The sequence below is a fragment of the Phyllostomus discolor genome, chromosome 6 (genome assembly GCF_004126475.2).
Source record: "Phyllostomus discolor isolate MPI-MPIP mPhyDis1 chromosome 6, mPhyDis1.pri.v3, whole genome shotgun sequence".
Lineage (NCBI taxonomy): Eukaryota > Metazoa > Chordata > Mammalia > Chiroptera > Phyllostomidae > Phyllostomus > Phyllostomus discolor.
Window position 1 is genome coordinate 50,970,741 of NC_040908.2, and position 65,747 is coordinate 51,036,487.

Here is a 65,747-nt window from a genome sequence, read left to right on the forward strand (position 1 = left end):
TTACAGAAAAGAGCTCCTTAATCCCTTTGTCTGTTCCTGCAAAGATGCAGTAAATTCAATGATCAGATGGTCTCATGAAACCTCAGAAAAGGTGTAATTGTACAACCTAGAGAGAGGTCCCTTTTGTTCCTCCTAGGGATATTAATGATTTTACATATATATATAAAATAAAATACAGAGAATATGTTACTACTATTTATTTATGTTAATGAATGTCTGTAAGAAACATTGAAGTGATTCTTCCCTTAACTGGGGAAAGTGAGAATATCACATCTGCCTTGTGGACTACCATATCAGTCCTCAGAGCTCAGCCTTTCAGGGGTTCGTTTCCCTCTCCTACTGCTCCCTCCATCCAATCCTGTCTTCTTATTGGGAATGTGACTCCCTATTGGCTCTCTCATCTCTTTAAACTGCCTGCTTTGTGACATCATTCTCCCACCAAACCTACCACCATCTGGTAGAATCTTGGGATGTCCATACAGTGGTCTGTAAATAAATTTGGATCATCGCAACTGACCAGTGACCAGTAACCAGTAACCAGTAACCACTGACTAGTGACCAGTGACCTTCGTACTGGACACTTGTGCTCGTTGGCTCCTGCCGATCACGCATCTGGTGTTGTCTCCTCATCTTTTGCATCTACAGTTAATACTTCTCTTCTTCTCTGACCATGTCAGGTAAGAAAAGAAACTTTTTAAAATTTTGTATTAGATATTTTTGGCCCTAAATTTAGGAGTAGTAAATTTAGACTCTAAACAGCATGGATAAGGGGGAAAAATATTGATCTAAAAATCTGGAGACTTAATTTTAGTTTTGATTTCAACATTTACTAGCTATGTGACTTTACACAGGTAACTGAATGTCTCACAAAATCTGGTTTTTCCTCATCTACTACCTTAATATGTTAGATTGGCTGTTCTTTCTAATCACTTCCTTTCTAATACTGAGTCTTAAAAAGACATCCATATAAAAAGTGAAATCAAGGCTTCCTGAGACGGTTTCAACAGAAGTAGATTGAAAACATAGGTGATATAAAAAACTTTATCTATGTAAAATATATGTATGTAGAATATGTATATACACACACACTGGATGTGTCATGTGTAATGTTTTCCCACCACTAACATTTCTGCTCCGGGATTTTAAATTGAGTGCCATTTAAGAAGTAATATATATCAGTTTTTGGAGTTTTCTATCCAGACTAGGTGAGAAGAGAAAATAGGTAGAGAGGATGAAGAGTCCTGGGCAACAGGAGGGACAATATTTAAATGAAGGAAAGTTGAGGAGTATGTTTATCAGCACAGGCCAACAGGAGGAACCTAGAGGGAGGGGGAACTACAAGAATGAAGGAGGAGAGCGTGGAGGAGCACTCAAGAACAAAGATGGTAGTTTGTGATGGAATGTTGAAGGATACCAAAGATTTTAAATTAAAGCAGAAATAGCATAGGGTAAAATCTGCTCAGAGTAGGGCAAAATAAAGGTGATTTTTAGCAAATGCTTACATTAATAGACCAGAAAGGAAAGTAAGGCCAGAACAGGGTACCACTAGGCAAAGGAGGTACACAAAAAGTCACATTCCGTTGTCTGTGTTTTTCTGTCACCTTTCTGAAAACAGATGGCATTTGACAGTTGAGTGTAACATTTAAAAACTACATTTTTGAAATGTTTCCTATGATCACTATGAAATTGGTTACCTAAGGTGCTGGAAGAGACAGCATTTTCAGTGTTGCACTTGATTTTTAAACCATGTAGATGTTTAGTCTATTAAAAATAAATATTTTAAATGATATATCCTAATTCAAATCAGAAAGGCTAATTCTTTTATATGATATGTTCTGTGATAAAGCTCATTTTCATCTTTTTTTTTAAAGATTTTATTTATTTATTTTTAGAGAGGGAAGGGAGGGAGAAGGAGAGAGAGAGAAACATCAATGTGCGGTTGCAGGGGGTCATGGCCTGCAACCCAGGCATGTACCGTGACTGGGAATCGAACCTGCAACACTTTGGTTCACAGCCCACGCTCAATCCACTGAGCTATGCCAGCCAGGGGTGTTTCATCTTTATACTTATTTTCTTCCTAACACAGAGAACATACTGATAAACTGCCACCATACCTTTTTAAATCTTAGCTACCTAAGAAGAAAAAGAAAAGTCAAGCCCCACATGTCTAATTCACATTTATCTAGAAACAATTTTGTGGGGTCTCTTGGGGATTCCTACATTAAGTTTTTCTAATGGGAATCTGGTGATGATGGTTTTTAAGGCTTTGGGTATGACACATTCCTGGATGTGGAAGGTCATTATAACCTAGGTTTTAAGATAAATATAAAAAGCTTCATGATATTTTATAGTGTTCTCTTGTGTTTGTTACATGGCTATATTAATTGGAATATGTATTTCCACTGGACTCACTATCTGTTACTTGCCGGGTAATATTCAGATGAACATGAATGAGCACATTAATGGAATCCCTTTATCCTTTGTTGTCTTCTTTATAGCTGTTTTCACTGAAATATTTGTCTATATTGGAGTTACCTGTACATCCACACTTATTGCATTTTGCTTCTTGTTATGCAATTTTTACTGATATGTCTTCTCCATCCCTATGTATAGCTGGGAATTCCTTCAAAATCACCTTTCATTCTGGGCTGTGAATGGTTACACCAAAATGATGTAACCATCATTTTGGTTACAGTACACACTAAAATAAAATAACAATGTTCACTTTTATAGTATTGCATGCATAAACAGAACTTCATTTATTATTAAATTTTATTATGTTTTGATCCTACTACACTCCTCAGTTTTGATATATATATATATATATATATATATATATATATATCTTTTTAGTGCTTTGATATGTTTTTCATTTTTTTCTTTGATATTTAAGAACATATACATCACATGTAATATACCACTTGTTCATGTATGAATTATTGCTGCTGTTATTATTACAAGTACTTTATAGAGGAGTAGCCTAAAGCTCACTTCTTTTGAAAAACACTTCTTGAGAAACACACTCTCACATAGTCATTTTGAGAACAAATCAGAAATAAGGCTTCAAAAGGGTAAGAATAACTTTATATTTACCAACTGCACTGAGCTACATGTGAATTCTAAGAATAACATACAAACTGGTCAGACAAAATGAGACACTGAGATTATAACGGCAAGAGCCGTACTGTTTACTCTTGGACAAAAAAAATCACCTATAGTACAGGTTTTATTGCTCCCAGTTAATGGTTGTGTAATACTCTGAGCACAGTCCTGTCAATGCAGTCAGGATGCTATGTGGCCTGGGAATAATCTGACATAATGGGAGAACTCTACAAGTCTGTCTAACCTCTCTGAGCCTCAGTTTCCTCACTCAGAAAATGAGAATGTTAGAACACAGATTCTCTGAAGACCACTAGCTCTAAAACTATTCAATTCTAGGAAATAGCATACAAATCAACACTAGTGCAGCCTCAAGAGAACGACAGGGCAAGGAGAGGTTGCTTCTAGTCTGGAGAACAATATGTGAACCACATAAATTGGGGCTTCTGCACGTTTTTGCTAAGTTGGGAGCAAGGGCAGTGAATACAGAGAATAGCAAACTGCTCCAGCACTCACAACACAATGAACTGATTTGTAATACTGCAGTGAGTATTGGTATTAGAAGCTTACTGATAGCAACAGTCTTAACATAATGGTATTCTTCAAAGACAGTGAGAGTTCATCAATCTCATTGATTTCTTCATGGCTCTCTTGTTCCCTACAGAGAATTTCCAAAATCCACCATTCCTTGGAAATTCAGATTCTCTGCACCTCTCTCTTCCTCTAGTGAGCAACACAGCTTCCCTAACAGGCAGTGTCTGCAATTTCTCCAGGGTCCTTGCTCCAGCTGTCAGTTCAGCATGGCTATCACCATCAGCCTCTGGCACCTCATTCCAACCACTCATGGGCAGTGCCTGCCTTAACCAACATTCTGGTGCAGCTATGTTGTCTAGAGTTGCTGTCCAGAGCCAGATATCCGTCTCAGCTGCTTCCAATCCTGGTACTTTTGAGTGGGCTATCACAGGAGGCTCTAAAAAAAAGTCATCATTACTCAGAGACTTCACTGTGACTGTTGTTGACCAGGACACAGCTGTTTCTTCCATGTCTATGGCATCCCAGTATGATACCACTTCAGATGCCAACAACATGACCTCTCTGTATACATCACTTTCTGCCCATCTTGTTCAGGTGGCACCCTTTCAGATTCCTAGTCAGGGACATAGCCTGTCACTCCCCTACCAGGAAAGAAGTCAGGGATATTACTGCAATCAAGGCCAATTGGGGCCTCTGCCATCTGGAGAACTCAGCCCCTATCTCCAATCCTATGGCTCTGTTGTTTCTTACACGGAGAGCAGGGCCTCTGTCCCTCAACCAGAGTTGGTCATGGTACTAAAGGAGATTCAGCCCACAAATATGATACCACCAGCCTCCATGTCAGGAATCTACTCTTCTGTGTCTGCTCAACCTACAACACAGACAAGTTTTCAAGGTGAGTACATACAGTAAGAAAAAAGAGGAATAACATGTTCAAAAACAGGGCCAGTCTGTCACTGGGAAGTGGTGAGTCCACAGATAGGTAGAATTTAAGTGTTGTGACTTTGAGAACTTACTACTCTCAGTCAGCACTCTCCAATTGCAGAGTCTTCATGAGAACACCTAATAGAGGAGGGAACGTAGAGCACTGAAAGGCCATGTTTGCTCCATGTATGAGAATCCCAAGAGTGGACCAAGAGATACCACCCTTTTCCCTGCCCTACCTGATTATTCCCCCGGTACTACCACACTGTGATGAACTCCCTTCCCTGATTGTTTGCCTTGGCCTATTTGTAAAGGGATTTCAGAACTCATTGCAACCATGCCAGTTTCACTGTCCCTCACTTCCTTGGTTTACACCAGGATTTAAGACCTTGTGTTCCAAGATCACACCCAACCAGGCAGGCTAAGTGTCTGTGCTTACCCATTTCATCAGGAAGAATTCCATTCCCTCTCATACTTTGTGGTATGAAGTGTTTTTCTTCTGTCAGGGCAGTAGAGAAAATTAAAAGGATTCTAGATGAGATGCTAGGGTTGTAAAACATTTAAAGATCACATTTACTTTTTATTTGACTCAAAACAACGCTATGGAAAACAAAGAAAACCATGGAACAATGACATCCGATGACCATCAGTAAGAAGTAGAACTGTTGCCCTCTAGCTCTTAGTGCAAGGTGCCATCCATGATCCTTCAGAGGAGCTAGTAGAAATGCCTTCCCCTTTGTTGTTAGGTACCCGACAGGGGACATGGGGAGCATATTCCTTCCCAAGGACTGACTTTTTTCCCTTGATTCCTTTGTAGTGGTCGAGAGTTCCCTGGGGATAGAGACCTCCCTGGGACTGCAACCTCCAAGCCAAACATTTTGTCTACCACAAAATCCAGATTTCCCTAAGTCTTGCACTAGCAAAAATACCCAGAAACCAGAGAGCAATCCACCATCTGTGTTTGGGGACATTTCAATAGTAGTTTCAGCCCAGAGTTCTAGTAATCTCCTGGCACTGCCTCCATCTCCAAGCCAAGAACAGGAAGAGAATAAGAATTTGGATGATATTAACAACAACCTTTCAAAGCCTCTTGATGCCTACTATTTTCCAATAGGAATCCAAGATTCTCCACTGCTCCCCTTAGAAGTGCCTGATATTCACCAGCTCCTGGCTAGCATTGATCCACTACTCTCAGAAAAGCAGCCTGATTGTGAAAATGATGATCTGGAAAAGAATAGCCTGAGTCTTAAATACAGTCCTAAAAACAAAGAGACACTTGAATATGGGACTGAATATAATGATAGCTTTGCAGACATTGCTACACTGGTACAGGATATTCACCTTCCACAGGTCTTAAATTCCTTGGATGACCTTGATCAATCCAAAGGTCCCAAGGAGGTCAAGATAAAAAATACCAGAGCCCTCAAGTTGAACGAGCTGCAGGAAAACTCAAGTGTCATTAAAGCTCTTGATCAAGCTAGGAAGAACAAACATAAAGCCTCTGAGACCATCAGTGGAGCTCCCAAGGACAAAATCAAACGTGAGAGCCCAGATTGCGTGTGCTTGGGAGAGGTGGGTATTTGCAACGCTGCAGCCAGTGATGGAGCCCCTGAGAGCACAGCCAAGCATCCTAACAGCAAGCCTCAGAAAGCTGCATCCAGTAGGAACAGAAAAACTAAGAGTCATGGGCAGGAAAAGAACAAAAGAAACAACGACAATTCCAAGAAAGCCGGAGAAAGCAGGCAGTCAGGGAAAAAACTCAAGACAGAAGAGAAGTCAACAATTCCCAAGATGAAGAGGAAGAAGAATCAGCCTGAGTTGACCCAAGAGACCTTCAAAAAGCCTCGGACTCACCTAGGTATGCAAATGCTGGAGTCTGTGCAAGTGTTTCATGCACTGGGGAAGAGGCTTGATAAGAAAACTGAACTGTCTTCCTCCCAGGTCTTGGGAAGCTCAAGCAAGCCCATATGCCCCCAGTCGCCCCCACTTACCAAAAGATGGCTGGATACCTTGAGTGAAGGCAATGATCTTGAGAAAACTCAACTCACATGCCAGAAACCAGATGGCAGCGCTGAAAAAGAATGTTCATCTCCATCTCAGCACAAGCTGCCACCTCCTGGCAAGGTCAAGTTGGTACCTTTGCCTTTTCTTAACTTGGACAAGCCTCAAACTCGACCAGTTCCTCGCAGGCCACTGAGTCTGGCATCACGTCGCCCTGCTGTGGCTAATCCTGGTCAGCCTGGTTTTAGCTCTGCTCAGCCTGCTGCAACCAATTCATCGGGACCAACTCCTGCATCTTTGACAGGTCCTGCCAGACCAGACCAGCCAATTTCAAGCAGCTCATCCCAACCAACTTTGACCAGCCCTGCTAGGCCTGGTTCTAACTCAGCTCCACCTGAAGCAGTCAATTCATCCAGACCAACTCCTGCACCTTTGACAGGACCTGCCAGACCAGCTTGGTCGCTTTCCACCAACCCATCTAGACCAGGTCTGACCAACACTACCTGCTCTAGTGTCCCTCAGTCTGCTGCTCCAAGGCCTGCCACCTACAAAACATCAGCTTGCACTTCTTCCCAGAGGGAGCCCATTAGAATTGCTGTGACCAAGCCCCTGACCCCACCAAGGCCTCAAAACCAATATCTACTCCAGGATTTCGCCCTCCAACCAAATCCGTGGAAGAAACCCACTGTCCTTGGGCCAGTCATGTCAAAGCCCATCACAGATGAGCAGAGGCCAGAGCGGGAGGCCATGAAGAGGATGGCTCAGCTAGAGCGTGAGAATGCTGCCAAATACACCTCTTTGGGGAAAGTGCAGTATTTCATTGAAAGGGAAAAAGAAATGGAAATTTCTCGATACTATGGCTATGCAATATGAGATGTTCACATGGTTGGTGCCACTTTGCATACCAATATTTTTCCATAGATACATAGACATAAATTTCTCTATTATATTTTAAAACCTAATAAAATTGAATAAGAAATGCAATAGACTTAATATATGAGTAATAAAAAGACTTCTGAGTTTTGAGATGCTGTTCACTGTGGTTTCTCTTTGGTGAGGGTACATGAGAATGAAATACTGGAAGGTGAGTGGGAGGTTGAGAGGTAAGGGGTGGGAACTGAGAAAAAGGAAGGAAATTGGTCCATAGCTCCAAAGGCAAAAAGAGGAGAAATGTTCGGGGAGGGGGGGGTTATAATTAGAAGAAGGAGGAGGGAAAAGGGTCTGAAGTTAGGGTTAAAAGAAAAAAAATTGAATAGGGTTGAAGATGGCAGAAGATGACCCTTGGTTGACCAAAAGAAATGTAAAATGTCTCCCGTGGAGGCTGGCCTTATGTCTCATGATCAACAGATAAGCATATACATTAGAAAACAGAACAGGATGTATTTCTCCCATCCAAGTATTAACCATGCCCCGACCCTGCTTAGCTTCCGAGATCAGACGAGATTGGGCTTGTTCAAGGAAACATTTCTAAAAGGCTTGGATTGTTTAATCATATACGATTGTAGCTGGGGAAGGTGAGTACAAAACGGGACAATCCACCAGATGAGTGGCAAGGACTTAGAGTCGTCCTGGGGGCAGTTGATAACAGGGCCCTGGCCAAGAGAACTGTTGCAGCAGGAGCTCACCCAGAACAGGCTGTGGGACATAAACCACCACTTACTCAACCCCTGTGCACCAGACCCAGAAACACACTAGTTCAGGCAACCTTCCCCACAACACGCAGGCCAGGGTCACTGTGCCACTTTACTTGAGATGTTTACCCAAGGGCTGAGGTCACATTGCGTGTGGTGGCGCTGAGCCTCAGTTTGAGCTTGTCTCCCAAGTCTTTAGTATTTTCAGGGCCTGGCCCTCAGAGCACAGCATCAGGACGTTACCAGTGGACGAGATCAAACTCCAGGAGAAGCCTAAGCATTAACGGTGGGGCCATCCAGGGCCTCCTCCATGACCCCGGTGGCACGTGCCTGCTGGTCTGAAATCCGCCAGCAACCGAAGCCCACCAGAAAAATCTGAGGGAAGCGTCTGTTGCCCTGGGGCCAGAGCAACAGGCACACATGCGCACTGGCGTGCCGCTCGAACAGCCCCTCTACTCAGGCGTCAGTTCAGAGGGGTTTCGTGGGCGGCCTCGCAGGGGCAGGGAGAGAGAGTGGGAATCATCATCATTTTAAATTGTTAGTGTGCGTTTTAATAATCACTTTTATTAAGACAAAATTTGCATTCTTTCAAATTCGCAGCTTTGAACTGTGAACTCAGTGACATTCCATGTAATCACAGTCCATGCAGCCATCGCCATCACCTGTCCCATAGCACTTTCACCAGCCCAAAGGGAAACCCCTCAACCAGTAGCAGTTATTCCTTGTTTCCTTCTCCCTCCGGCCCCCGGCAGCCACTGGTCTGCCTCTGCCTGGACCACTGTGACTTTTCCAGAGATTTCACATATGTGGAGTAAAACAGTATGTGACCTTTGTGTCTGGCTTCCCTCACTAAGCATGTTGTCAAAGTTCATCCGTGTTGTAGCGTGTGTCAGTCCTTCGTTCCATTCATGACTGTGCAATAGTCCACTGAATGGGTCTACCACTTTGTTCATCCTGTCATCGGTTGACAGACATCTGAGTGGTCCCCACTAGCCTTTTACATCTACTGAGAGTTCATTCTCTTCCAGCACCAGCCTACCTTAATCACCCCATTTAACAGATGAGGAGACAGACTTGGGGTGTGTCAAGTGTTTGCCCAAGGTTAAGAGCTAGCAATTGTGGGAGCTGGGGTTGAACTCAAGCAGGCGGACTTCAGAGGTAGCAGATTCACATGATGGAACTTGGAAAGGTACAAAAGGGTTTTCAATGGACATTCACCCTTTTCCTGAAGTTCCCCAGACACCAATTTCCCTCTGACCTTAGACACACTATTTTGCTGTGCTGTGGATGTTTCCAGAGAAAGTGCTTACACTCTAATATATATTTTTCACAATTTACAGGTGAGTGTGTCCCACTAGTTTGAAATAATGTCAGTTTTATGATATACTAAATGCCTGTATGCATTCCTATTACCTTTTTCAGAATTATCCTGTTTTTTGGCCTGTCTTTCATATTTGCTGCTTCCTTAGATTCCCTTTTTTTCCTTTTGATTTCAAAAAATTTGATTCTTTTCTCATTTGTTTCCCTTCAGTCATCGTCCATTTTGTTCATTTGCTCTTGTATTAGATTTAATTTAGTCTTCAGTTCTGAAATATTTTTAATTCTGACCTGAATTCTATCATCTCACCTCATTCTGATAGGTTATTCTTTCATCCCTTTTTTATTATGGTAAAATATACATACATACACACAATTTTCCATTTAGTCCTTTTTAAGTATACAATTCAGTCACAATAAGTACATCCATGATGTCATGCAACCATCACTACCATCCAAATTTGAGGTAATTATGTCAAAACATTGAGCAACATTTCAGAAAGATACATGGAGCAGGACATGTTTTGAAAATCCCCAAACCCTGTCATGGAAATAGATCAACCCACATCGAACACCCAGGGGTAGCTTTTACCACCATTTAATGTTTCTAGAATGGCTTCATCATCCCAAACAGAAATTCTGTCCCCTTTAAATAATAACCTCTCATTCCCTCCTGTACCGTGCTCTTGCTTCTTCTGCATTGTTTTATTGAATGTCTTTTAGCTCATTGTGAAATACCAGGTTACTTTTTTGGTTTGGGGGGCCCTCCTATTCTGACTTGTTTCTTTTGCAGACGAGATGAAATTTCCGCTCTTCACCCTGCTCTTTATTTTCCTTTTCCCATGCTACCTTTGTATGGGATTGATCTCAGTCCTTGTCTGTTATTTATTTTTTAGGTAAAATTAGTTTTGATGTACTTAGAAAAGGAGGTGAGGTTGAAGACCCCTCTCTTAACTTTCACAGAACTTTTCTGTATTTACTTTAATGTAGTATTCAGAAATGTGGGACTTGCTATTTGAGGTTTCCTGGCTCTGTTCCTCATCTTTATCAGGATATTTTCCTCTTGAGTCTGCAGTTCCTCCCTGCATTCTCTCCTCTGTGTGGGCCACCTCCTGGAAAGGTGCTCTGGCGCTCAGTGTCAAGGTACAGTGTCTGGACTGCTCCAGTCCTTCACACTGTTTCCCTGGTCCTTGTACTTACCCAGTTTGGGCTTGTGCAAACCCCTCCCAGTCTTAGCCGCTCTCCTCAAATAGGCCTTCAGTGCTTTCCAGTGACTACTGCTGGTGTTTTGAAGGCCTCCTGCCATCAGTCCATCAGATGCTTCCTTTGTCTGCCACTACTTCTGGTGCAGATGCTGAGACCAGGCAGTTGTGTGTCTAATCCTGGGTGAACCTTCTTACTTTGTGGTGTCTAGGATCATGGTAAATGCCATCCATGGGTATCCTGGCTGGGATGATCAATTTCCAGGAGAGGATTTAAGGGAATTCAAACACTCTGTTGCAGCACCTATTTTGCTTAAACTCTGCTCCATCCTTTGACATAAATTAGTTTTAATTTGGGGGCCTTGTAATTTTCAGTTCCTTAAACAGAGTCCCATTTGCCCTACTCTAATAGGACTCTAGGTCAGATGAGGCTTTCTGGCTCTTCGCTGCCCGACATAACACCTAATGTCTACATTCGTTCATACCATGTTTTGAATAGGAAGGCCAAACACAACAACCCAAAGGACTCATGGGTAGAGTTGCACTGTCCACCAAAGGCATAGAATAAACTTGTGGGTAGGTGGAGAGTCTGTAGGCATTCTGTTCAGGAATGTGTATCTTTTTAAAAACAAAAAACAGACAAAAGACAACAGCTGGTCCCTGTGCCTGCACATCTTTCTTCATCTCAGTTCATGGTAAAGCAACTTTTCTAGTTTCTCAGTCCAACCTCACATCCAGAACATCAGCAGCCCCATCTGTTTAGGTCTCCATTATATCTCAAACAGTCCACTTTTGACCACTTTCCTCCATATCCACCTAGCCCAGGTTTCCATCATGTCCTGCCTAGATTAGTGAGAGAAACTTCCATCACAGAATTTCCAAGTTTCTAGATTCACAGAGCCCTTGGTGTCTGAACTCTAGGCTTCAAAAAATAAAATTTTACCAGTCACACTTATTAAGTTGTTAGTTCTCAAGACTTTATTAAGCATTTATGGCTGTAGTGGGCTGGATAACAGCCACCCAAAGAGATCAGTGCTGATCCCTGAAACCGGTAAATCTTACTATTTCATTCAGGAGAAGGGTCATTGCCTGAGTGATTGAATCAAGGATCTTTATATGGGAGGTCATCCCGGATTATCAGAGTGACCTGAACCATAAATGCGATCCCTGTACCCCTGTCAATGGAGACAGAAGAAGGTTTGGTGCAGACCAGAGAGGAGGAGGTGGTGTGACAGTGGAGGCAAAGACTGAAGCGGTGCCACCACCAGCTAAGCAATGCCTGCAGCCAGCCGAAGCTTCAAGAGGCAAGGAATGAAATCTCCCCCCACAGCCTCCAGAGGGTGTGGTCCTGCTGATATCTTAATTTGGCCCAACGATACTCACTGCAGACTCCTTACCACCACAACAGTGGGTAATAAATTCCTGCTTTTTGAAATCCACCCAGTTGTGACCACTTGTTAGAACAGCTTCAGGAGAAATGTTCCAATAAAGCTATACATTGTACAATGATACAATGCTCCAACAGCAAGTAGATATTTGAAAAGTAATACATGTAAATTTAAAATCTATTTCTATTTTACTCTTAAATTAAGGGTAAAATTACCTGTGAATATGTGACCATTGGGCGCTGTACCACATGTCACACCTTAAAATCGCACTGGACCCTGACAACCTCATTTCCTATTCCAGATTAATTTTCAAGCAGTGCTTGCTTCTTATTACAGATATTGGCAAAAGCTCAGTTTCACAACAATATGAACTTATTGAAAAAATACAGCATGACCCAATGTTGAAATTATGGGCTACCCATTAGATTATCTCTCCAACAGATTATCATTGTACATCCTTAAAAAACTTAAATTACACTGGTATACCCTGTGAGTTTATGGTGGTGTCCAGGGGACTCCCCAGTGTACCCTGTGAACCATGGTCCGAATCAGCTTACCTGCTGCCACCCTTGCCTCTCTAAAATTTGTCAACACAGCCACCATGATGATCCTTTCAAAATGTACATCAGACCCTGTCCTCCTTCTGTTCAAACCCTCCCAGGGCTCCTCATTTTTCTCAGAATCAAAGCCAACATTGCGACAATAACCTGTGAGATCCTACCAACAACAAGGGTCAGAAATCATTTTCTATGAGAAGGCAGACAGCAAATATATTAGTCTTTATGGGCCAGGCTGCCTGTCTGAACCACTCAACTCTCAAATGTAGCAACTCACTCCATATACAGGGTAGGGCCCAAGTAGATGTGCAGTTGTGAGTACACGAAAGAGTTTATTCTTATGTTAGTATTTATTAATTATTGTATTACGTTCCACACAAACAACTGTACACCTTCTTTGGCCCCACCCTGTGTAGGTCAGTAGCATGTCAGACCTCACTCACAGTCACAAGAGTGGTTAGCATGAGCAGCACTAACTAGGGCAAGAGAAAAGGAGGCAGCCAGGCCAAGGCGGGCTGATGCCACACATTTCTCCCTTAGGCTTGGTACACAGCATAACCCACCACAGTGCCTTTCACACAGACCTCTTTTTAAGTGTCTCCACAATGCCCATCAGGACAGGTTGGTTTGTGATGCTTTAAGTAAATTCATCAGGAGAAAAGCATGCAATATGTCTTACAATGATAGAATCTTTAAAAATTTCACTAGGAAAAAGACATGTGGACAAAAGCAGAGCATTGATACAGGGAATGGATGCAGTCTATGTTCTACAAACATACCAATGAGTGATAAAGATGAGCTGATATGACATGAAACAAAGTGGAAAATACATTTAAGATTATTCTGTCTACTGAACAGAATCCCTGGCAGTTTCTGGAGTACCTAGCACACACATTCTGTTAATGCAAAATGAGGCCACAGCGTGTCAACTCGTTTCTCACAGAAACCGAAAAATCCACACAAATGTCCTTTTTCTGCACACTTTCACCTTGCCTATTCCCTGTTCTCCATGAATGGCCTTGACTTTCTCTAACTAGTCTCCTCTTCATTTCTGCCTGGCCTTGCACCCAAACATGGCAGACAGAGAATCCTAAAGCCCCAAAATTCTACAATGGCTGTTTGCAAGGGGGAGGAGACTACAGTAACTGCCACACTGGGCACACTTTATGTGAGAAGGAAAAGGGAGAGTACCATGAATGCCTCTGCTGTGTAAAAGGACAGGATGGCAGCATTGCTTCAGGGGCCAAGGAGCCACAGGAGGCAAAATCTGGTCGAGAGAACTGCAACCACAGGCTGGGAGTGGCAAGGTTTGCAAGGAGCTCACTCCTAGTTGTTTGGCATTTGCTTGTAAGGGGCAGACTCTATTTGGGCAAGTCTCAGACACTGAGGGGAAGAACCCGCTGCTCACAGGTGACAGGACATAACACCCAAGAGAGTGAGAATGCAAGATCAAGGCTCATCTCAGAACAATGCTGAGAATGGAGAAGAAAAAGCAAAGGAGAGCAGGAGAGAGATGCAAGTCCAAACTGGCCCTGACCAGCCCAGCCCAAGGAAGGTAAGATTCAAGGAGAGGGAACTAAAAGCAAGAAGCCTTGGACCACTTCATTCTCCACAGTATGCACTCAACAAACTTTCTTTTACTCTTTAACCAAGTTACAGAAGAGAGCTCCTTAATCCCTTTGTCTGTTCCTGCAAAGAAAGGTACAGTAAATTCAATGATCAGATGATCTCATGAAACCTCAGAAAAGCTGTGATTGTGCAACCTATAGGCCCCTTTCTTTCTTCCTGAGGACATTAATAATATATAACGGTAGACATATATGTTATACAATATAATATAGAGGCTATAAGTTACTACTCTTTAATTACATTAATGAATGTCTGTAAGAAACATTGAGATGATTCTTTCCCTAACATAAGAGTCTGGGGAAAGTGAGAGTATCACATCTGCCTTGTGGACTACCACATCAGCCCTCAGAGCTCTGCCATTCAGGGGTTGGTTTCCCTCTCCCACAACTCCCTCCATCCAATCCTGTCTTCTTGTTGGGAATCTGACTCCTTATGGGTTCTCTCATCTCTTTAAACTGCCTGCTTTGTGACATCATTCTCCCACCAAACAGACCACCACCTGGTAGAATCTTGGGGTTTCCATGGAGTGGTCTGTAAATAAATTTGGATTTTCACAACTGACCAGTGACCAGTAACCAATGACCAGTGACCAGTGTGATCAGTGAGTGACCTTTGTCCTGGACACATGTGCTCCATGGCTTCAGCTGATCAGGCATCTGGTTTTTTCTCCTCATCTCTTGCATTTCCAGCTGATACTTCCTCTTCTTCTTTGACCATGTCAGGTAAGAAAAGAAACTTTTATAAGTTTTCAATAAATATTTTCACCTTTCATTTTAGCAGTAGATTCAAAATAGCATAAAACAAAGGGGACAAGTTTTGATGTAGAAACCTGCAGACCTAATTTCAGTTTTGGTTTTGATATTTACTAGCTATGTGATTTTGGACAAGTCATTGAGTCTCTCACTAAACCTGTTTTTCCCTCATTTGTTACAACAGGATATTACATTGAGTGTTTTCTCTAATCCCTTTGTTTTACAAAATGGAGTCCTAAAGGACACCTCTATAGAAGATGAAATCTAGGATGTCTCATGTGTAATGGTCTCCCACAAATAAAGGTTCAACTTTAGTATTTTATTTAGTGCCCTTTGAAAAGTAATATTCACCTGTTTGGGGGGACTTTCTGTCCAAACTAGGTGAAAAGGGAAAATAGGGAGAGAGGACTGGGCTATAAGGGGTCAGTATTTATATTTAAAATAGTTTAGGATTGTTGTGATAGCACAGACCAACAATGAGAACCAGGAGGGAGGGGAAAAGACAAGAATGAAGGAGAAGAAATTGTAAGAATGAAGAAAGGCAGCAATAAAGAAGTTCTCAAAAGCTAAAAGGGCAGTTTGGAATGGAACATTGAAGGGAAACAAAGATTTTAATTTAAAGCTTGAAAAAGTGTAGGTTACCTGCTCAGAGTAGGACAAAAAAGTGATTTTAGAAATCACAGTAATAGACTAGGAAGGGAAGTGATGCCAGAGCAAGCTATCACTAGGCAAAGCAGCTCAACCACAAAGTCATATTCAGTTGTTTTTTTATTACCTCTCTGAACACAGATGACACTTGACAATTTTGAATATAACATTTAAAAACTGTATTTTAGAGATGATGTTTCCTCTAAATGAGAACTTAATAAAGTGTTTTTCTGGGGTGGGGTGGAAGAAACAGCATTTTCAGTATTTCACTTCATTCTGATTTTTAAACTATGTAGAAGTTTTGTCTATTAAAACAAATTTAAGTTCTTTTTTAAAGTGTATATTGTTTTGTTTCAGTATTTTTTAAATAAATGCATTTTGATTTTTTAAAGATTTTTATTTATTTATTTTTAGAGAGGGAAGGGAGGGAGATAGAGAGAGAGAGAAACATCAGTGTGCAGTTGCTGGGGGTCATGGCCTGCAACCCAGGCATGCACCCTGACTGGGAATCGAACCTGCGACACTTTGGTTCACAGCCCGAGCTCAATCCACTGAGCTACGCCAGCCAGGGCAATTTTAAGTTCTTAAATGATGTATCCTACCTTGACTCAGAAAGAGTAATTCCCTTGTCTGAGGTATCATTGGGAAATATGTTTTCCCATATTACTGGTTCTCTTTTCATTTTAATGCTGTTTTCTTTAGCCATGCAGAAGCTTTTTAATTTGATGAGGTCCCATTTTCTCCTTTCCTTTCCCTTCCCTTCCCTTCCCTTCCCTCCCCTTCCCCCCTTCCCTCCCCTTCCCTCCCCTTCCCTCCCCTTCCCTTCCTTTCCCTTCCTTTCCCTTCCTTTCCTTTCCTTATTCTTTCCTTTATGTCTCTTGCTGTAGGGGACAAATTGGTAAAAATGTTGCTGTGTGGAATGTCTGAGATTTTCCTGCCTATGTTTTCCTCTAGGACTTTTATGGTGTCACAGCTTATATTTAAGTCTTTATCTACCTTGAATTTATTTTTGGGTATGGTGTAACTTGAACAACAATGAAATAATTTAAAAAAGAAAATAAAGAGTAATTCCTTTGTGTGGTAAGTAGGTTTTGAGTGAAAGCTTGTTTTCATTTTTATAGTTGTTTTCTTCCAAACACAGACAGCACATTGATAAACAGCTATCATCTCTTTTAGATCTTACCATTCTAAGTAAACAAAGTCAAGCCCCATGTGCCCAATTTCACATTTACCTGAAAACAATGCTGTGGAGTCCCTTGGGGTTTCCCACATAAAATTTTTTTTTTATTAGATACCAATGGTGACAGTTTTTAAGCTTTGGGTATGACATGATCCAGTATGGTGAAGACGATTATTACCTAGGTTTTAAGATAAATATAAACCTTCATGATATTTTTTTTAAGTGTTCTCTTGTGTTTGTTTCATGGTTATATTAATTGGAATATGTATTTCTACTGGACTCACATCTGTTACTTGCTGGGTGATATTCAGATGCACATGAATGAGCACAAGAATAGAACTCCTTTCCAGTTACTTTGCTCTCTGTTTTCTACCAGTTTTCACTGAAATATTTGTCTTCATATATGGGGCTACTGATATATCCCCATTTATTGCATTTTGTTCCTTATTATGTAATTTTTACTAAATATCTTCTCTCTCCATAGCCCTGGATAGTAATTCATTCAAAATGATCTCTATTGTGGGCTGGTGATTTTTGTGGTGGCGGGGGGGGGGGAGGTTACTACTATTCACTAAAATAAAATAAGCAATATGCTCTGTTATGATATTGCATGTGTAAAACAGAACTTCACTTATTAGTAAATTCATTAGGCTTTATGCTTGCTACATGCCCCAATTTTTTTTTATTGTTGTTCAGTTACAGTTGTCCCATGTTTTCCATTCCGTTGTTCTCCTCTACCCCACCCAACCCCTTCTCCACCCCTCCTCCCACACTCAATCCCCACCCTGTTGTGCATGTCCATGGGTCCTTTGTACATGTTGCTTGACTTGACCCTCCCCATTCTTTCTCCTGTTATCCCCTTCTCCCCACCCCTCTGGTCACTGCCAAATTTGTTCTTCATTTTCACATCTCTGGTTCTCTTTGGCTCATTTGTTTGTTTTGTTAATTAGGTTCCACTTATAGGTAAGATCATATAGTGTTTGTCTTTCTCGGCCTGGCTTATTTCACTTACCATAATGCTCTCCAGATCCATCCATGCTGCCGAGAAGGCGTAGGATCTCCTTCTTTCTTTGTGCTGCATTGTATTCCATTGTGTAAATGGTTCAGTGTTTTATACCCACTCATTCACTGATGGGCATTTAGGCTGTGTTCAGCACCTGGCTATTGTAAATAACACTGCTATGGACATAGAGGTGCACTGATTGATTTGAATTGGTGTTTCAGGATTCTTAAGGTATAATACCAGCAGTGGAATCAGCGGGTCAAAAGGCAGTTCCATTTTTAGTTTTTTGAGGAAATTCCATACTGTTTTCCACAGTGGCTGCACCAGTGGAAAGAAGAAATTCCCTTCTTTCCACAATTTCACCAGCACTTGTTTTTTGTTGATTTGTTAATGATGGTCATTCTAATGGGTGTGAGGTGGTATCTCATTGTGGTATTAACTTGCATCTCCCTGATAGTTAATGATGTTGAGCATCTTTTCATATGTCTATGGGCCTTCTGTATGTCCTCCTTGGAGAAGTGTCTGTTTAAGTCCTTTGCTCCGGTGCGGAGTCATGTGAGTTCTTTATATATTTTGGATATCAAGCCCTTGTCCAAGGTATCATTGGCAAATATGCTTTCCCATGCAGTTGGTTCACTTTTCATTTTGTTGTTGTCTTTTTTAGCCATGCAGAAGCTTTTTAATCTGATGTAGATTCATTTGCTAATTCTTTCCCTTATATCCCTTGCCTTAGAGGACAAATCAGTGAAAATATTGCTGCCTGGAATATCTGAAATTTTCCTGCCTATGTTCTCATCAGGACTTTTATGGTGTCATGACTTATATTTAAGTCTTTTGTCTATCTTGAGTTTATTTTTTTGTATGGTGTAAGTTGGTGATCGAGTTTCATTTTTTTGCATGTACCTGTCCAGATTTCCCAGCGCCATTTATTGAAGAGGCTATTTTTACTTCATTTTATGCTCCTGCTCCCTTTGTCCAATATTAGTTGACTATAGAGACATGGGTTTATTCCTGGGCTCTCCATTCTGTTTTATTGATCTATGTGTCTGTTCTTATGCCAGTACCAGGCTGTTTTGATTACAGTGGCCTTGTAATATAGTTTGATATCAGGTATTGTGACCCCTCCTACTTTGTTCTTCTTTCTCAAAATTGATGAGGCTATTCCGGGCTGTTTATGGTTCTCCAGAAATTTTTGCAATTTGTTCTATATCTGTGAAGTATGTCATTGGTATTTTCATAGGGATTGTGTTTAATCCATAGATTGCTTTGGGCAGTATGGACATTTTAATGACGTTAATTCTTCCAGTCCATGAACAGAGTATATGCATCCATTTATTTGTGTCTTTCTTAATTTCTTTCTTCAGTGTTCTTTAGTTTTCTGAATACAGGTCCTTTACCTCCTTGGTTAAGTTTATTCCTAGCTATTTTATTTTTCTTCTTACTATAGTCAATGGGATTTATTTCCTAATAGGATTTTATTTCTGATATCTCATTGTTAGTGTACAAAAATGCCTTCAATTTCTGAATATTGACTTTGTATCCTGCTATTTCATTTATTAGGCTGATTAGTTTTTTGGTGGAGTCTATAGGATTTTCTATGTACACTATCATGTCATCTGCAAACAATGACAGTTTTACTTCCTCCTTCACAATTTGGATGCCTTTTATTTCTTTTTCTTGTCTGATCACTGTGCTTAGAACTTCTAATACTATTCTGAATAGAAGTGGTGAAAGCTTTTAGTTTTGCCCATTGAATATGATGTTGGCTGTATGTTTCTCATATATGACTTTTATTATTTGAAAGTGTGCTCCCTCTACTCCCACTTTGCTGAGTGCTTTTATCATAAATTGATGCTGTACTTTATCAAATACTTTTTCAGCATCTATTGATATGATCATGTGTTTTTTTTCTTTCATTTTGTTTATGTAATGCATTATATTTACTGATTTGCATATGTTGCACCATCCTTTCATCCCTGGAATGAGTCCCATTTGATCATGGTGTATGATCTTTTTAATGTGTTGCTGCATCTGGTTTGCCAATATTTTGTTGAGGATTTTAGCATCTATGTTCATCTGCAATATTGGCCTATAGTTTTCTTTCTTTGTTGTGTCTTTATCTTGTTTTGGAATTAGATAATGCTTACCTCATAAAAAAGTTTTGGAGTCTTCCCTGTTCCTGGATTTTTTGGAATAGTCTAGAAGGTTCATGGTTAGCTCTTCCATAAGTGTTTAATAAAATTCTCCTGGGAAGCCATCCAATCTAGGGTTTTTGTGTGCCAGGAGATTTTTAATTACTGCTTCAATTTCACTAGCTGTTGTTGGTGTATTCAGGCTTTCCACTTCTTCTTGACTCAGTTTTGGAGGATTAAATGTTTTTATCAACTTGTCTACTTCGTCCAGATTTTCAAATTTCTTGTGCATAGTTGTTCATAGTAATTTCTTAACAATTCTTTGTATTTATGTCGTATCAGTTGCAGTTTCTCCTCTTTCATTCTGACTTTACTTATTTGTGTCCTCTCTCCTTTTTTCTTGATGAGTTTGTTAAAGGCTTGTCGATTTTGTTTATCTTTTCAAAGAACTAGCTCCGGGATGTATTGATCCTTTCAGTTGTCTGTCAGTCTCTATGTCATTTAATTTTGCTCTGATCTTATTATTCTTTTCCTTCTACTCAATCTGGGCTTTGTTTGTCATTCTCTTTTTCTTGTAGATGTAGGGTTAGGTTGTTTATTTGAAATATTTTATTTTTAAAATATATTTTATTAATTATGCTATTACAGTTGTCCCATTCTCCCCCCTTCACTTTCCTCCGTCCTGCACACCCCCTCCCACCCACATTCCCCCTGCTTTAGTTCATGTCCATGGGTCGTACATATAAGTTCTTTGGCTTCTACATTTCCTGTACTGTTCTTACCCTTCCTCTGTCTATTTTCTACCTACCATCTATGCTACTTATTCTCTGTACCTTTTTCCCCTCTCTTCCCCTCCCACTCCCCTGTTGGTAACCCTCCATGTGATCTCCACTTCTGTGGTTCTGTTCCTGTTCTAGTTGTTTGCTTAGTTTGCTTTTGTTTTTGTTTTAGGTGTGGTTGTTAATAATTGTGAGTTTGCTGTCATTTTACTATACATGTTTTTTATCTTCTTTTTCTTAGATAAGTCCCTTTAACATTTCATAAAATAAGGGCTTGGTGATGATGAACTCCTTCAACTTGACCTTATCTGAGAAGTGCTTTATCTGCCCTTCCATTCTAAATGAAAGCTTGGCTGTATAGAGCAACCTTGGATGTAGGTCCTTGCCTTTCATGACTTGGAATACTTCTTTCCAGCCCCTTCTTGCCTGCAAGTTCTCTTTTGAGAAATCAGCTGACAGTCTGATGGGAACTCCTTTGTAGGTAAGTGCCTCCTTATCTCTCGCTGCTTCTAGGATTATCTCCTTCATTTTTACCTTAGCTAATGTAATTATGATGTGCCTTGGTGTGTTCCTCCTTGGGTCCAACCTCTTTGGGACTCTCTGAGCTTCCTGAGCTTCCTAGAAGTCTATTTCCTTTGCCAGGTTGGGGAAGTTCTCCTTTATTATTTGTTCAAATAACTTTTCTGCTTGTTGCTCTTCCTCTTCTCCTTCTGGTACCCCTATAATTCAGATGTGGGACTATTTAAAGATGTCCTGGAAGTTCCTAAGCTTCTCCTCATTTTTTTTTTTGAATTCTTGTTTCTTCATTCTTTTCTGTTTGGTTGTTTCTTTCTTCCTTCTGATCCACACTGTTGATTTGAGTCCCAGTTTCCTTCCCATCACTTTTAGTTCCCTGTACATTTTCCTTTGTTTCACTTAGCATAGCCTTCACTTCTTCGTCTAATTTGCGACCAAATTCAACCAATTCTGTGAGCATCCTGATTACCAGTGTTTTGAGCTGTGCATCTGATAGGCTGGCTATCTCTTTGTTGCTTAGTTGTGTTTTTTCTGGAGCTTTGATCTGTTCTTTCATTTGGGCCATATTTTTTTTTGTCTTGAGGTGCCTGTTAGTAGTGAGGAGAAGAACCTTAGGTATTCACCTGGGAGTGGTAACCCTCATTGCTTTGTTGTGATGCTATATGTGGGGAAGGGGTCTGAGAGGGAACAATGGTTCTTTCTCCGCTCTCTGCTGGCTTTCAGTCACTTCCTCTGCTTCCCCCAAGCAAATTGGGCCCTTCTGGTGCTGATTTCCTTGTGGGTGGGCTTGTGCACATTCTAGGACCCTGTGGATTTCTTCAACTAACTCTCCCACAAGGCTGGGAGTTTCTCCTGCTGCTGTCTCAACCCCCACAGGTGTTTTTAATCAGTGGTTTGAGGCTTTATTCCCCTACGCTGGAGCTCTGGGTTGCATGGCCTGTCTCACTCCCCAATCGTTCCTCCCGGTTTATCTGTGAGCAAATGTGGGACAGCCAAAAGCTGCTTCCTTGTCTTCAGTCCTCTCTGAGCGCCCTTCTCTGCCCCTCCTACCAGTCTGGATGGATGTTTCTTCTTCAACTCCCTGGTTGTCAGACTTCCATACAGTTCGATTTTCTGTCAGTTCTGGTTGTTTTGTTTGTTTGTTTTTAAATTGTTGTTGTCCTTCTTTTGGTTGTGTGAGGAAGCACAGTGTGTCTACTTATGCCTCCATCTTGGCCAGAAGTCTGAAATGTCTCTATTTTTTTTGGTAGACCTGTAATGCTATGAACTTCCCTCCCAGGACTTCCTTCACTGTGTCCCATGGGTTCTGAGCTGTTGTGTGTTCATTTTCATTTGTTTCCAGAAATTTTTTGATTTCTTCCTTGATCTTGTTGTTAGCCCATTTATTGTTTAATAAAACGTGATACAGTTCCCATGGATTTCATTTGTTTTGAGTTTTTTCCTTGAGGTTGGTTTACAGTGTCAAGCCATTGTGATCTGAGAAAATGCTTGATATGATTTCCATTTTCTTGAATTTGTTGAGCCTTGTTTTGTGTCCTATCGTGTGTTCTATCTTTGAATGTTCCATGTGTACTTGAAAAGAATGTGTATTTTGCTTCTTTGGGGAGAATGGTTCTATATATACATCAGTTAAATCCATTTGATCTAGAATGTCATTCAGTGCCACAATTCCTTATTGATTTTTTTTTGGAAGATCTATCCATTGTTGACAATGAGTGTTAAAATTCCTGACTATAGGTGTGTTGCTATTTATATCTTTCTTGAACTGTCCTCCAAGATTTTCCTTATATATGTGGGTGCTTCTATGTTGGGTGTGTATATGCTTACAATGTTTATATTTTCTTGATGCATTCTACCCTTCAGTAATATTCAGTGTCCTTCTCTGTCTCTTTTTATGGCCTTTGTTTTTAACTCTATTTTGTGTGATGTAAGTATTGCTCCCTGGGCCTTTTTACCCTGTCCATTTGCTTGGAATATTTTTTCCAAATGTTCACTTTTGGTCTCTGTAGGTCCTTTCTTCTGAGGAGGGTCTCTCATAGGCAGCATATATGCAAGTCATATTTTTTTATCCATTCAACTACCCTATTTCTTTTGATTGGAACATTTAATCTATTTACATTTAAGGTTATTATTAACAGGTATTTATTCATTGTCATTTTCCCTTTGTAGCAGTGTTCCTCTGTCTCTCACTCTTTTCCTTCATCTTCTTCAAGCAGTCCCTTTAGCATGTCTTGCAGTGCTGGTTTGGTGGAGATGTATTCTATTAGCCTTCTTTTGTTTGGGAAACTCCTTATTTTTGCCTCCATTTTAAATGATGGTCTTTCTGGGTAGAGTAGTCTTAGTTGCAGTCCTTTGCCTAACATTACTTGGAATACTTCCTACCATTCCCTTCTAATTTTCAGTGTCTCTGTTGAGAAATCAACTGCTAGCCTTCTCAAAGCTACCTTGAGTGCTATTACCTATTTCCCCTTTGCTGCCTTTAAGATTCTCCCTTTGTCTTTAAGATTGGGCATTTTAATTATCATGTGTCTTGGAGTAGGCCTCTTTGGGTTCATCTTGCTAGGGATCCTCTGTGTTTCCTGAATTTGCGTGACTTATTCCCTCACAAATGTAGGGAACTCTTCTGTCATTTTTTTCAAACAGGTTTTCTATCCCTTGCTGTTTTTTTTTCTCCTTCTGATATTCCTATGATGTGAATGTTGTTCTTAACATTCCCTTAACATTCCCTAAGAGTTCCCTTTAACTCTCTTTGTGCTTTTGAGTCATTTTTAGTTTTGTTGCTTTGCCTGGGTATTTCTTTCTATCTTTTCTTCCAGCTCACTGATTTGGTGCTCTGCTCCATCCAATCTGTTCTTAATTCCTTCTAGTGTGTATTTCCTTTCAGACATTATATTCTTCATTTCTTCCCAGTTTGTGTTCATAGTTTCTATTTTTCATGCTGCTTTAGTTCCCACTCAGTTCCTTGTTGTCACTGAGTTTCTTGAGCATCCCTATAACCACTTTCTGGGATTCCATGCCTGATAGACTGCTTGCCTCAATTTCACTTAGCCCTTTTTCTGGGAATTCCTCCATCCCCTTCGATTGGGGTTTCTTTCATGTCTCTCCATTTCAGGTGATTCTTTTTATTTGTTTCTGCAACTCAGGATGCTCTGTTTTGCCTGCCTGTCTTCAGGGAGTGCACTTCTGTAGTAGGAGTTCTGTGGAACTCAGTGGTAGTCTCTTTGACCTCCTGCTCTGCATGCTCTAGGGTTGCCCTTTAATCAGTTTGTGTGGGTTCTCTTGTTTTATTTGGGCTTTGCTTGTGGGTGGCTCATTTGGGGTGGCAGGGGCAGGGGGCGGTTCTTCCCTCTAATTGACTGACTGGTAGTCTCAACTCCAACTGCATCTTATATGCCCCTGTTTTGAAGTGTCCTCAGTACTCTTTGGTGTCCAAACACTGTATCAAGTAAGATTCCATTGACTGTTCACTTTGGTTTTTGGAATTCAGCTAAGTGTTCATGTGGTGTGCCAGAGCAACTGGACTCAGCTCCCACATACTTGGTTGCCTTCTTCTGAATGTTTGCACACCCCACTTTTTATTAATGTCTCTATATTTTTTAGTTGTGTGATATGTTTTTCATGACATTTTCTGTTTTTTCAGAACTATAAATCATATTTAAATTAATACTCATGTATGAATTATTGCTGTTATTACTATTATAGCTACTTTATAGTTAAATAGCCTAAACCTCAGAGAGTTTAAATGATGGATTTTAAAAAAAGTAACAGTTCTTGAGAATCTCATGGTCAGACAGTCATACTGATAGAGAATTAGAAAACAGGCTTTAAAAAAGTAAAATCAAGCATTTAAATTTACCAGCTGGGCTCAGCTATATGTGAATTCTAACAGAGAGCATGTGAACTAATCAGGCAAAATGAGACACTGAAGACTACAATGGTAACAGCTGTACTGTTTTCTCATGGACAAAAAAATCCTGTGATATTAGAAGTTGTATTGTTCCCAGTTTATGGCTGTGTAATGCTCTGAGCAGAATCCCAGCAATGCAGTCAGGATGCTATGTAGCCCAGGAATAATACTAACATAATGGGAGGACTTAAACCAGCCCCTCTGGAGTCTCTGTGCCTCAGTTTATACGCTCATGAAATTAGGATGTTAGAATATTGGTTCTCTAATGAGTCCTATTTCTAAAATGCTTCAATTCTAGGAAACAGCATAAAAATCAACACCACTGCAGGTTTAAGGGAAATATAGGGCAAGGAGAGGTTGCTTTTAGCCTGGAGAACAGCACATGAACCTAACCAGTTGGGTCTTCTGCACGTTGTTGCCCCCTTTGGGAGCAAGGGCAGTGAATACAGAAGAGCAGCAAACTGGTCCAGCACTTACAACCATCATAAGCTGTGTGACATTGATATCTCAGTGACTATGGTTATTACAGGCTTTCCTACAGCAACAATCTAAAGATACGGGTATTCTTCAAACATAGTGAGAGTTCATAGATCTCACTGATTTTTTTCATGGTTCTCTTGTTCCCCACAGAGGATTTCCACTTTTTCATGGAACTTCAAATTCCCTGCAGCTCTCCGTTTCAGTAGTGAGCAATGCAGCCTCCCTATTGGGAAGAATCTGCAATTTCTCTGGAGTCTGCTTCAGCTGCCAGTTCAGCATGGCTATTGCCTTAAGACTCTAATACCTCTTTCCAAACACTCATGGGTTATGCCTACCCTTATCAACATGCTGGCATAATTATATTGTCTGGACGTGCTGGCCAGAGCCAGATCTCCACCTCAGTTGCTTAAAATCCTGGTACTTTTGAGTGGGCTATCACAAGAGGCTCTAAAAAGGAGTCATCATCACTCAGAGACTTCACTGTGACTGTCATTGACCAGGACACAGCTGTTTCTTCCATGTCCATGGCATCCCAGTATGATACCACTTCAGATGCCAATAACATGAACCCTCTGTGTCCATCACTTTCTGCCAAGTTTTTTCAGATGGCACCATTTCAGATTCTAAATCAGGGACATAGCTTGTCCTCTAACAGGAAGGAAGTCAGGGATATTGCTGTAATCAAGGCCCTTTGGGGCCTCTGCCATATGGAGAACTCAGCCCCAACTTCTAATCCTATGGCTATTTTGTTTCTTACATACAGAGCAGCGCCTCTGTCCCTCAACCACACTTGGCCAATGTAGTAAGGAAGTTCAGCCCTCAAATGTGGTACCACCAGACTGCACCTTGGGAATCTATTCCTCTGTGTCTGCTCAACCCATCGCACAGACAAGTTTTTAAGGTGAGTACAAAGAGTAAGAAGGAAGAAGAATAAACTCACCATTCAAAAATAGGGTCAATCCGTTGCTGGGAAGTGACTCAGGTAGAATTTAAGTGCTGTGACATTAAGAACTGCTACCCGCAATCAATGCTCTCCAATTTCAGAGTCTTCACTAGAACACCTGATACAGGTGGGAATGTAGGACACTCTAACAGCCATGTATGCTCCATGTACATGACCTGCAAGAGTGGACCAAGAGATACCACCCTTTTCACTGCCCTACCTGATTATTCCCCCTGTACTACCACACTGTGATGAACTCCCTTCCTTCATTGATTGCCTTAGCCTATTTGTAAAGGGATTTCAGAACTCTTATGGTGATCATGCCAGTTTTACTTTCCCTCACTTCCTTGCTTTACATCAGGATTTAAGACCTTGTGTTCCAAGATCACATCACATCCATAGCAAGCAGCCTAAGAATCTGTCTGTGCTTATCCATTTCATCAGGAAGAACTCCAGTCCCTCTCCTATTTTGTAGAGTGAAGTGTTTTTTTCTCAGGACAGTGGAAAGAATTAAAAGAATTCTATATGAGAATGTTACTGTAAACCATTTTAAAAATCACTTTTACTTTCTATTTGATTCACACAACTCTGTGAAATACATAGAAAATCATGGAACAATGATATCAAAATGTCACTTTTACTTTTTATTTGACTAACAACAGCCCTGTGAAATACCAACAAAATCATGGCCTGATGATATCAAATGACCACCAATAAGAAGAAAAAAACCACTGCCCTCTAGCTCTTAGTGTAGGGTGCTGTTCATGATCCTTAAGAAGAGCTAGTAGAAATGCCTTCCCCATTGTTGGAAAGTACATAATTGGGGATACAGGGAGCATCTTGCTTATCAGAGACTGATTCCTTCCCCTTCATTCCTTTGTGTTAATAGAGAGTTCCCTGGGAATGGAGATTTCCCTGGGATTGCAACCTCCAAGCCAAACATTTTGTCTACCACAAACTCCAGACTTCCCCAAGTCCTGCAGTAGCAGAAATACACAGACACTTGAGAGTAATCCACTGCCTGCACTTGGAGACATTTCAAAGGTAGCTCCAGTCCAGAGATCTAGTAATCTCCTGGCACTGCCTCCAGTGCCAAACCAGGAACGGAAAGAGAGTAAGAATTGGGACAATGTTAAAGCCAACATTTCAAAGCCTCTGGATGCCTACCAGGTCCCAATATAAAACCAAGATTCTCTGTGGCTCCCTTTAGAAGCCCCTAATATTCACCAGCTCCAGGCCTGCTTTCATGCCCTTGGCCCAGAAAAGCAGCCTGGTTGTGAAAATGCTGGTCTCAGAGAGAATGGCCTGAGTCTTAAGAACCATGGGACACATGAAAATGGGACTTAATCTAATGATGGTTCTGCAGACATCACTACACAGATGGAAAATATTCACTTTCCACAGGTTGTAAATTCTTTAGATGACCTTCATCAATCTAAAGGTCCCAAGGTGATCAAAAGCAAAGAAACCAGAGGCATCAAGTTGAATGAGGTTCAGAAAAAGTCAAGTAAGGCTCATCATAGAGCCAGAAGAACAAACATAAATGCTCTAAGCCCATTAGTGGAGCTCCCAAGGCCAAAATCAAGGCAAAGAGCCCAGATTGCATATGCTTTGGAGACATGCATATTTGCAATGCTGCAGCCAGTGACAGGGTTCCTGTCAGCACAGCCAGGCATTCTGAGAGCGAGCCTCAGAAAGCTGCATCCAGCAGGAACAGGAAAACAAAGAGCCATGGGCAGGAAAAGAACAAAAGAAACAAAGTCAACAACTCCCAAGAAAGCCAAAGAGAGCAAGCAATCAGGGAACAACATCAAGGGTGAAGAGAAGCCAACACTTCCCAAGATGAAGCAAAAGAAAAATCAACCTGAGCTGACCCAAGAGACCTTCAAAAAGCCTCAAAGCTCCCTAGGTACGCACACGCTGGAGTCTGTGCAGGTTTTCCATGCACTGGGGAAGAAGACTGATAAGAAAATTAAACTGTCTTCCTCCCAAGCTCTGGGAAACTCAAGCAACCCCAAAGCCCCCTAGCTGCCCCCAGCAACCAAATGATGTCTGGATAACCACACATGAGGGCAAAGGTCCTGAGAAATCTCAAGTCAGATGCCAGAAAACACATGGTGATGCTGAAAAAGAGTGTTCATCTCCATCTCAGTATAAGCTGCCACCTCCTGGCAAGGTCAAGTTGGTATCTTTGCCTTTTCTTAACTTGGGCAAGCCTCAAGTTTGACGAATTCCTCACAGGCCACTGTGTCTGGCATCATGTCAGCCTGCTGTGGCCAACACTGGTTGGCCTGGTTCTAACTCAGTTCAGCCTAGTGCAGCCAATTCATTTAGACCAACTACTGCGTCTTTGACAGGTCCTGCCAGACTAGCGTGGCCTATTTCAACCAACTCTGACCAGCCCTGCTTGGCCAGATATGACCTCAGCTAAACATACTGCAGTAAAGTCATCCAGACAGACTCCTACATCTTTCACAGTTCCTGCCAAACCAGCTAGGACAATTTCGAGTGATCCATCCTGACAAGCTTTGACCAGTCCAGCTGGACCTGATCCTAACTGAGCTCATTCTACTGTACTCAATTCACCCAGATCAACTCTGGCAACTTTGACAGGTCCTCCAAGACCAATTTGGCCAATTGTGAGCAAACCATCCCAACCAGGTTTGACCACACCTACCCAGCCTACCGTCCTTCAGTCTGCTGCTCCTAAGCCTGCAACCTACAAAACATCAGCTTGCACTTTTTTCTAGTGGAAGCCCATTCACATTTCTGTGACCAAGGCCCAGTCCCTGCTCAAGCCTCAGAACCAATTTCTACTCTAAGATTTCTCTCTCCAACCAATTCCATGCAAGACACCCTACATTTGTGGGCCAATCATGTTAAAGCCCATCACAAAGAAGCAGAGGGCAAAGCATAGGACCAGGAAGAGGATGGCTCAGCTAGAATGAGGGAAGGCTGCCAAATGTTCTTTAGGGAAAGTGCAGGATTTCCTTGAGAGGGAAAAGGAATAGGAAACTTCTCAATACCATGGCTGTGCAATGTAAGAGATGCTAGCATTGCTGGTTCCACGATGGACAGCAGCTTTCTTCCCTAGAGAAAGAGAAATTTCTCTACTCTGATATGTTTTAAAACTTAGTACAATTGCCTAATAAGTGTAATAGAATTAGTAGATGAGTAATACAGAAAATTTCTGAGTTTTGAGATGCTGTTCATTGTGTTTTTTCTTTGTTGAGGGTAGGGATCAAAGGCTGCAGGAGAATGAAAGAATTGGGAGTTGCATGGGAGAATGAGGGACAAGGGGTGAGAACTGAGGAAAAGGGAAGAAAATTAGTCCATAGCCATAAAGTCCAAAAGGCGACAATGTTAGGGGTTTATAAAAAGAAATAGGAGGTGGGGAAAGGACAGAAGAAGCAAAGTCTGAGGTTAGGGATAAAAAAACAAGTTTTATACTGTTGACATTGGTAGAAGATGACTCTAGGTCGGCCAGGAGAAATGTAAAATGCCTCCTGTGGAGTCTGGCCTTATGTCCCATGACACCCACATAAGTGTTTCAGAAAACAGATTCTGGACACATTTCCAAATGGTTTGGGATGTCTTGTCCATGCATGATTGTACTTGGGGGAGGTGAGTACAAAGGAGGGGAATCTACTAAGTGAGTTTCAAGGGCTCAGAGTTGTCCAGGGGGCAGCTGATAACAGGGGCCTGGCCAAGTGAACTGTTGCAGTAGGAGCCCACCCAAACAGGCTGTGGGGCATAAATCACCACTTACTTAACCCCTGTGCACCAGGCCCACTAATGCACTACTTCAGGTCACCTTCCCAACAACACGCAGGCCAGGGTCACTGTGTCACTGGTGAGGTTCAGAAAAGGACTGAGGTCACATTGCATGCTGTGGTGCAAAGCCTCAATTTGAGGCTTATCTCCCAAGTCCTCAGCATTTTCAGGGGCATGGATGAAAGCATGGTCCTCAGAGCACAGCATCTGGACGTTACCGGTGGACGAGATCAAACTTCGGGAAAAACCTAAGCATTAACAGAGGGGCCATTCAGGGCTTCCTCCATGACCCGGGCTGCACGTGCCGCTGCGTCTAATCACCACCTCAATCAAAGTCCACGAGAAAAATCTGAAGGAAGAGTCCATTGCCACAGGGCCAGAGCAACAGGCACAGGTGCGCGCTGGTTGGTAGCTCAGAGGGGCTCCTTGGGTGGCCTCGTGGTGCTGCTGGTGGAAGTGGTGGTGGGGGAGAGTGGAAAGCAGGAAAGGGAATGAGATAGGGAAAGTGAAGAGAAGGAAAGGGGAGAGATGAGAACCATCATCATTTTAAGTTGGTAATGTGCATTTTAATAATCACTTTTATTGAGACAAAATTTGCATTCTTTCAAATTCGCAGCTTTGAACTGTGAACTCAGTGACATTTCATGTAATCACAGTCCATGCAGCCATCGCCATCACCTGTCCCATAGCACTTTCACCAGCCCAAAGGGAAACCCCTCAACCAGTAGCAGTTATTCCTTGTTTCCTTCTCCCTCCAGCCCCCGGCAGCCACTGGTCTGCCTCTGCCTGGACCACTGTGACTTTTCCAGAGATTTCACATATGCGGAGTAAAACAGTACGTGACCTTTGTGTCTGGCTTCCCTCACTAAGCATGTTGTCAAAGTTCATCCATGTTGTAGCATGTGTCAGTCCTTCGTTCCATTCATGACTGTGCAATAGTCCACTGAATGGGTCTACCACTTTGTTCATCCTGTCATCGGTTGACAGACATCTGAGTGGTTCCCACTAGCCTTTTACATCTACTGAGAGTTCATTCTCTTCCAGCACCAGCCTACCTTAATCACCCCATTTAACAGATGAGGAGACAGACTTGGGGTGTGTCAAGTGTTTGCCCAAGGTTAAGAGCTAGCAATTGTGGGAGCTGGGGTTGAACTCAAGCAGGCGGACTTCAGAGGTAGCAGATTCACATGATGGAACTCAGAACGGTACAAAAGGGTTTTCAATGGACATTCACCTTTTTCCTGAAGTTCCCCAGACACTAATTTTCCTCTGACCTTACACACACTACTTTGCTGTGCTGTGGATGTTTCCAGAGAAAGTGCTTACACTCCAAAACACGTGTTTCACAGTTCATGGGTGAGTCAGTCACACTAGTTTGAAATGATGTTACCTGTATGATATACTAAATCCCTATATATATATATATTTCTATTGCCTTTTTCACAATCATCCTGGCTTTTTTTTGGGGGGGGGGTGCCTATCTTTCATATTTGCTGATCACTAGATTTTTTTTATCTTCTTCGTGATTTCTAAAACTTCATTCTTTCTTCATATGTTTTCCTTGAAACCAGGGGTTTCAAAGTCATTTTCACTGGGGGCCACATCAGCCTTGTGGTTGCCTTCAAAGAGCCAAAATAATTTTAGGACTGTATAAATGTAACTACTCTTTAACTGCTAAAGAGTTGAAATTTCATTGGGCCCTTTGAAAGCAACCGCAAGGCTGATGTGGCCCCGCATGAAAATGAGTTTGACATTCCTGCTTCAGATGTTATCCATTTTGTTCATTCACTCTTTTATTATATTTAGTCTTCATTCCTGAAATTTTTCCTTTCTTTTAATCCTGTACTTTATTTTATCATCTCACCTCATTCAATTTATATTGTTCTTTAATCCCTTTTTATTATCGTAAAATATACATAACACAGAGTTTTACCATGTTAATCATTTTTAGTATATTATCAGTCACAATAAGTACACTCATGATGTCATGCAACCATCACTACCGTCCAAATTTAAAATAATTAGGGTAGAGACAGAGCAGCACTTCAGAAACATGGATGGAGCAGGACAGGTTTTGAATCTCCCCCCAAATGCTGTTGTGAAAATAGATGAACCCAAACCAAACTCTTGAGAGCTTTCCCCAGAATTTACTATTTCCAGAATTTTTCCATCATTCCAAGAAGATATTCTGTCCCCAATAAATAATAATTTCCCATTTCCTCCTCCACCATGTTCTTTCAACTTCTGCATTGTTTTGTCAAATGTTTTTTAATCCATTTTTATATAACAGGTCCAGTCTTTCTCTGCTTTGGGAGCCTGCCTTTCCTGACTTATTTCATTGGCAAAGGAGATGCCATTGTGTTCTTTACTCTCCTTTTAGTTTTTTCAAAAATATTTTTTTGAGAGAGGGGAAGGGAAGAACAAAGACAAGGATAGAAACATTGATGCAAGAGAGAAATTTCAATAGGTTGCCTCCTGTACACACCCCAAAGGGGGACTGAATCTGAAACCCAGGCATGTGCCCTGACAGGGAATGGAACAAGTGTCTCTTGCTTTGTAGGATGACACACAACCTACTGAGCCACTACAGTCAGGGTAGTGCATTCCTTTTTCTTACACTACATTTGTATGGGATTTGATCTCAAACCTATTCCATTTTTCCTCTATAGGTGAAATTAGTTTTAATGCCATTTAGAAAAATGAAAAGGTGGGGTTTAGGACCCATTCCTAACTTTGCAGAATTTTTTATAATTACTTTAACATAGTATTCAGAAAATTTGGGGCTTGCTATCTGAGGGTTTGTGGTATTGTTCCTCTTCCCTGAAATTCTCAACATGCTTTACCTTTTAGTCTGCAGTTCCTCCCTGCACTGTGTCCTCTGTGTCAGCCACATGCTGGAAAGGTGCTCTGGCACTCAGTGTCAGCATATAGAGGGTCTACACTTCTGTAGTCCTTCTACTCTGTCCCCAGCCGCCTGTACCCACTCATTTCAGATTTGGGCAAAATCTCTTCTCAAATTGACACTCAGTGCTCTCTGGTAATTACTGCTGTGTTCTGAAGGCCCCCTGCCTTCATGTCCTCCAGATGCTTCCTCCTGTCTGTCACTTCTGGTCCAGACCCTGAGACTGGGCAGGGCTCGCCTGGTGGTAGTTGTCTTCTGGGCCTTCTGACTTTGGGGTTTCTAGGTTTCTGGTTAAAGCTATCCATGGGCAATTGGTTTGGCTTGATCTGTTCCCAGGAGAGGGTATAGGGAAATTCAAACACCCTGTCACAGTCTCTAGGTTTCTTAAATTCTTCTCCATCCTTTGAATTAATTATTTGAAATTGGGAGCCCTATAATTTTCTTTTCTTTTCTTTTTTTAATATATTTTGTTGATTATGCTATTACAGTTGTCCCATTTTCCCTCTTCACTCCTCTCCACTCTGCCCACCCCCTTCCACCCACATTCCCCCCCGCTTTCGTTCATGTCCATGTGTCATAAGTTCTTTAGCTTCTACATTTCCCATAATATTCTTGCCCTCCCCCAACTATTTTCTACCTACCATCTATGCTACTTATTCTCTGTACCTCCCCCCCCCCCACTCCTCCCACTCCCCTGTTGCTAACCCTCCATGTGATCTCCATTTCTGTGGTTCTGTTCCTGTTCTAGTTGTTTGCTTAGTTTGCTTTTGTTTTAGGTGTGGTTGTTAATAACTGTGAGTGTGATGTCTTTTTTTACTGTTCATATGTTTTATCTTTTTTTCCTTAGATAAGTCCCTTTAACATTTCATATAATAAGGGCTTGGTGATGATGAACTCCTTCAACTTGGCCTTATCTGAGAAGTGCTTTATCTGCCCTTCCATTCTAAATGAAAGCTTGGCTGGATAGAGAAATCTTGGATGTAGGTCCTTGCCTTTCATGACTTGGAATACTTCTTTCCAGCCCCTTCTTGCCTGCAAGGCCTCTTTTGAGAAATCAGCTGACAGTCTGATGGGAACTCCTTTGTAGGTGACTGTCCCCTTATCTCTTGCTGCTTCTAGGATTCTCTCCTTCCTTTTTACCTTGGCTAATGTAATTATGGTGTGCCTTGGTGTGTTCCTCCTTGGGTCCAACCTCTTTGGGACTCTCTGAGCTTCCTGAGCTTCCTAGAAGCTCTATTTCCTTTGCCAGATTGGGGAAGTTCTCCTTTATTATTTGTTCAAATAACTTTCCACTAGTTGCTCTTCCTCTTCTCCTTCTGGTACCCCTATAATTCAGATGTTGGAATGTTTAAAGATGTCCTGGAAGTTCCTAAGCTTCTCCTCATTTTTTTGAATTCTTGTTTCTTCATTCTTTTCTGTTTGGTTGTTTCTTTCTTCCTTCTGGTCCACACTGTTGATTGAGTCCCAGTTTCCTTCCCATCACTTTTAATTCCCTGTACATTTTCCTTTGTTTCACTTAGCATAGCCTTCACTTCTTCGTCTAATTTGCGACCAAATTCAACCAATTCTGTGAGCATCCTGATCACCAGTGCTTTGAACTGTGCATCTGATAGGTTGGCTCTCTCTCGGTTGCTTAAAAGTACTGCATGCAGAGCCTCTAATTCTGTTTCAGCCATCTCCTCCCACCCCTTTGGTCTGGTCATGCCTGTTATATGAGGTGTGGAGCCTTAGGTGTTCACCAGGGCAGGGTACCCCAGTGCTGGGTTGTGACATTGTATGTGGGGGCGGGGTCTGAGAGGGAACAATGGTGCCTGCTGTGCTCTCTCTAGGACTTCAGTCCCCTCTGCCACTTCCCACAGGCAGATTGGGCCCTTCTGGTGCTGGCTCCTGGGCAGGTGGGCTTGTGTACCTTCTAGGACTCTGTGGGTCTCCCCAAGGAGCTCTCCTGTGAGGCTTTGAGATTATCCTGGCACCTCAAACCCCACAGGTATTTTCAATTGGTGCTTTTAGGCTTTATTTCCCAGTGCTGGGTTCCTGGGTTGCGCGGTCTGGGTCGCTGCCTGTTTTTTGCCTAGTTTATCTGCACGAAAATGTGTGACTATGGACAGCCAGCTGCCTTGCATGCCTTACTGGGTCTGCTCATTGCCTCTTGCACCCAGGGTCTGCCACCGGGTCTGTCAGCTGCCCCTGTGAGTCTGGGGTCCGCCAACTGCTGTCTGCACCCTGCGTGCCCACATCTGCCAGCCACTGCTTTTTCCTGCCAGGACCCCTCAACCCCTCTCTGTAGGCCTCCAACTCTGCCCCTCTTACCGGTCTGGACGAATGGTTGTCAGACTTTTGTATAGTTCATTTCTCTCTGTTCTGGTTTTTGTTTGTTTGTTTGTTTCTAAATTTTTGTTCTCCTTAGTTTTGGTTGTACAAGGAGGCACAGTGTGTCTAACTACACCTCCATCTTGGCTGGAAGTCCAGGAGCCCTATAATTTTCAGTTCTCCAAAACACAACCCAATTTGCCCTACCCTGTAAGACTCTGGGTCAGAAAGGCTTTCTGGTGTTCTCTGTCTCACTTTTGTTCTTCATATTATAGACTTCATGTCTATGTTTGTTTACATGATGTTTTGAATAAGATGGTGAAACACAACAACCTGAAGGACTCATGGGGAGAGAGAGATCTGGCCACCAGGAGATGTGGAAGAAGCATGTGGGCAGGTGGAGAGTCTAGGGAGGCTCTGGACTGGAATGTGCATCTTTTCCATCTTTCTTTTCTTCTTTTTTTATCTTCTTTTCCAAATATGTGCAAAACAGCATCCTCCATAGTCCCTCCTGCCCAGAACAAAGCCTCATACTCCCCCACCCCTAAATCCTGGTCCATGCAGTTTTCTTCATCTGCATTCATGATAAATTCACTTTTCCAGTGGCTCAGTCCAGGAACCTTTGAAATTATTCAACTCCTCTTTCTCTCTCCCAACTGCTCACCCATAACTTCTGCAAATTCCATCTGCCTTGCTCTCAAGTTGGGTCTACCACTACCCATTTCTGATAGCATTCAGATATTTCCATTCTAGTTTAGCTGTCCATCAGTTTTTTTCTGGATTACTGGGAGAGTCTCCTAACTCACAGGTCCCCAAAGTTTCTAGATTCACAGAGCCTTGCTGTCTGAACTCTAGGCTTCAAAAATAACAATAATAAAAAGAATTAACCATCCCATTTATTAAGTAGTTTGCTGTCAACAAATTTAAAAGCATTATGCCTATAGCAGACTGGCCCCCAAAAGAGATTAGGTGCTGATCCTTGAAGCCAGTAAACCTTACTGTTTCATTCAGGACAGGGTCTTTGCATGAGTGATTGAATCAAGGATCTGTATATGGGAGGTCACCCCGGATTATCAGAGTGACCTGAACCATAAATGCAACCCTTGTACCCCTGTCAATGGAGACAGAAGGAGGTTTGGTGCAGACCAGAGAGGAGGAGGTGGTGTGACAGTGGAGGCAAAGACTGAAGCGGTGCCACCACCAGCTAAGCAATGCCTGCAGCCAGCCGAAGCTTCAAGAGGCAAGGAATGAAATCTCCCCCCACAGCCTCCAGAGGGTGTGGTCCTGCTGACACCTTAATTTGGCCCAACGATACTCACTGCAGACTCCTTACCACCACAACAGTGGGTAATAAATTCCTGCTTTTTTGAAATCCACCCAGTTGTGACCACTTGTTAGAACAGCTTCAGGAGAAATGTTCCAATAAAGCTATACATTGTACAATGATACAATGCTCCAACAGCAAGTAGATATTTGAAAAGCAATGCATGTAAATTTAAAATATATTTGTAAGAGTAAAATTACCTGTGAATATGTGATCATTGGGCACTGTACAACATGTCACACCTTAAAATCATATTGAACCCTGACAGCCTTATTTCCTATTCCAGATCAATTTTCAAGCAGTGCTTGCTTCTTATTACAGATATTGCAAAAAACTCAGCTTCACAGCAATATAATAACATAGAAAAGAATACAGCATGACTCAACATTGAAACTGTGGGCCATATGCTAGGTAGAAGTGCACACACTGTATAACAGATGTCAAGTATCACTGTAAATCCTTCCAAATGTTAAAATACCCTGCTACACCCTACGAGTTTGTGGTGGTGTCAGGGGGGCTCCCCAGTGTACCCTGTGAACCACAGTCCAAATCAGCTTACCTGCTGCCACCCTTGCCTCTCTAAAATTTGTCAACACAGCCACCATGATGATCCTTTCAAAATGTACATCAGATCCTGTCCTCCTGTTCAAACACTCCCAGGGCTCCTCGTTTCTCTCAGAGTCAAAGCCAACATTGTGACAATAACCTGTGAGACCCTACCAACATCAAGGGTCAGAAATCATTTTCTATGAGGAAGCAGACAGTAAGTATGTTAGTCTTTGTGGGCCAGGTTGTCTATCTCAACTACTCAACTCTCAATTATAGCAACTTACTCTATATACAGGGTGGGGCCCAAGTAGGTGTACAGTTGTGAGTACAGGAAACAGTTTATTCTTGTGTTAGCATTTATTAATTATTGTATTATTTTCCAAACAAACAACTGTATACTTACTTTTGCCCCACCCTGTGTAGGTCAGTAGCATGTCAGCCCTCACTCACAATCACAAGAGTGGTTAGTGTGAGTATCACTAACCAGGGCAAGAGAAACGGAGGCAGCCCATGCCAAAGTGGGCTGATTGCACACATCTCCTCCTTAGGCTTGGGGCACAGTGTAACTCAACACAGTGCCTTTTTCACAGACTTCTTTTTAAATATAACTGATTATTTTTACTTATCATAAGTGACCATCACTTTCCATGGTTTTATAAAATGTCATTGTATGGACAGAATTTATCTAGTTATTCTTCATTATTAGAAATGTAAGCTGCTGTCTACTTTTTCACTACTATAAATAATGCTGGGACTAACATCTCAGAACCTATATTACTATATTCTGAGCACTTACTCAAATGTCTGGTATGTAGAAGGGAGGTTTTAGAAATGTGCTGAAAGATTACATGAATGTAATTTTTTCCATATTTGAAAGTATTTCCTTACACTCTTATGGAATTAATAGGTATGAGTGTTTTCTATGTAATTAAAGTTATGTTTCAAAAGAACTGTGCTATTGGTAACACAGGCAACATTTTTTAAAATATGTAATCTTTATTATATTTTTTCCTTTACCGTTCAGTCCCCTTATACCTCCCTCACCCCAGCAATCACCACACTGTACTCCATGCCCATGAGTTCTTTTTCCTTTTTGCTCACCCCTCCCCCCACTAGCCTCCCTTCCTCCACTAGCTGTCATTTGTTCTCCATCTATGAGTCTGTCTCTGTTTTGCTTGTTAGTTCAGTTTGTTCATTAGATTCCCCATATTAGTAAAATCATATGGTATTCATCTTTCTCTGACTGGATCATTTCACTTAGCATAATGTTCCCCAGGTCCATCCATCCTGTTTGTTGCAAGGGTAAAATTTTCTTCTTTTTTACGGCTGAGTAGAATTCCATTGTGTAAATGTCCCATTATTGTTTTATCCACTCATCTACTGATGGGCTTTCAGGCCACAAGCAACATTTTTAAAGAAAGATTTATATCTTCTAAAAATGTGAACATCTCTTTGAAAGTGTTTGTAATGTACTCAAGATACTTTTTTAGTTCATGTAATAGTCAGCATCAATCCCTATGAGGTGGGTTTTATTAAAATTGCCATTTGAGTCAGACTCAAAGAGGAGCCATCCCAACAATGAGAAACTGAGACAAATTTCCCTTTGCTATTCCAGAGAACTTGTGAGTTATCATAAATTTGTATTATTATTATTTTTCATTATTTTACTTCTTTTATTTTACTAATATTTTTATTTCTCTCTTTTCCATTTAGTTTTCTTCATTTTTTGTATTTAATTGCATTGTTTGGTTTTCCTTGTTCTCTCTTTTATAGTGTATTTTTAATTCTCCTTCTTTCATTTTACTTGCGTTCCAATAGCATACTACTCTAGGTCCTGTACTTCCCATTCTTGTTATACAGATCACATAGATTCTGTCATATGATTGTTGCTCCATTACTATTATAAACAATTGTTGTTTCATAAAATTTTAAATACTACACAGCACCCCTCCCAGATCACTGTCTTCTGGAACTCTGTTGTTTTTGTGGTTAACTCTATTCTCTTGCACACTATACCTATTTTCTATTCTTTACTCTCACTATATCTCATAATCTGACCTCCCACAGGCTCACTGTTTTCTAAATCCAACTCACAATCCTTCCTCCTCATAACAAGAGTCTTATCTTTTTCTACCCTGCCTTAAAAGTGACCAGTTGGGTGAAATATCAGGGTTAACACTATGCTTACCCAAAAACCTCCTAGCTCTTCTCTACAGGTTGGTACTTTAAGCTCCATAGAATACACTCCTGCTGTCTTAATCCATTTTGCCTTCCCCCTCCAACTGATCACATAAAAGAGTAGGTGGGAACTGTGAACAACAGTATACTCACTAGAAGAGAGAACCCACCAACAAAGGAACCATCTAGATAATAACAGAAGAAGGTGAAGGAATGAGTGGAAGCCATACTATCCTCCACCCAGGACCAACCTGGAATTACAACTAAACAGTGGAGAAATTACTTAGAACAATCAACTGAACAATAGTAAGAGAGAAGCCTCCAAACTTTGGACCAACAGAAGAACCAGCTTCAACACAACCTGTTCATACCTGCACAACAGAATACAAGACATGGTGGGCATAGTGACCCTCAGTTAACCTGTTGGAGGGAAGGACCCACCAAAAAATGACCCAACAATCAAAACCCAAAGACATACAGAGAGCCAACATGAAGAGTATCCCAAGAGCAGCAAATCCAGGAGATCAAGGAGATTGCACTATTGAATCTCACAGGTTTCCTACCATATAAGTTCACACCATAAACCCAGGGAGTCAGAACAGATCAATTTAAGAAGCAGAGGCTAACAAGAAGAGTCTCACAAACAATGGGAAAACAAAGAAACACACCCAAAATGAAAGAAAAGGAGGAAGCCTCCGAAAGAATCCTAAATGAAATAGAGGCAAGCCAGCTATCAGATATTGAGTTCAAAGCAATGGTTATAAGGAAGATCAATGAGATGGCAGAGAATTACCAAAAACTACAGGGAAATTACTATGAACTCACTACAAATTATATCAACATGAAAAAGGAAATAGAAACTATCAACAAGGGCCAAGAGGAAATGAAAAAATACAATTTCTTAACTGAAGGACACAATAGTAGGAATCAAAAGCAGGCTAGATGAAGCAGAGGATTGAATTAGCAAGCTGAATGACAAGGCAGAAACAAACACTCAGAGCAAGAAAAGGAAAAGAGACTCAGAAAGAATGAAGAGGTGTTAAAGGAACTGCAGAACAACATGAAACAATAATATCCATATAACAGAGATACTAGAAAGAGAAGAAGAAGAGCAAGGGATAGAAAACCTGTTTAAAAAGTAATAATGGAAAACTTCCCTAATTTGATGAGAGAAAAAGTCACACAAATCCAGGAAACACAGAGAGTCCCAATCAAGAGGAACCCAAAGAGGCCCACTTCAAGATACATCATAATTAAAATGGCGAAATTCCAAGACAAAGAAAGAATCTTAAAGGCAGCAAGGGAGAAACAGGAAGTAACATACAAGGGAGCCCCAATAAGACTGGCAGCTGACTTCCCAATGGAAATACTCCAAACCAGAAGAGAATGGCAAGGAATATTCCAAGTAATGAAAAGAAAAGACCCTCAACTGAGAGTACTCTACCCAGCAAGGCTCTCAATGAAAATGAAAGGCCAAATAAGGAGCTTCTCAGACAAAAAAAAAAAGCCTCAAAGAATACACCTCCTCCAAATCGGTCTGCTTTAAGAAAAGGAAAGAGTGAAAGAGAGAGAGAGGAACACAGGTACAAAAAAATGGTAATCAATAAGTACCTATCAATAATAACCTCAAATGTAAACAGATTAAATACTCCAATCAAAAGACACAAAATAGCTGAATGGATAAGAAAGCATGACTCACACATATGCTGCTTACAAGAGACCCACCCTCAGAACAAAAGACCTACAGAGACTGAAAGTGAAGGACTGGAAACAAATATTTCAAGTGAATGGACAGGAAAATAAAGCCGGGGTAGCAATACTCATATCAGACAAAATAGACTTAAAAAAAATGGCCATAAAAAGAGACCTAGAGGTCACTTCATAATACTCAAGGGAAGAATCCATCAAGAAGACATAAACATTGTAAATATATATGCACCCAACATAGGAGCACCCAAATACATAAGGAAAATCTTGGAGGACTTCAAGAAAGATGTTGACAGCAACATAGTTATAGTAGGGGATTTTAACACCCCACTGTCAAAAATGGATAGATCTTCCAAACAAAATATCAACAAAGATATTGTGGCATTGAACAATGCCCTAAATGAAATGGACTTTACTGGTATTTATAGAACCTTTCATCCCAAAGAACCAAAGTACACATTCTTTTCAAATGCACATGATACATTTTCAAAGATTGACTACATAATAGGACACAGAACAAGCCTCAACAAATTCAAGAAAATTGAAATCATATCAAGCATTTTCTCCAACCACAAAGAACTGAAACTAGAAACCAACCTCAAGGAAAAAAAAAACAAAACACTCAAACTCATGGAGATTGAATAGCATGCTATTAGACAATGGATGGGTTAAGAATGAGATCAAGGAAGAAATCAAAAAGTTTCTGAAAACAAATGAAAATGAACTTGCAACAACCCAAAAGTTATGGGACACAGTGAAGGCAGTCCTGAGAGGGAAGTTCACAGCAATACAGACCTACCTAAAAAAGATAGAAACATTTCAAATAAACAACCTAACCCTACATCTACAAGAACTCAAGGAACAAAAACAAAGACAGCCCAGGGCAAGTAGAAGGAAAGAAATAACCAAGATCAGATCAAAATTAAACGACACAGAGAGTAAAAGTACAATTCTAAGGACCAAGCAATCCAAGAGCTGGTTCTTTGAAAAGATAAACAAAATCGACAAACCTTTAAGCAGACTCATCAAGAAAAAAAGAGAGGGGACCCAAATAAACACAATCAGAAATGAAAGAGGAGAGACTACAACTGATACCACAGAAATACAAAGCATTGTAAGAAATTACTATGAAGAACTATTTGCCAAGAAATTTGAAAACTTGGGTGAAATGAACAAATTTCTAGAAAAATATAATCTTCCAAAACTCGATGAAGAAGAAGCAGAAAGCCTGAACAGACCAATAACAGCTGATGACATTGAAGCAGTAATCAAAAAACTACCAACATACAAAAGCTTTAGACCGGATGGTTTCACAGGAGAATTCCATAAAGCATTTAAGGAAGAGCTAACCCCTATCCTTCACAGACTATTCCAAAAAATCCAAGAAGATGGAAGACTCCCAAACTCTTTTTATGAAGTGATCATCATCCTAATCCCAAAACCAGATAAGACTTAACAAAGAAAGAAAACCTCAAGCCAATATCGCTGGTGAACATACTCGCTAAAATCCTCAACAAAATAGTGGAAAACCACATCCAGCAATACATTAAAAAGATCATACACCATGATCAAGTGGGATTCATCCCAGGGATGAAAGAATGGTACAATAATCACAAATCAATAAATGTAATACATCACATAAACAAAAGCAAAGACAAAAATCACATGATCATATCAATAGATGTGGGAAAAGCATTTGATAAGGTGCAGCACCCATTTATGATAAAGACACTCAGCAAAATGGGAGTAGAGGGAGCATTCCTCAACGTAATAAGGCCATATATGAAAGACCTACAGCCAATATCATACTCAATGGGCAAAAACTTAGAGCTTTCCTACAAAGATCAGCAACAAGGCAAGGATGTCTGCTTTCACAATTCTTATTCAACATAGAATTGGAAGTCCTAGCCACAGTTTTCAGACAGGAAAAATAAATAAAAGGCATCCAAATTGGAAAGGAGGGCGCAAAATTGTCATTGTTTGCAGATGACATGTCAGTGTACATTGAAAATCCTATTGACTCCACTAAAAAATGAATCAGCCTAATAAGGGAATTTGGCAAAACAGCAGGATAAAAACTCAATATTCAGAAGTTAAAGGCACATTTGTATACCAACAATGAAATATCAGAAATAGAAATCAGGAAAAAATTCCATTTGATATAACAAAAAGAAAAATAATGTACCTAGAAATAAACCTAACCAAGGAGGTAAAAGACCTGTATACAGAAAACTATACAATACTGAAGAAAGAAATTAAGGAAGACACAAAACAAATGGAAGCATGTACCATGCTCATGGATTGGAAAAATTAACATCATCAAAATGTCCATACTACCCAAAGCAATTTATACATTCAACTCAATCCCTATTAAAGTACCAATGACATATTTCACAGATATAGAACAAATAGTTTGGAAATTTATATGGACCCATAAACAACCCCAAATAGCTGCAGTGATTTTGAGAAAGAAGAACAAAGTAAGAGGGTTCACAATATCTGATATCAAACTGTATTACAAGGCCACTGTAGTCAAAGCAACCTAGTACTGGCATAAGAACAGACACATAGACCAGTGGAACAGATAGAAAGCCCAGAAATGAACCTAAGTTTCTATAGTCTATTAATATTTGACAAAGGGAGAAGCATAAAATGGAGTAAAAATGGCCTCTTCAACAAATGGTGTTGGGAGATTTGGACAGCTACATACAAAAAAATGAAACTTGATCACCAACTTACACCATACACAAAAATAAATTCAAGGTGGATAAAAGGCTTAAATATAAGTCATGACACCATAAAAGTCCTCGAGGAAAACATTGGGAGGAAAATATCAGACATTCCACGCAGCAATATTTTCACTGATATGTCCCCTACAGCAAGGGACATAAAGGAAAGAATAAACAAATGGGACCTCATCAAATTAAAATGCTTCTGCACAGCTAAAGAAAACAGCATCAAAATGAAAAGAGAACCAACCATATGGGAAAACATATTTGCCAATGATACCTCGGACAAGGGTTTGATATCCAAAGTATATAAACTCCACTCCAGAAAACATGACTCCACTCCAGGAAAATAAAAAACCCTATTAAAAATGGGCAAAGGATTTGAACAGACACTTTTCCAAGGAGGACATACAGAGGGCCCAGAGACATATGAAAAGATGCAAAGCATCACTAGCCACCAGAGAAATGCAAATTAAAACCACAATGGGATACCATTTCACACCAGTGAGAAGGACTATCATAACCAAATCAACAAACAACAAGTGTTACACAAGATGTGGAGAAAAGGGAACTCTAGTGCACTGTTGGTGGGAATGTAGAATGGTGTAGCCACCGTGGAAAACAGTATGGAATTTCCTCAGAAAACTAAAAATGGAACTGCCTTTTGACCTGGCAATTCCACTGCTAGGATTACATCCTAAGAACCCTGAAACACCAATTCAAAAGAACCTATGCACCCCCATGTTCATAGTAGTACAGTTTACAATAGCCAAGTGCTGGGAGCAACCTAAGTGCTCATCAGTAAGTGAATGGATCAAAAACCATGGTACACTTACACAATGGAATACTACGCAGTAGAAAGAAAGGAGCTCTTACCTTTGAGAGAGCATGGATGGAACTAGAGAGCATTATGATGAGGATGAGTGAAGTAAGCCCGGCGATGTGGGACAAATACCATATGATCTCACCTTTAACTGCAATACAATCCTCAAAAAAAAAACAAGCAAGCAAAATATAACCAGAGACATTGAAATTAAGAACAATCTGACAGTAACCAGAGGGGAGGTGGGAGGGGATAAAGGAGGGGAAGGGCAGGGAAGGGTTTTCAGGAACAACTATAAAGGACACATGGACAAAACCAAAGGGCAGTAGAAGCAGGGGAGAGAGGTAAGGATGGCTGGAGTGGGGTGGGGAGTGGTGGAGGGTTAAATGAAGACATCTGTACTTAAACAGCAATAAAATAATTTTTAAAAAAGAAAAAGAAATTTCTGTACAACATGGAAAAATTGTAGGAAAAGAAAGCATATACCTTTAAGAACAACTTGTCTTTTACTATGATTCTGACACATGCACAGGTAACTGCTTGAAATAAATGCTAATGACATAATCAATATTCCTCTTTGTCCTATTAAGCTATTACTATTTTCACGAAAAGTTTACTTCATTTTCAAAATATAGAACATGGAAGCTTATAGAATTTCTTAAGCAATACAGAGCCTATTGCCAAATATTAGACTTTACTTCAAGTCTTTAATCTCATTCTGAGACAGCAATTACAAATGTTTAGTTCAGGAAACCACTTGGTTCCCTTTTTCAACTGTTACCCATGAAAGTTGGCCTGGATTCATCTTAGCCTGTGGTGATAGCTACTAGTTACTGTGAATTATTATAGTATCAGAAAGAAGGTTCTTTCAGTTAACATTTACATTTACCTCTGGCTTACAATAGTGGTGAATAAATGTTAAATTCATCATCAGTCCAAGTTCTTCATTCTGCTCTCAGATTTTGTTTAAAAGATCCAAGAAGGAAAAACGTTCTTCTGGAGCAAGTCTCTCTTCAAAACTCTGTAAGAGAGGATGAAATAGAAAACAGACAAGGTATACTTAAAATCCTTCATTATGTGACCCATTTACTCAAGCCCTGTGATGCTGACAAAAGAGGGGCTAAGCAGAGTCCCTTGTAAAACCTCAGGAACCCACTTTTAGTGGTCATAAAGTAGGGACTGGAGCCGTTGGAAAAACTGCATAGAAAGGAGGAAAAATACAGGACAAAATTTACAGTAATTGCAAATGTGGGTGGGGAGTCTATTTATTCATTCAACAAAGATTTGTTTAGCTGGGATGGGAGTAAAAGATAGAAAATTGTACTTGAACAATAATTAAAATAAAATTATTTTTAAAAAAGAAAAAAGATTTGTTTAGTATTTCTTAAAAGTTTTTATTCACTAATTTTAGAGAGGGGAAGGAAAGCAACAAGGGAAGGAGACCACATGCCCCCATCAAGGGACTAGCCTGCAACCCAAGCATGTGCCCTGACTGGGAATTGAGCCAGCAACCTTTTGGTTCACGGGCCAGCACTCAATCCACTAAGCCACACCAGTCAGGGCATACTTTTTAGTTTCTAATTTCTGAAAGTACCTTATATACACCCTAAATCATCACAACCATTAGAGATCTGGATAAACTGAGGATCACAAATGTCAGTTACTAAAGATATGATTGCTACATGGCTAAAAAGGTCACTAGTTTTATCATTCTGGGGACAATCATACTCTAACCAAGTTTATATCCACAAGCATTTACAATTCTGAAAACTTCCACATAATAAAAAATCTGTTAATATTATTAGTAAATTGCTATTCACCAAAATATGGAAGTTAGCGCAGCACAGTTTGCAAACTTACAATTAGGCACAATAAAATTTGGTGCTAAAACATAAAATATTGTCTTGGATTTATGAAAAATATACAATATGGGTGTAGTAGCTGAAAAGTATTACTGGTACAAATACCTACGGACATGGCAATATGCAAAAAGTGGCATAAATCTATCAGAAACCAGGAAAACAATATTGGTCTTGTGCTTTCAATTTGCTAAAAGACACAGCTTGAGGTGGGAACAAACTTGGTTAGTTAACACAAGCAAGTCTAGACCTAAACACAATAGGGTTTTCAGAAAGTGTGGGAACTAGCAAAGAGTAGACTATTGCATGGGAGGGAATCCAACATGAGCTAAAAAATAGAAGACAGAGGTGCCAAGGATATTTGGAGCAACAAGCAGCTAAGTAAGTGTTGACACTATAAAATCTACCAGTGTCTGGAAGGGCCCCAGGTACCATGTAGGAACTGAAGGCACCAGGGACCGGTTTCATGGAAGACAATTTTTCCTCAGACAAGGGTGGGGTTGGGGGAGACAGGAGGTGGAGGTCAGGCAGTAATGCTAATTGCCTCCTTGGACCTGGAGGAGGCAGGTAACAGACCCCTGAGTGAAGGGATTCCAGTCTTCAATTAAAACAAAAGTGAGAGCTTTGGAAGGTAAGGCTCACTTGGTTAGAGCATCATTCCATAAAGGTTGTGAGTTAGATTCTTGCATGGGGCACATGCCCAGGTTGCAGGGATGGCCCCCGGTTGGGGCAGCATCCATGCCAAACCAAAGACAACCATTCCATGATTCTCTCCCACTCTCCTTCCTGTCTCCTCTGTCTAAAATCAATGAGTATGTCCTTATGTGAGGATAAAAAAAGGGGAAAGTAACAATGGGTCCAGTGGTAGATGGACTGAGAATGTTTCATTGGGACAAGTCCTACTTATCCCAATGGGAACCACAGACAGGAAGTGGGTCTGTGGGACAAGACAAGGCCCTCACTATAAACAGAAGGCTTGATGTCAAGGTAGAGCTAGATACTGAGTTCAGAGTGCTGGACTAACCTTCTTTAGGTTCCTCCTCCTACATTTAAGATACCTTTAGAGGTTAAGATGATGCTGAGTGAGCAAGAAATAGTAAATCGGACAGAACTGTGGGGAGAACAGTTATAAAGACTGGGCATAGGTAAAGACCAAATTAAGAATTTGTTTAGATAGAACTGAATGTTTGAACAGAATTTTAAGATGTAAACATTTCCCTGTTCCCAGAATTTATCTCACCACATCTTTCCCCAATCTTACGCCACTGATCCTAAGCTTCAGTAATGGTAATCCATAGCTATGGATTCTCTTGATTCCATGGGAACACAGAAAAAGTAGACTGCTCTGGCATATATTTTTAGCCTCATGTTACATACTACTATCGCAAAAGTTGGCCATCTGAGAGGCATGAAGCTTAGGGGGAAGACTTTCAATAAAACTTTTAAGTTTAAACCACATCTTTGCACTGCCACACCCCTCACAATTTCCTCTCAGATTAGTGTCATAACCCACCTTCAAAAATCTCTTATGTTACAATAGGAAAAGTAGGCCTATAAAAGAAAAATGTCTGTTTGCAGATCCCATCTATGACCTACCATCTCGTGGGCTCTTGGCATCTTGTATCACAAACTTCCTACACATGGCACTGACGAGTGCCGAGGCAGATTGACCTAGGTACCTCTAAAGGCTTACCATAGACAACAATAACTAGATCCATATGTTTCCTCCCCAAAAGCAGCTTCATCCACAAACAGGGTGAGACAAATGTAGGTTTCTCATCGTGAATATGAAACAGAGTTAATTCCTGTATTATTATTTATTAATTATTGTATGATTTTCCAAACAAACAACTATACACCTTCTTTGGCCCCACCCTGTGTAGGTCAGTAGCATGTCAGCCCTCACTCACAGTCACAAGAGTGGTTAGTGTGAGCACCACTAACCAGAGCAAGAGAAACAGAGGCAGCCCAGGCCAAGGCGGGCTCATGCCACACATCTCTCCCTTAGGCTTGGCGCACAGCGTAACCCACCACAGTGTCTTTCACACAGACCTCTTTTTAAATGTCTCCACAATGCCCATCAAGACAAGTTGGTTTGTGATGCCTCTAAGTAAAGTCATCAGGAGAAAACCATGCAATATGTCTTATAATGATAGAATCTTTAAAAATTTCACTAGGAAAAAGACATGTGGACAAAAGCAGAGCATTGATACAGGGCATGGATGCAGTCTATGTTCTACAAACATACCAATGAGTGATAAAGATGAGCTGATATGACATGAAACAAAGTGGAAAATACATTTAAGATTATTCTGTCTACTGAACAGAATCCCTGGCAGTTTCTGGAGTACCTAGCACACACATTCTGTTAATGCAAAATGAGGCCACAGCGCGTCAACTCGTTTCTCACAGAAACCGAAAAATCCACACAAATGTCCTTTTTCTGCACACTTTCACCTTGCCTATTCCCTGTTCTCTGTGAATGGCCTTGACTTTCTCTAACTAGTCTCCTCTTCATTTCTGCCTGGCCTTGCACCCAAACATGGCAGACAGAGAATCCTAAAGCCCCAAAATTCTACAATGGCTGTTTGCAAGGGGGAGGAGACTACAGTAACTGCCACACTGGGCACACTTTATGTGAGAAGGAAAAGGGAGAGTACCATGAATGCCTCTGCTGTGTAAAAGGACAGGATGGCAGCATTGCTTCAGGGGCCAAGGAGCCACAGGAGGCAAAATCTGGTCGAGAGAACTGCAACCACAGGCTGGGAGTGGCAAGGTTTGCAAGGAGCTCACTCCTAGTTGTTTGGCATTTGCTTGTAAGGGGCAGACTCTATTTGGGCAAGTCTCAGACACTGAGGGGAAGAACCCGCTGCTCACAGGTGACAGGACATAACACCCAAGAGAGTGAGAATGCAAGATCAAGGCTCATCTCAGAACAATGCCAAGAATGAAGAAGAAAAAGCAAAGGAGAGCAGGAGAGAGATGCAAGTCCAAACTGGCCCTGACCAGCCCAGCCCAGGGAAGGTAGGATTCAAGGAGAAGGAATTTAGAGTGGGAAGCCTTGGGTCACATAATTCTTCACAATGTACACTCAGCCAACTTCATTTAACTCTTTAGCCCTTAATCCCTTAACTCCTAAGGGATTAACTCCTTAATCCTTTTCTCTGCTCCTCCAAAGCCACAGTAAATTCACTGATCAGATGGTCTCATGAAACCTCAGAAAAGCTGTGATTGTGCAACCTATAGGCCCCTTTCTTTCTTCCTGAGGATATTAATAATATATATAATGATAAACATATATGTTATATAATATAATATGGATAATATAAGTTACTACTATTTAATTATATTAATGAATGTCTATAAGAAATATTGAGATGATTCTTTTCCTAATGTAAGAGCATGGGGAAAGTGAGAGTATCACATCTGCCTTGTGGACTACCACATCAGCCCTCAGAGCTCAGCCATTCAGGGGTTCATTTCCCTCTCCTACAATTCCCTCCATCCAATCCTGTCTTCTTATTGGGAATGTGACTCCCTATTGGCTCTCTCATCCCTTTAAACTGCCTGCTTTGTGACATCATTCTCCCACCAAACCTACCACCACCTGGTAGAATCTTGGGGTTTCCATAGAGCAGTTTGTAAATAAATTTGGATCATCACAACTGACCAATGACCAGTAACCAGTGACCAGTGTGACCAGTGACCTTCATACTGGACACTTGTGCTCTTTGGCTCCTGCCAATCACGCATCTGGTGTTGTCTCCTCATCCTTTGCATCTACAGTTGATACTTCTCTTCTTCTCTGACCATGTCAGGTAAGAAAAGAAACTTTTTAAAATTTTGTATTAGATATTTTTGGCCCTAAATTTAGGAGTAGTAAATTTAGACTCAAAACAGCATGGATAAGGGGGAAAAGTATTGATCTAAAAATCTGGAGACTTAATTTTAGTTTTGATTTCAACATTTACTAGCTATGTGACTTTACACAGGTAACTGAATGTCTCACAAAATCTGGTTTTTCCTCATCTACTACCTTAATATATTAGATTGGCTGTTCTTTCTAATCACTTCCTTTCTAATACTGAGTCTTAAAAAGACACCCATATAAAAAGTGAAATCAAGGCTTCCTGAGACGGTTTCAACAGAAACAGATTGAAAACATAGGTGATATAAAAAACTTTATCTATGTAAAATATATGTATGTAGAATATGTATATACACACACACTGGATGTGTCATGTGTAATGTTTTCCCACCACTAACATTTCTGCTCCGGGATTTTAAATTGAGTGCCATTTAAGAAGTAATATATATCAGTTTTTGGAGTTTTCTATCCAGACTAGGTGAGAAGAGAAAATAGGTAGAGAGGATGAAGAGTCCTTGGCAACAGGAGGGACAATATTTAAATGAAGGAAAGTTGAGGAGTATGTTTATCAGCACAGGCCAACAGGAGGAACCTAGAGGGAGGGGGAACTACAAGAATGAAGGAGGAGAGCATGGAGGAGCACTCAAGAACAAAAATGGTAGTTTGTGACGGAATGTTGAAGGATACCAAAGATTTTAAATTAAAGCAGAAATAGCATAGGGTAAAATCTGCTCAGAGTAGGGCAAAATAAAGGTGATTTTTAGCAAATGCTTACATTAACTTACCAGGAAGGAAAGTAAGGCCATAACAGGGTACCACTAGGCAAAGGTGGTTACACAAAAAGTCACATTCCATTGTCTGTGTTTTTCTGTCACCCTTCTGAAAACAGATGGCATTTGACAGTTGAGTGTAACATTTAAAAACTACATTTTTGAAATGTTTCCTATGATCACTATGAAATTGGTTACCTAAGGTGCTGGAAGAAACAGCATTTTCAGTGTTGCACCTGATTTTTACACCATGTAAATGTTTAATCTATTAAAAATAAATATTTTAAATGATATATCCTAATTCAAGTCAGAAAGACTGATTTTTTATATGATATGTTCTGCAATAAAGCTGGTTTTCATCTTTATACTTATTTTCTTCCTAACACAGAGAACATACTGATAAACTGCCACCATATCTTTTTAAATCTTAGCTGCCTAAGAAGAAAAAGAAAAGTCAAGCCCCACATGTCTAATTCGCATTTATCTAGAAACAATTTTGTGGGGTCTCTTGGGGATTCCTACATTAAGTTTTTCTAATGGAAATCTGGTGATGATGGTTTTTAAGGCTTTGGGTATGACACATTCCTGGATGTGGAAGGTCATTATAACCTAGGTTTTAAGATAAATATAAAAAGCTTCATGATATTTTATAGTGTTCTCTTGTGTTTGTTACATGGCTATATTAATTGGAATATGTATTTCCACTGGACTCACTATCTGTTACTTGCCGGGTAATATTCAGATGAACATGAATGAGCACATTAATGGAATCCCTTTATCCTTTGTTGTCTTCTTTATAGCTGTTTTCACTGAAATATTTGTCTATATTGGAGTTACCTGTACATCCACATTTATTGCATTTTGCTACTTGTTATGCAATTTTTACTGATATGTCTTCTCTGCCCCTATGTATAGCTGGGAATTCCTTCAAAATCACCTTTCATTCTAGGCTGCATTTTGGTTACAGTACACACTAAAATAAAATAACAATGTTCACTTTTATAGTATTGCATGCATAAACAGAGCTTCATTTATTATTAAATTTATTATGTTTTGATCCTACTACACTCCCCAGTTTTGATTTATATATATATATATATTTTAGTGCTTTGATATGTCTTTCATTTTTTTCTTTGATATTTAAGAACATATACATCACATGTAATATACCACTTGTTCATGTATGAATTATTGCTGCTGTTATTATTACAGGCACTTTATAGAGGAGTAGCCTAAAGCTCACTTCTTTTGAAAAACACTTCTTGAGAAACACACTCTCACATAGTCATTTTGAGAACAAATCAGAAATACGGCTTCAAAAGGGTAAGAATAACTCTTTATATTTACCAACTGCACTGAGCTACATGTGAATTCTAAGAATAACATATAAACTGGTCAGACAAAATGAGACACTGTGATTATAACGGTAAGAGCCGTACTGTTTACTCTTGGACAAAAAAAAATCACCTATAGTACAGGTTTTATTGCTCCCAGTTAATGGTTGTGTAATACTCTGAGCACAGTCCTGTCAATGCAGTCAGGATGCTATGTGGCCTGAGAATAATCTGACATAATGGGAGAACTCTACAAGTCTGTCTAACCTCTCTGAGCCTCAGTTTCCTCACTCAGAAAATGAGAATGTTAGAACACAGATTCTCTGAAGACCACTAGCTCTAAAACTATTCAATTCTAGGAAATAGCATACAAATCAACACTAGTGCAGCCTCAAGAGAACGACAGGGCAAGGAGAGGTTGCTTCTAGTCTGGAGAACAATATGTGAACCACATAAATTGGGGCTTCTGCACGTTTTTGCTAAGTTGGGAGCAAGGGCAGTGAATACAGAGAATAGCAAACTGCTCCAGCACTCACAACACAATAAACTGATTTGTGATATAGCAGTGAGTATTGGTATTAAAAGCTTACTGATAGCAACAGTCTTAACATGGTATTCTTCAAAGACAGTGAGAGTTCATCAGTCTCATTGCTTTCTTTCATGGCTCTCTTGTTCCCCACAGAGAATTTCCAAAATCGACCTTTCCTTGGAAATTCAGATTCTCTGCACCTCTCTCTTCCTCTAGTGAGTAATGCAACTTCCCTAACAGGCAGTGTCTGCAATTTCTCCAGAGTCCCTGCTCCAGCTGTCAGTTCAGCATGGCTATTACCATCAGCCTCTGGCACCTCATACAAACCACCCATGGGTAATGCCTACCTTTACCAACATGCTGGTGCAACTACATTGTCTGGAGGTGCTGGCCAGAGCCAGATCTCCACCTCAACTGCTTGCAATCCTGGTACTTTTGAGTGGGCTATCACAGGAGGCTCTAAAAAGAAGCCATCATCACTCAGAGATTTCAATGTGACTGTCATTGATCAGGAGACAGCTATTTCTTCCTTGTCTATGGCATCCCAGTATGATACCACTTCAGATGCCACCAACATGCACCATCTGTGTCCATCACTTTCTGCCCAAGTTGTTCAGGCAGCACCATCTCAGACTGCAAATCAGGAACATGGCCTGTCACTTCCCTACCAGGGGGTAATTCAAGGATATTACTGTAATCAAGGCCCCCTGGGGCTTCTGCCATCTGGAGAGCTCAGCCCCTACCTCCAATCCTATGGCTCTGTTGTTTCTTACATGGAGAGCAGGGCCTCTGTCCCTCAACCAGAGTTGATCATGGTACTAAAGGAGATTCAGCCCACAAATATGATACCACCAGCCTCCATGTCAGGAATCTACTCTTCTGTGTCTGCTCAACCTACAACACAGACAAGTTTTCAAGGTGAGTACAAAGAACAAGAAGGAAGAGGGATAAGGTCAGCATTACAATATAGGGTCAGTCAGTCACTGGGAAGTGGTGAGTCCACAAATAGGTAGAATTTAAGTGCTGTGACATAAAAACTACCATCCTCAGTCAGTGCTCTCCAATTAGAGAGTCTTCATGAGAACACCTAATAGAGGTGGAAAGATGGGGCACTGCAATGGCCATATATGCTCCATGTATGAGAACCAAAAGAGTGGATCAGGGGATACCACCCTCTTCACGACCTTATCTGATTAGTCGCTCTGTACTCCCACTGCAATGAACTCCCTTCCCTGATTTACTGCCTTAGTCTATTTGTAAAGGGATTTCAGAACTCTTACTGTGACCATGTCAGTTTCACTGTCCCTCACTTCCTTGCTTTATGCCAGGTTGTAGGACCTTGTGTTCCAAGATCACATCCATAGCAAGCAGCCTAAGAATCTGTGTGTGCTCCCATATTTCATTAGGAAGTGCTTCATTCTCCCTTCCAGTTTGTGGTATCAAGTGTTCTTCTTCTGTCAGGATAGTAGAGAGAATGAAAAAGATTCTATGTGAGAACGTTACTGTAAAATCTTATTAAAATAACTTTCACTTTTTATTTGACTCACAACAATCATATGAAATAGAAAGAACGCCACATGACATCAAATGACCACCAATAAGTAGTAGAACCATAGACTTCTAGTTCTTCATGTAAGGTGTTGTCTATGATCCTTAAAAGAGCTAGTGGTTCTCAGACAAGGTCAAGTTAAAGGAGTTCATCATCACCAAGCCCTTATTATATGAAATGTTAAAGGGACTTATCTAAGAAAAACAAGACAAAAAACATGTATAATAAAATGACAGCAAACTCACAATTATTAATAACCACACCTAAGGCAAAACCAAAAACAAACTAAGCAAACAACTACAACAGGAGCAGAACCACAAAAATGGAGATCACATGGAGGGTTAGCAACAGGGGAGTGGGAGGAGGAGAGGGGAGAAAAGGCACAGAGAATAAGTAGCATAGATGGTAGGTAGAAAACAGACAGGGGGAGGGCAAGAATAGTATGGGAAATGTAGAAGCTAAAGAACTTATGACACATGGACAAGAACTAAAGTGGGGAGTGTGGGTGGGAGCGGGTGTGCAGGGTGGGGGGAAATGAAGAAGGGAAAATGGGACAACTGTAATAGCATAATCAATGAAATAAAATTAAAAACTAGAAAAAAGAAAAACAAGAGAGGTAGCAGAAATGTCTTCTCCATTGTTGGAAGGTGCATGATTGGGTGTATGGACAGCATCTTGCTTACCAGAGACTGACTTCTACTCCTTGATGCCTTTGTAGTGATGGAGAGTTCCCTGGGGATGGAGACTTCCCTGGGACTGCAACCTCCAAGCCAAACATTTTGTCTACCACAAACTCCAGATTTCCCTAAGTCCTGCACTAGCAGAAATATCCAGATACTTGAGAGTAAACCACTGCCTGCACTTGGGGACATTTCAATAATAGCTCCAGTCCAAAGTTCTAGTAATCTCCTGGCATTGCCTCCATCTCCAAGTCAAGAACAGGAAGAGAATAAGAATTTGGATGATATTAACAACAACCTTTCAAAGCCTCTTGATGCCTACCATTTTCCAATAGGAATCCAAGATTCTCCACTGCTCCCTTTAGAAGTGCCTGATATTCACCAGCTCCTGGCTAGCATTGATCCACTACTCTCAGAAAAGCAGCCTGATTGTGAAAATGATGATCTGGGAAAGAATAGCCTGAGTCTTAAATACAGTCCTAAAAACAAAGAGACACTTGAATATGGGACTGAATATAATGATAGCTTTGCAGACATTGCTACACTGGTGGAGGATATTCACCTTCCACAGGTCTTAAATTCTTTGGATGACCTTGATCAATCCAAAGGTCCCAAGGAGGTCAAGATAAAAAATACCAGAGCCCTCAAGTTGAACGAGCTGCAGGAAAACTCAAGTGTCATTAAAGCTCTTGATCAAGCTAGGAAGAACAAACATAAAGCCTCTGAGACCATCAGTGGAGTTCCCAAGGACAAAATCAAACGTGAGAGCCCAGATTGCGTGTGCTTGGGAGAGGTGGGTATTTGCAACGCTGCAGCCAGTGACGGAGCCCCTGAGAGCACAGCCAAGCATCCTAACAGCAAGCCTCAGAAAGCTGCATCCAGCAGGAACAGAAAAACTAAGAGCCATGGGCAGGAGAAGAACAAAAGAAACAAATACAGTTCCAAGAAAGGTGAAGAGAGTAAGCAGTCAGGGAAAAAACTTAAGACAGAAGAGAAGTCAACAATTCCCAAGATGAAGAGGAAGAAGAATCAGCCTGAGTTGACCCAAGAGACCTTCAAAAAACCTCGGACTCACCTAGGTATGCAAATGCTGGAGTCTGTGCAAGTGTTTCATGCACTGGGGAAGAGGCTTGATAAGAAAACTGAACTGTCTTCCTCCCGGGCTCTAGGAAACTCAAGCAACCCCAAATGCCCCCAGTCACCCCCACTTACCAAAAGATGGCTGGATACCTTGAGTGAAGGCAAAGGTCCAGAGAAAACTCAACTCATATGCCAGAAACCAGATGGCAGCGCTGAAAAAGAATGTTCATCTCCATCTCAGTATGAGCTGCCACCTCCTGGCAAGGTCAAGTTGGTACCTTTGCCTTTTCTTAACTTGGACAAGCCTCAAACTCGACCAGTTCCTCGCAGGCCACTGAGTCTGGCATCACGTCGCCCTGCTGTGGCTAATCCTGGTCAGCCTGGTTTTAGCTCTGCTCAGCCTGCTGCAACCAATTCATCGGGACCAACTCCTGCATCTTTGACAGGTCCTGCCAGACCAGACCAGCCAATTTCAAGCAGCTCATCCCAACCAACTTTGACCAGCCCTGCCAGGCCTGGTTCTAACTCAGCTCCACCTGAAGCAGTCAATTCATCCAGACCAAATCCTGCACCTTTGACAGGACCTGCCAGACCAGCTTGGTCGCTTTCCACCAACCCATCTAGACCAGGTCTGACCAACACTACCTGCTCTAGTGTCCCTCAGTCTGCTGCTCCAAGGCCTGCCACCTACAAAACATCAGCTTGCACTTCTTCCCAGAGGGAGCCCATTAGAATTGCTGTGACCAAGCCCCTGACCCCACCAAGGCCTCAAAACCAATATCTACTCCAGGATTTCGCCCTCCAACCAAATCCGTGGAAGAAACCCACTGTCCTTGGGCCAGTCATGTCAAAGCCCATCACAGATGAGCAGAGGCCAGAGCGGGAGGCCATGAAGAGGATGGCTCAGCTAGAGCGTGAGAATGCTGCCAAATACACCTCTTTGGGGAAAGTGCAGTATTTCATTGAAAGGGAAAAAGAAATGGAAATTTCTCGATACTATGGCTATGCAATATGAGATGTTCACATGGTTGGTGCCACTTTGCATACCAACATTTCTCCATAGATACACAGGCATAAATTCTCTATTATATTTTAAAACTTAATAAAATTGAATAAGAAATGCAATAGACTTAATATATGAGTAATAAAAAGACTTCTGAGTTTTGAGATGCTGTTCACTGTGGTTTCTCTTTGGTGAGGGTACGTGAGAATGAAATACTGGAAGGTGAGTGGGAGGTTGAGAGGTAAGGGGTGGGAACTGAGAAAAAGGAAGGAAATTGGTCCATAGCTCCAAAGGCAAAAAGAGGAGAAATGTTCGGGGAGGGGGGGGGTTATAATTAGAAGAAGGAGGAGGGAAAAGGGTCTGAAGTTAGGGTTAAAAGAAAAAAAATTGAATAGGGTTGAAGATGGCAGAAGATGACCCTTGGTTGACCAAAAGAAATGTAAAATGTCTCCCGTGGAGGCTGGCCTTATGTCTCATGATCAACAGATAAGCATATACATTAAAAAACAGAACAGGATGTATTTCTCCCATCCAAGTATTAACCATGCCCCGACCCTGCTTAGCTTCCGAGATCAGACGAGATTGGGCTTGTTCAAGGAAGCATTTCTAAAAGGCTTGGATTGTTTAATCATATACGATTGTAGCTGGGGAAGGTAAGTACAAAACGGGGCAATCCACCAGATGAGTGGCAAGGACTTAGAGTCGTCCTGGGGGCAGCTGATAACAGGGCCCTGGCCAAGAGAGCTGTTGCAGCAGGAGCTCACCCAGAACAGGCCGTGGGACATAAACCACCATTTACTCAACCCCTGTGCACCAGGCCCAGAAACACACTAGTTCAGGCAACCTTCCCCACAACACGCAGGCCAGGGTCACTGTGCCACTTTACTTGAGATGTTCACCCAAGGGCTGAGGTCACATTGCGTGTGGTGGCGCTGAGCCTCAGTTTGAGCTTGTCTCCCAAGTCTTTAGTATTTTCAGGGCCTGGCCTTCAGAGCACAGCATCAGGACGTTACCGGTGGACGAGATCAAACTCCAGGAGAAGCCTAAGCATTAACGGTGGGGCCATCCAGGGCCTCCTCCATGACCCCGGTGGCACGTGCCTGCTGATCTGAAATCCGCCAGCAACCGAAGCCCACCAGAAAAATCTGAGGGAAGCGTCTGTTGCCCTGGGGCCAGAGCAACAGGCACACATGCGCACTGGCGTGCCGCTCGAACAGCCCCTCTACTCAGGCGTCAGTTCAGAGGGGTTTCGTGGGCGGTCTCGCAGGGGCAGGGAGAGAGAGTGGGAATCATCATCATTTTAAATTGTTAATGTGCGTTTTCATAATCACTTTTATTGAGACAAAATTTGCATTCTTTCAAATTCGCAGCTTTGAACTGTGAACTCAGTGACATTTCATGTAATCACAGTCCATGCAGCCATCGCCATCACCTGTCCCATAGCACTTTCACCAGCCCAAAGGGAAACCCCTCAACCAGTAGCAGTTATTCCTTGTTTCCTTCTCCCTCCGGCCCCCGGCAGCCACTGGCCTGCCTCTGCCTGGACCACTGTGACTTTTCCAGAGATTTCACATATGCGGAGTAAAACAGTACGTGACCTTTGTGTCTGGCTTCCCTCACTAAGCATGTTGTCAAAGTTCATCCGTGTTGTAGCGTGTGTCAGTCCTTCGTTCCATTCATGACTGTGCAATAGTCCACTGAATGGGTCTACCACTTTGTTCATCCTGTCATCGGTTGACAGACATCTGAGTGGTCCCCACTAGCCTTTTACATCTACTGAGAGTTCATTCTCTTCCAGCACCAGCCTACCTTAATCACCCCATTTAACAGATGAGGAGACAGACTTGGGGTGTGTCAAGTGTTTGCCCAAGGTTAAGAGCTAGCAATTGTGGGAGCTGGGGTTGAACTCAAGCAGGCGGACTTCAGAGGTAGCAGATTCACATGATGGAACCTAGAAAGGTACAAAAGGGTTTTCAATGGACATTCACCCTTTTCCTGAAGTTCCCCAGACACCAATTTCCCTCTGACCTTAGACACACTATTTTGCTGTGCTGTGGATGTTTCCAGAGAAAGTGCTTACACTCTAATATATATTTTTCACAATTTACAGGTGAGTGTGTCCCACTAGTTTGAAATAATGTCAGTTTTATGATATACTAAATGCCTGTATGCATTCCTATTACCTTTTTCAGAATTGTCCTGTTTTTTGGCCTGTCTTTCATATTTGCTGCTTCCTTAGATTCCCTTTTTTTCCTTTTGATTTCAAAAAATTTGATTCTTTTCTCATTTGTTCCCCTTCAGTCATCGTCCATTTTGTTCATTTGCTCTTGTGTTAGATTTAATTTAGTCTTCATTTCTGAAATATTTTTAATTCTGACCTGAATTCTATCATCTCACCTCATTCTGATAGGTTATTCTTTCATCCCTTTTTTATTATGGTAAAATATACATACATACACACAATTTTCCATTTAGTCCTTTTTAAGTATACAATTCAGTCACAATAAGTACATCCATGATGTCATGCAACCATCACTACCATCCAAATTTGAGGTAATTATGTCAAAACATTGAGCAACATTTCAGAAAGATACATGGAGCAGGACATGTTTTGAAAATCCCCAAACCCTGTCATGGAAATAGATCAACCCACACCGAACACCCAGGGGTAGCTTTTACCACCCTTTAATGTTTCTAGAATGGCTTCATCATCCCAAACAGAAATTCTGTCCCCTTTAGATAATAACCTCCCATTCCCTCCTGTACCATGCTCTTGCTTCTTCTGCATTGTTTTATTGAATATCTTTTAGCTCATTGTGAAATACCAGGTTACTTTTTTTATTTGTTTTGAGGGCCCCTCTATTCTGACTTGTTTCTTTTGCAGACGAGATGAAATTTCTGCTCTTCACCCTGCTCTTTATTCTCCCTTCCCCATAATACCTTTGTATGGGATTGATCTCAGTCCTTGTCTGTTATTTATTTTTTTAGGTAAAATTAGTTTTGATGTACTTAGAAAAGGAGGTGAGGTTGAAGACCCCTCTCTTAACTTTCACAGAACTTTTCTGTATTTACTTTAATGTAGTATTCAGAAATGTGGGACTTGCTATTTGAGGTTTCCTGGCTCTGTTCCTCATCTTTATCAGGACATTTTCCTCTTGAGTCTGCAGTTCCTCCCTGCATTCTCTCCTCTGTGTGGGCCACCTCCTGGAAAGGTGCTCTGGCGCTCAGTGTCAAGGTACAGTGTCTGGACTGCTCCAGTCCTTCACACTGTTTCCCTGGTCCTTGTACTTACCCAGTTTGGACTTGTGCAAACCCCTCCCAGTCTTAGCCGCTCTCCTCAAATAGGCCTTCAGTGCTTTCCAGTGACTACTGCTGGTGTTTTGAAGTCCTCCTGCCATCAGTCCATCAGATGCTTCCTATTGTCTGCCACTACTTCTGGTGCAGATGCTGAGACCAAGCAGCTGTGTGTCTAATCCTGGGTGAACCTTCTTACTTTGTGGTGTCTAGGATCATGGTAAATGCCATCCATGGGTATTCTGGCTGGGTTGATTTCTAGGGGAGAATTGGAAGGAATTCAAACACTCTGTTGCAGCACCTATTTTGCTTAAACTCTGCTCCATCCTTTGACATAATTAGTTTTAATTTGGGGGCCCTGTAATTTTCAGTTTTCCAAAACAGAGCTCCATTTGCCCTACTTGAATAGAACTCTGGGTCAGAAAAACCTCTGGGTGTTTTCTGTCTCACATGGCTCCTTCTGTCTAAATTTGTTGACACCATGTTTTGAATAAGATGGTGAAACACAGCAATCTGAAGGACTCACGTGGAGAGAGAGGTCTGGCCACCAGGAGATGTGGAAGAAGCCTGTGGACAGGTGGAGAGTCTCAGCAGGCTCTGGTCAGGAATGTGTATTTTTTCCATCCTTCTTCTCTTTTTATCTTCTTGTCTAAATATGTACAAAGCAATACACATATTTCCTCCTACCCAGATTCTCCCCCAAAATACCTGGGCCATGGACAGTTTTCTTTGTCTCTATTCATGATACAGCCACTTTTCCAGTGGCTCAGTCCAGAAACCTTTGAAATTATTTGACACCTCTTTCTCTCTCCCAGCTGCCCTAGCAGAACATCCACAAATTCCATCTGCCTTGCTCTCAAGTTGGGTCTACCACTATCCATTTCTGACTGCATTCAGATATTCCCATTCTAGTTTAGCTGTCCATCAATTTCTTTCTGGACTACTGGGAGAGTCTCCTAACTCACAGGTCCCCAGAGTTTCTAGATTCACAGAGCCTTGCTGTCTTAACTCTAGGCTTCAAACATAACAATAATAAAAAGGCTTAACCGTCCCATTTCTTAAGTAGCTTGGTGCCAACAATTTGAAGAGCATTTATGCCTGCAGTAGGCTGGATAATGGCCATCCAAAGAGATCAAATGCTGATCCCTGAAACTGGTAAATCCTACTATTTCATTCAGGAGAAAGGTCTTTGCATGAGTGATTGAATCAAGATCTTTATATGGGAGGTCATCCCAGATTATCAGGGTGACCTGAACCATAAATGCAATCCCTGTACCCTTATAAATGGAGGAAGAAGGAGGTTTAGTGCAGACCAGAGAGGAGGAGGTGGTGTGACGGTGGAGGCAAAGACTGAAGCGGTGCCACCACCAGCTAAGCAATGCCTGCAGCCAGCCAAAGCTGCAAGAAGCAAGGAATGGAATCTCCCCCAACAGCCTCCAGAGGATGTGGTCCTGCTGACACCTTAATTTGGCCCAGCGATACTCACTGCAGACTCCTCACCTCCAGAACCAAGACAAGTAAATTATTGCTTTTTCTAAAGCCACCCATTTGTGATTATGTGTTAGAACAGCTTCAGGAGAAATGTTCCCATAAATCTCTGCATTGTACAATGATACAATGCTCCAACAGCTAACTAGATATTTGAAAAATATAGTAAAACATATAAATTAAATATAAAAAGTTTTATTTTACTCTTTTTTTCAATCCTCTCCCGGTGATACTCTGATTGATTTTAGAGAGAAAGAAGAAGGGATGGAGAGAGCAAGAAATATTGTCGTGACAGAGAACGTTGATCTCTTGCCCCTCGAAAACACCATGACAGGGAACGAACCTGCGTCCTAGAGATGTACCCTAACCAGGTTCCTACCTGTGACTTTTTGGTGTACAGGATGATGCTCAACCAACTGAGCCACCTGGCCAGGGTTTTTTTTCTTTTACCCTTAAACAATTACAATTACTTGCTTATATGTGACTCTTTGCCACTGTACAATATCTCAAACCTTGGAATTCAATTGGATACCTCCAGCCTCATTTCCTACTCCAGACTGAATTTCAAATAGTGCTTTTTTAAATTGCAGCTACTGCCAAAAACTCAGCTTTACAAAGATATGACAACATTGAAAGAATATGACATGACCCAACATTGAAACTGTGGGCTACATGCTAAGTAGAAGTGCACACACTGTCTAACAGATGTCAAGTATCACTGTAAATCCTTCCAATGTTAAATTACCCTGCTACACCCTGCAAGTCTGTGGTGGTGTCAGGGGGGCTCCCCGGTGTACCCTGTGAACCACAGTCCAAATCAGCTTACCTGCTGCCACCCTTGCCTCTCTAAAATTTGTCAACACAGCCACCATAATGATCCTTTCAAAATGTACATCAGACCCTGTCCTCCTTCTGTTCAAACCCTCCCAGGGCTCCTCATTTTTCTCAGAGTTAAAGCCAACATTGTGACAATGGCCTGTGAGACCCTACCAACAACAAGGGTCAAAAATCATTTTCTATGAGGAGACAGATGGCAAATATGTTAGTCTTTGTGGTCCAAGTTGTCTGTCTAAAATAGTCAATTCCACAATTGTAACATGAAAACAGCCACAGAAAATATGTAAGCAAATTGGCTGGGCTGTATTTCAGTACAACTTTATTTACAAAGATAGGCCACACTGTAGTTTGCTGAGCCCTGCCCTACACAGTCTACTGTATGCTCCCTTTCACTCACTTCTTTCCAGTTACACTGAGCCCTTGTTGTTCCGTAAACATGTCAACAAGCTCTTGGCTCCAGGTCTTTGCACTTGCTGTTCCCTTTCTGGAATGCTGTGCTTACCTCAAAGTCTACTCAGTCTTTTCTTTTCTTTTTTTTAAGATTTTATTAATTTACTTTTAGGAAGAGGGGAAGTGAGAGAGAAGGAAAGGGAGAGAAATTTCACTGCGTAAGAGATACATTGATTGGTAGACTCTCACATGCCTCCAACTGGGGCCCTTCCCACAACCCATGCATGTGACCTGACTGGGAATCAAACCAGTGACCTTGCAGTGCTGGTGTTCAATCCACTAAGCCCCACCAGCCAGGGTTTAGTCAGTCTTTTCAATGAGGGTTTACCTAACCACACTATCTGAAATTGCAGCTGCCCTCCTGCACTTCTTCTTTCATTCAATCTGATTCCCTTCACTGAGACCCACTTCTCTCATAGTACTTAGAATCTTCTAATATACTATGTAATTTACTTTTATCATAATAATTACACACTCCATCACCCATCACTAGAGTGTAAGATTCTTTTTTAAAAATATGTTTTATTGATTATGCTATTACAGTTGTGCCAATTTCCCCCTTTGTCCCCATCTGCTCAGTACCCCCATTTCCTCCAGCAATCCCCTCCCTTAGTCCACATCCATGGGTCATGCATATAAGTTCTTTGGCTACTACATTTCCTATACTGTTCTTGACATCAGCCTATTTTTTACTTACCAATTTGTACTTCTTAACCCCTGAACCTCTTCCCCCATTCTCCCCCTTTCTCCCTCCCAACTGATAACCCTCTAAATGATCTCTACATGCATGATTCTGTTCCTGTTCTGTTTGTTTGCTTAGTTTGTTTTTTAGATTCAGTCATTGATAGTTGTGCATTTGTTGACATTTTAATGTTCATAGTTTTGATCTTCTTTTTCTTAAAATGTTCCCTCTAACATTTCATATAAAAATGGCTTGGTGATGATGAACTCCTTTATCTGGGAAGGAGTTCTGGGAAGCATTTTTCTGCTCTTCAATTCTAAATGATAACTTTGCTGGATAGAGTAATCTAGGTTGCAGATCTTGATTTTTATCATTTTGAATACTTCTTGCCAATGCATCTTTGCCTGCAAAGTTTCTGTTGAGAAATCATTGACAGTCTTATGGGAAATCCTTTGTAGGTAACTCTTTGTTTTCCTCTCACTGTTTTTGAGATTCTCTCTTCATCTTTAACTTTTGGGATTTTAGTAATGATGTGTCTTAGTGTGTTGTTCCTCTTTCAGCCCATATTCTTTAGGGCTCTCTGTGCTTCCTGGACTTGTATGTCTATTTCCTTCACCAAATTAGGGAAGTTTTCTTTCATTATTTTTCAAATAAGTTTTCAATTTCTTGCTCTTCCTTCTCATTCTGGCACCCCTATGATTAAGATGTTGGTATGTTTGGAGAGGTACCAGAGGATCCTTATTCTATTCTCAAAAAGAATTTTTCTATTCTTAAAAAAGAATTTTTTTAATTCTTTTTTCTTATTGCCATTCTGATTGAATTCTTTTTTCCTCCTTATGTTCCAAATCATTGATTTGATTCCCAGCTTCATGACCTCCACAGTTGGTTCCCTATCGATTTTTTTATTTCACTTAATATAATCTTCATTTCTTCATGGGTTTTTTTTTAGGTTGTTGCAGTGCCCAGTGAGTTCTTTGAGCATCCTGATAACTAGTGTTTTGAACTCTGCATCTGACAGGTTGCTTATCTTTATTTCATTTCATTCTTTTTCTGGAGTTTTATTCTGTTCTTTCGTATGGGCCATATTTCTTTGTCTCCTCAATTTGGCAGCCTCCCTGTATCTGTTTCTGTGTGTTAGGTAGAGCTGCTTTGACTCCCTGTCTTAGTAACATGGCCTCTTATAGGAAAAGCATCTGTAAATTGTGTGGGACAGAGTCTAAGGTAGTCACCAGGGTATGGCAACTTGTTTCACTGCTTTGTGCCTCTGTGTCTGGGAGGGATCCAAGAAGGGACCATGCTGCTCTCTGGCCCAGGAGATTGCTCAAGAGGAAGCTGTCTCCCCTGCACTCACCCACTTTTCCTCACATGTTACTTGTGCCCTTCCAGCTGTTGCCCTGGTACTAAAT

At 41.2% G+C, this 65,747-nt stretch overlaps 2 protein-coding genes and 1 pseudogene across 2 annotated transcripts; all 3 read left to right on the forward strand.

Annotated features, from left to right (window-relative positions):
• The first annotated feature begins 670 nt into the window (after positions 1 to 670).
• Positions 671 to 7,431, forward strand: LOC114498586 (uncharacterized protein C2orf78-like). The gene is made up of 4 exons (XM_036029961.1): positions 671 to 677; positions 3,764 to 4,528; positions 5,375 to 6,934; positions 7,046 to 7,431. Exons 1-4 carry the CDS (start codon positions 671 to 673, stop codon positions 7,429 to 7,431), a joined length of 2,718 nt encoding a protein of 905 aa, XP_035885854.1.
• Positions 7,432 to 14,997: 7,566 nt separating this feature from the next.
• Positions 14,998 to 29,053, forward strand: LOC114498530 (annotated as a pseudogene).
• Positions 29,054 to 49,724: 20,671 nt separating this feature from the next.
• On the forward strand, positions 49,725 to 57,602 carry LOC114498529 (uncharacterized protein C2orf78-like). The gene is given in 6 exon segments (XM_028514480.1): positions 49,725 to 49,801; positions 50,481 to 50,571; positions 50,574 to 50,595; positions 53,432 to 54,196; positions 55,546 to 57,105; positions 57,217 to 57,602. Coding segments are annotated over 6 exon segments (2,901 nt in total).
• The last annotated feature ends 8,145 nt before the right edge of the window (positions 57,603 to 65,747 follow it).

Bases quoted from the DNA above. Each gene is read 5' to 3' on its own strand.
- LOC114498586 (XM_036029961.1), top strand. The intron at 4,529-5,374 runs GTGAGTACATAC...ATTCCTTTGTAG, and splicing joins AACACAGACAAGTTTTCAAG to TGGTCGAGAGTTCCCTGGGG. The intron at 6,935-7,045 runs GTTCTAACTCAG...CATCTAGACCAG, and splicing joins GACCAGCCCTGCTAGGCCTG to GTCTGACCAACACTACCTGC.